At 36.5% G+C, this 67,848-nt stretch overlaps 1 protein-coding gene across 3 annotated transcripts; it reads right to left on the bottom strand.

The window, feature by feature from the left end:
* Positions 1–15,039: 15,039 nt before the first annotated feature.
* LOC140170199 (protein sel-1 homolog 3-like) lies at positions 15,040–60,249 on the bottom strand. Of its 3 annotated transcripts, none has more exons than XM_072193531.1 (21): positions 60,148–60,249; positions 54,501–55,128; positions 50,499–50,625; positions 49,994–50,118; positions 47,197–47,312; positions 45,996–46,187; positions 45,000–45,138; positions 43,351–43,562; positions 37,868–38,002; positions 33,345–33,462; positions 32,481–32,542; positions 31,702–31,821; positions 26,462–26,605; positions 25,629–25,691; positions 24,685–24,858; positions 23,732–23,856; positions 22,869–22,952; positions 20,265–20,355; positions 18,028–18,115; positions 15,863–15,969; positions 15,040–15,495 (listed from the first exon to the last, which is right to left on the bottom strand). In XM_072193531.1, the coding sequence occupies exons 1-21, from the start codon at positions 60,223–60,225 to the stop codon at positions 15,355–15,357; spliced, it is 3,069 nt and encodes a 1,022-aa protein (XP_072049632.1). In that variant the 5' UTR covers positions 60,226–60,249; the 3' UTR covers positions 15,040–15,354. The 3 variants fall into 3 exon arrangements, with proteins under 3 accessions (XP_072049632.1, XP_072049633.1, XP_072049631.1); XM_072193532.1 differs by lacking the exon at positions 26,462–26,605 and adding an exon at positions 28,956–29,099 and having other exon boundaries at positions 54,501–55,104; XM_072193530.1 differs by lacking the exon at positions 26,462–26,605 and adding an exon at positions 28,956–29,099 and having other exon boundaries at positions 15,041–15,495.
* Between the last annotated feature and the right edge of the window lie 7,599 nt (positions 60,250–67,848).

Below are 67,848 nucleotides of genomic sequence, written 5' to 3'. Positions count from 1 at the left end.
CTATGTAACCTGTTGACAGTTTTGTTTTAAACATGTTCAGGGGCCACAAGCACATAGGCGTTTTTTCCTGCCCAATATAATTTTGCATTTAAATATTTACCAAAAATGTGGAAAAATATTAAAAAGATAAAAAAAATTTGACCTTTCAGTCCACATTTTTACTTTTTTTAAAATAAAATGTTGACTCTGATTTTGTTGAATATGTGGATCCTGGATTGTCCAGAGACTGTATGAAAGGACTGGAAATGGCTTCCACCCATTGTACTATGCGAGTTGCTGGTTTAGAAATTATCCTCAGTTGAGCAAGCATGAATAATACGTTGATTGATAGATCTTGGTACGAATCCTAACACCGCGCGTGGCTTGTCTTGCACATTGCAAAATGAGCTTACTTGTTTGCCTATAATGAGAGACTCTAGAACTACCAAGATGAATCATTAAAGAACATTATTTTAAGAATTATTTCAGTATCAAAATCAGTAGGAAGAGAAATTGTACGGTGTACACATTCCAGAAAAAAAGTTAAATTTGTTTGTTCTAGCATTCTGTATCTCCACAAAATTATTGCATTTTGTCTCCAAAATCCTATGTAAATGATTCTCGACGCTACATAGAAATTATGTTCGACAAATGATGCACATTAACACAATTTGTCATTACTTACGAAAATATTGGAATATTTTGATGCTTTTTTGGTATTTTGTAGGGCAACATGAGTAAATAATAAGAAATCAAGCATCACGCTCTTGGCGCAACTCGCATGTAATCGAACGTCGTAAAAGATAATCTGATAACAATAGCTATCAATAATCCGTTTCCAGTCCCTTCATACACGGCTCCTGGTTTGACCGAAATTACCCTGTCATTGCGTATCCTGGAACAACCTGTAGTGTATGACGAATGGGAACGCTTCTGTAAGCTCTGCTGATCATGTGTGTGGGGTGCTAATGGACCACTGTTGGAACACATAAAGTATTATGTTTAGGAATTTCAGTCAAACTGACCCAGGAGAAACAGGATCTACGTATTAGAGTCTGCTGGGGGTTGTTCACAAGGTGGCAAGCCCTCAAAATTCTAAAAGCGACCATTAATAACGAGTCAGTGGCTAATTTACATTTAATGAGAGGTCTATCATAGCTGCCTGAGGATGATGTCAACTTGGGCAATTATGCATCTGTGGAGTTCATCAAGTTCAGTGGAGTAGATTTCTTTTTGACATTGGGGGATGAGGTTGAAAAATTTCTTCAAGTCTATTGAATCCAGCAACTTTCGGGGACAGAATAAGTTTCATGTACAAATGCGCGCGAAGCTCGGCAAAAATTCTGAACTGATGAAGCTAAACTGATGAAATATGATGCAAAAGTGGAATAAATTTGCGACTTTTGGGGCTAAAATGGGCAAATATGACATTAATTTGGTCAGAAACCCACATACTGGCATCAACATTGGGGGATGATTGTATAGACCATCCCCCCTTGCAAAATATTGGTTTATCCCCCCCATATCCCCAGGATCTATGCCTATGATCAAGTTTGTAGGAGGACTTCTGCAAACCTTTGCTTAGATAGCCCCATGTCAGATAGACATGGTGTGAATGCCATGGTTGAGGAGAGCTAAAATCTGCATACAGAGGAATGGTGGCCATGTGGAAGACTAAGACTCTCAATTACTGTAAAGAAAGTGGTGAAACATGTGATTTTCATGTTATTTTGATTTTGTATTGACTTTGTGTAACTGCATTTTTATTTGGTTCACAAAAATAGCCACACACCAGTAATTTATAGTTGTAGGAAGACAAGCGGTTGATTTAGCTATCAACAAGAGCATTTTGACCAAATAATCGTCACTGAGCGAGTCCTTGATAATTAAATCCAATGGCTTGACTTATTTCTTATAAGATCAATGTCCTGCAGAAATAAACGGTATTATTTAAGCAAAATTACAAAAAACTGGAAAAGTATATGGCCTGAAGGCTCCGACCCACCTTAACTGAGCAAGAACTAAATATATACACAATTAAGATATATGTTTGTATCTGTGATTTTATTTGTGTTCTATTAAAATGCTCAACAGAATTCTGTGAGGTGTAGAATTACTTTTTCTTTCATCGCATTTATGGTCATTCATAATAATGAGAAACCCAGCAAAAACAAAATATCTTAAAATTCTAAAAAGATTGGTCAAAATAAAGTTTAAATTCTTAAATGTTGGGTTCTTAAACGATAGGAAAAAACAATAACATTCTATATCAGAAAAAGGTTGAAATGTTTTTAAAATGTTAGTAAAAAAATATTTTACTACTAAATTATATATTTTTAGTTTGTTTGTCAAGAGTAGACATGGTAAAGTGGTAATTTTGGGAATTGCTTTGGAAATGTTATTAAAAATGTTTATAACTTTTATATGACCCAACATTTAAAACAATTTCTGCCAATGTTTGTACGCCATTTTGAAAATGTTACGAAAACATTTTGTATTTGCTGGGAATCATATATTTTGTACTTAAACTTGTTTCAACTGATATTATACAGAAAAAATATACGTAAGTAGCAGCTGTGAATGTGCTATGCTGGTTAAGATACATACACCCCCTGTGGAAGACATGACCTTAATCTCCCACAGAATGGGTATGTACTAGGTGTAGATTTCAAATAGAGTCAACAATTAAGTAATTCCATTTAAAATTCACACCCCCTGTGTGGAGATTAAGATCACATCTTCCATAGGGGGTATGTATTTGAACTGGAATAGCACAATGATATAAAACTGTGAAGAGGATTTGAAAAACCTACATGTGGTAAAAAAAGGTTTGGTCTTTTCTGCCCATAATGTCTCTCGCATGTATTTCATGTTAATTTTCACTTCTGGTGGAATGCATGAAATTTGGCAGAAGGGTAGAATTTGGTATCAAGAGCATAGCGCCACAACTGATGTGTACACTTTTAAGGGTGTCAAGAGTTGTCTTTGTCCTATGCATCAAAATGCTTTCATATATAATTAATTGGACACTCATGGTTTTTGTACAGATTTTTGATGTTTAAATTCAAAAATATTTTGGACACAGCCAGTTAAGGGATCTAGATGAGCGTTTATGGCGTTTCGACAGTTTTTTTGTGGGACATGAAAGCACCTCAGGCGTGTCGAATTGCATTCTAAATCTGAAGCATGTCTTTCTGATATCAAATAATTTTCATTTTTGAAATTCACGATATAATACAAATTTTATGACAAATTATCAAAATTTGATATTTTTCAAATTTTTGATATATAACAGTCCTCGAAGTAAATTTGATAAATCTAATGATATATTCTTAAAGTGTATGTAGCTGGGAGGAAAAGCCGACGATCAATTGAAAATTTTGGCCTTTTATATTGAAGATATGGATTTTTTTCCCCCAAAAGACCCATTTTTTTTTGGTGTTTTGGGAAAAAATCCATATCTTCATACTGAAAGGTCAAAATTTTCAATTGATCGTCGGCTTTTCATCCAACCTACATACACTTTAAGTATAAATCATCAGATTTATAAATTGTACTTAGAGTACTGTTAAATATCAAAAATATCAATTTTTAATGATTTGCCATAAAATATGTATTACATTGCTAATTTCAAAAATCTAAATTATTTGATATCAGAAGGACATTCTTCACATTCAGACTGCAAGTCAATGTCTGATGTGCTCTAATGTCCCACAAGAAATACTGTCCAAACGTTCATACCCCTTCCCTTAAATAAAACTGGATCTGGGCCAATTAAATGTCAATGCAACCATGCAACCACTATGTTAGCATTATGTGACACTGAGACGAATATATATATATTTATCTCAGATGTGACATATATGATCTAGTCCGATCAATAATTAAATTTCCAACTTTGGTCTATCGGATCATGTCACAAATACATAGAGGGTTCAGTGCAACACTCAGTGCCGCATTTGATTTTTGACGACATTTTAAGAAAGTAATTCTTTCAGTAACACTAAGCCCCATCACCATAACACACCCTTTTAAGAATTCTGCTTAAAAATATTTGGGTATCGTTATATATTGCAGTGAAAAAGTCAACCATCTCGATAGCTGTAAACTATCTTGAAAACAAACAAACAAACAAACGGATCATATCAAGAATTATTCAACATAGCTAATTCTACCTTGTACCAAATTTCATGCTTTTATTCATATCGGCACCTTGGACAAGTCAAGAATCAACAGAATATAAAATGTGTTTCAGCCTTCTTACTTTAGAAAATATATACTTTTATAATAAATCATAATAATATTCTCATTTACCCATAATTATCAGCTATATATACAGAACTATCTTAAAAGAATATGGCCTGCTCCCAAAATGATCATAAAGTTGCAAGTTGAGTTTCAAGATGTTCTAACTTTTGAGTTGATGTTCTTTGCATGAAGACACCTGTATTCGCTGCAGAAATAGTGATGTAACAGGAATGATGTAACTCATTACCATAGTGATAGGTGAAAACAATTTTTGAATGTATTGCTCTACACTGGATGTATGTCGTAGCTCTGCTTCGCACCATTGATTATCAAAGAATAGACATAACACCTTGGTCTGGGGCGGACATTTTAAAAATGAATTTAGAAGAGCAGCAACGACATCACTTGCATTCTATGTTAAATCTACATCATATGCAAAATTTGAGGAAATTCGCACAAGTCCGTTTTATTTTAGGGCCATTTGTCTATAATTGGTCTTAACATGTAGTCCTATGGGAAGAGTGCCCGTTGAGGGCGCTATAACCCCCATTTTAGGAACAAAAATGTGATTAAAAAAAAAAGCGGACTCGTGCAAATTTTCAAATAGTTGCCCTACCTGCTCTTCTCCGAAAAAATAAAAAGTCCTATACCTCAATGATAATGAAACCTAGGTGATAAAAACTTGGATCGTAATTCTATGGAAATTTTACAGTATGCAGATTCCATACATTTTTACGTTTCACTCACACCTGTACGATTAGTGTCTTCGAAAAGAGCAGTATTGTATTCAATCTATGATTGCACACATACACAGATATGATAGGTGATGAGTGAAGCCTACTTGTAGTGAAGGACAATACATCCAAATGTTGTTTTCACCTATCACTATAGTAATAATTAATCCTGTTACATCATTACTTCTACAGCGAATTGGCAGGGGTATGTCCTTTGTGAATGGGGGTAGTATCGAATAGAGTACAGCATGTTATGTCGCCATTCACAAAGGACATACCACTGACTATACAGTTGTCTTCTAACAAAGAACAGCAACTCAACAATTGGAAGGTCTCAAAACTCCCAACTTGCGACTTGACGCTAATTTTGTGGGAGCATGTCAGGAAAAGAAACATGATCAAAGAAAAAAAACGCAATCTCGCCTTAAACCACCTGTAACAGGTAAGCTTACGGAATATGCACACATGTACAGCGTTACTCTGCCATTGTATTTAGAGTTCCTGCACCTTGAAGCCTTTAAAATTCAAGGACTTTCAAGGTCCAAAAGCAAGATTTTCAAGGACTTACCACAACACAAAAAGTTAATACACGAAAGTGACAGCTCCTCTCCACTCCCCAAATTTTGTCAAAATTATACTTCAGGTAAAATTCCAATTTTCAAGGACCTTCCAGGACTTTCAAGGCCTTGAAATGGTGTTTTCAAATTCAAGGATATTCAAGGACTGTGGGAACCCTGCTGACGGTATTACGTCACAGGTGGTTTAAGATGAGATTACCGAAAGACAAAGTAAAGTTATTGCAATTAAATTATAATTCAGTCATTTCTGAATGATCATCTTTTTGGTCAAAAAGAAGGGGAAATGCATTACCTTTAATTGAGATGCATTTACTGTGTTGATATTGCCATCAAATTCAAAAGGTCATCAAACTGATCAAAAGTAGCTTATTAAATACAACAATTGTGAATATCCATATCAAAAGAAGAAAAAATACCAGACTCATCTCAAGTGGAGGTCACGTCACATCATGCCCAAGTCACATGGTTTAGGAATGTTTTCTGTATTCCTAAACCACAAGTGACTTCCACTTGGTCTGGTATTTATTCCTAGCCATTAGGCCCAAAAAAAAATATTGTTGTGTTGCCCTCAAGTGAGAAAATGGGAAAGTTGGGTCGGACGGTCAGATTTTTTTTTTTTTTTTCAAACGTTCAGTTTTTTAAAAATTCCCTCAAATATTAAATAACTAGCGGGAGACCAGGCCCAGCTGGTCCCCGCTAGTTGAGTAAACGGAGCGGTTAGTAAACGGGAGTGATTAGTAAACATGGTGAACGGTGATGATAATCATGGTGTCTTGGTGTAGATTATTCATACAGTATAGTAAATGATCATGTTAGCGTAGCTTGATAATCATAATGTTAGTTAGCTCCTGTCATATTAAAAAAGCTAAATTTTAAGTGAATATCCATACCTGTGTTAATGTTGTTACTCACTCAATCCCTCAGATTTCTTTTGAAACAGCTCGTGACTAAATGGTTGATTTTAACTTTATCCCAACAAACATAAAACATTAATGTTAGAAGAGGTTGCTCGAAAAGCGTTTCAATTTCGGGTTATAATGGTACAAAACTAAAGTGGGCTCACCCACGCCCCTAACATTAATCTTTTAGGGCTATACTGAACAGTTGAACGACTCTGTTGGCTACATTTTAACATTCCCTCTGAAATGTGAAATTTTCTGCAAATCTGTCACCCAATGACCCCCCTTTTCATCAGCTTAGGCCTACACCCAATGATCCCCCGAGTGGCTTCAAGGCCTTTGCTTTGACCAAGTTTCCAATTCTGAGGGGACACAGCCGGCTGCATGGCGCACGATTCAAAAAGGTGGCGGCAAAAACTTCGAGTGTGCCCCCCTCCCAATTCCTGGATCCGCCACTGTCTCAGAGAAGCAGTCAGTCACATACACATACATATGCCTACGCGCGGTAAGCCAACATTAAGTGCGTCTATACCATGCGCCGCCATGCGCGAATCGACGCGTCTGCGCAGGTGCGTGACTCACCACTTACAGCAGCGTGTTGGACGCCGCTTGCATTTGACGCATTTGCTGTCATGCCTGACCCATAAGGTTATTGACCTCAACGGCCTAGCAACCGACCAATTTTTTGTTATTTCCATAGTGATTGAATAGTTTTGCAAAATGAGCGTCAGATGGTTTAATGGCAATATGTACCCGATCGATCTACGAAAAAATCAGAGCTGAAAGTGAAAGCATCTCGGAGCCTGCTTCTGGACAAGATTTAGCGACTTCCTTTTATTTATATAGATGCTTCTTCAATTAGGAAACATTTGTCAATTTTGACTTCTGGATACCTGTTAGACATAAATTAAAGACTAGTCTTTCAATAAAATATTAATTTTAAGTGAAAAACATTGATTTTTTGAACAAATCTGTAAAAATCATCATTCAAAAAAAAAAAAAAAAAAAAATGCCGACCCTGATTTTTCAGGATTTAGGGTCGAGGCGGTTGAGGGCAACACAACAATTTTTTTTTTTGGCCTTATGTAAAGCGAGATACATGTAGCAGCCGACAAGTACATCATCTTCTCCCCTCACAATCAAGCAATTTAGTCTTATATATATCTATACCCCTTCACCTGAATTTACTAACCTACAATAGCCAATTCCCTATTTCATACCTAGCCTACCACCTTCTCTATTTCTTTATACAATATTACATTGTAAGATGATAACACATCCCATGCATTTCATGCAGCATATAAATATCGTTGTGAGTTTGACAGACTGCCAAATCCAGATTTGTCTCTTTGCTAAATACATGTTACACATAAATTATTTTGTATTAGAGAACATTTTTGCTACACATGATGAATACTCATGATCCATAAATGAATACCCAGTTAACGTAAGTTTTGAAGCATGTTACATGCATTCGTCCGTGGTTAATTTCTTTTTTACGTTCAACATTTCTGTTGAAGGGGAGGGGGTTAGCCTAGTACTTAAAAGGGCATTTCATGAACCACAGAGAATATTGACTTGAAAGGCCCTGTTCAACCAATAGGAATTTTGCGAGTGTGTCCCCTTTAACAGATGTGAGAAGGGGGTAAGTGCAATAGGAACAACCCCAACCGAGAGAATATCCACATCATTAAACCAACTACAATCATTAAATCAACCACCCAGCAAACAAAATGTTGGGTTACATGTGATGTGATCAAGCCAAATTAGTCGGAAGTCGGAAATATTGATTTTCAGATATAGCCAAACAAACGAAATAATTTCTTTTGTGGCCTATTGTTTTGGAAATACTTCAACTGTTCATATCTTTGGAACTAAAATGTTCAATTTCAATTTTTTTTTTGCAAAATAATTAGAGTCACGCTGTAGCCGTGACCAGCAAAGTTTTAAAAAAAAAAGACTGATAAAGAAGACTAATAACAGATGCTCCCGAGAGACTATATTTACACGTAACATTAAAACACTTGACTTCTATTGTTCGATGTTATTTTTCGCTGGGTACAAAATGTATCTAAAACCATGCTAAATGTAATTTACAGTCCCAGGTGTAATATCGTGACAACTCATTAATTCCAAAAGGGCCACCAATCCTACAGTCAATCATTGTTCGTAATAAACAAATATTTTTGCTTCCATTTCACGCGGTATTTCATAGCGAAAATTAGTTGCAAATCATACTGATCCAGAATTTTTGGACACTGCTACAGGTCTACCTGGTTATCACCTTCACACTACTTTTTCAGATTCACTTCCCAATATACCCTAGCAGTTTCCTGGATACCCTACATACAAATTCTGAGCCCCATTCGCCAAAAAATCAAGTTTTTCACAATTCTTTTGTTCTTATCGGACGACGCATCCATTTATATAATAAATGCTGTATTTTCGACACAGTATTTTACAGCAGAGGTCCGTGGCCTAATGGTTAGTGCGCTTGACTCCAGATACGCTATCCCGAGTTGAAACCGGTGACCAACTGATTTTTTTTTTTCAATGTTTTATTAAACAATTTATTGTCATTAATCAAGGATAACATAATTTTAAACATCCAGTGCTATTGTGATATTATTTTTTTATTAAAGCAAGTTGTTTCATTCTCATGGAAATTGTTTTTTGTGTTAAGGGCCTATTTAAAAACACAGCATAATGTGATACAACACCATCAAGGATCAAAAGAAATCTGAATAACACAAGAAACCAGATTATAGGTATGCAATACGACGTTACTCATTGTTATTCTCATTTAAATATATTTTGTCCTACCACGGGCAAATTCGCATGATAATAGGACAATGATGATTGTGATATGTATGAATGGTTGTTGAACCACAAACCGCGAAATTTGGATATCTAGCTAGATTGCCCCGCAGGACTCAGGAACCACAAATCTTGAAATATGGATATCCTACAAATTAAAACCACAAACCGCGAAAAACTGCCAACAACTGCCGCTCAATAGAAATATCCAACTAGATTGCCTTGAGGGCTATAAAGAACCACACACCGCGAAATATGGATGTCCAACAAGTTTTAACTATAAATTAGCCCTCAATAGAGGGCAAGGCTTGAAGGATAAGGAAAATTATAACCACGAACCGCGAAAGACCTCCAACAAGCACCTCAATAGAGATATCCAACTATATTGCCCAAGAGGGCTACAAAGAACCACACACGCATGAAATATGGATTTCCAACAAGCTTAACTCTCTTCACGCGGGTGTCGACTGCAGACGACAAGTTTCAAATTTTTTTTTAATTCAAAAATTTCAGAAATGTACATTTTCATGACCATATTTGGAATCAGCATGAAAATTGTATTAAAATGAGTACAAACAAGCCTAGTATTGGTTCAGTAGTTCTTAAGATAGCTCTTGATATTTTGAGAAAATACTTGAACTTTTTCCGTTAAAGCGCATGGCTAGCACGCGGAGCATTAAACAATAAATTAGCCCCGATAGAGGACAGGGCTTGAAGAATAAAGGAATACCACGAACCGCGAAAGACCGCCAACAACCGCCGCTCAATAGAGATATCCAACTAGATTGCCTGCAGAGCTACAAAGAACCACAAACGGCGAAATTTGGATATCCAACTAGATAGCCCCAGTGCTACAAAGAACCACGTACATTTTAGTTATAGGTATAGCTACATACTCGTATTTTTTTATTGTCATAAATCAAGGATAATATTATTCAAACTTCTATTTTTCGCTTTATTCGTCTTATGGAGTACTTCGTAACGGATGACTTTTCAAGCTTGGAGCTACTCGGCTTCATTCATAAAAGAAAGCGAAATCTACCAAAAAAAAAGCGTTGACAACGTAAAGAAAGCAGCAAGTTTAAAAAGCCCCCACCTCGGCTCACTTTTTGAAACTTGGTCCCATTTGTAAAAGATACTGATTTAAACTTTGTCATAATTATCAACTTAAAACATTTCCAGAAGTGTTATGAATCTTTAATGTGCCGATGCGATATATTACTTAAAAGTTGTTAGCATTCTGGAACGATCAGAAAGGTTATTATGTTGTTCTTGGCCAATATCCTATATATGTTTTGTTTTATAATCATTATTAAGTTCATGATCAATGATTGAATTAAACGAATAACAAGTAGGCATGTTAATGGCAATGATGCTAAAAAACACCGATTTGCTGTTGATATTCAAAATGGGACCAAGTTTCAAAAAGTGAGCCGAGGTGGGGGCTTTTTAAACTTGCTGCTTTCTTTACGTTGTCAACGTTTTTTTGGTATTATAGCTTTACAAATGACTGATGCAATCTTATAGAAAACTGAAAATTAAATATGCCCGACTTCTGACCGAATTTGCTCGATCCCACCACATAATTAAGCCAAAGATGAATGCAGTTAACAAGCTTTCACAAACCTAACTCTCTACGTTTATATAGAAAAATAGTACTGATAGGATATAATGAATACTGTACACATATTTTTGGGAGAGTCTAAACATGCAAATTAACAGAAAATAATATACAACTACTAATAGAAAGAGTTGCTGAAACCCTGTATTTCCATACAAGAATATTATGCATTCAAGCCGGTGTTATTGCATGCAAATTATAATATCTGGCACATAATAATTTATTTGAATTTGTTGAGATGTGTCCTTTTTAATTGCAACCCACAAATGGTCATACCTGTGGTGGCTTTCATACATTTTAAACCCATTTTTTAACATCATAAGCTCTGACACATTATTGATTCTATTGGTCATGAATAGTAAGCAATAGAGAATTATAACATGAACCCATTGTCTTTGTAACTTTATGATAAGTTCACTGAACTTACGATGGGTTAAAATGTAAATGAAATTCACTCCTGATTGCAATTTTATCAGAAATTGACTCGATAACAACCCATACTTATTTACTGAAACTATGGTACAGGATATCATACGAGTCATTTGTCACATGATCTGCTCAATGTTGGTCAAAGGAGGGATTTTAAAAATTGAGTTACATGTACTACTAAAATTGAGTTACTACTAAAATTATTACCTTATACAACCAGTAGGCTATCATATAATGAAACACCAAAGATGTTGCATACTTGGTTCAAAATAAAGTTCTGAAGTTTTGTGATGTGTATTGTCAATGTTTTTTTGTTTTTTTACCACATATTGTTGCCTTTATCTCAATTTCAAATTTGCCTCCTCTTTTGGCCCTCATGGACCAGATCATGTCACATTTTCGGTAGAAAAGCCTTCTTTTACAAAAAAAATTTCTCCTGTGTTTTGTGTCCTGTAGGTGTACTCAAAGCTAAGAAGTGAGATGCATTCTTTATACATGTACTTTGGCATCAATGGTGTCAAATGTGTTTCAAATCAGAAACTACCGGTCAATTTGTGAAAATTTGTTCGGCTTACAAGTGGTGAAAACTTGTGACACCACGTATTGATATAGAATGGCATGCATGCAGTTGTTTGCAGTACTTACGCTATTAATGAGTGGCTGGCACAAGCTTATGTGAATTTACGAGAGCATAAGTTCAGACTATTGACTCGTGCAATCACAAAAACCAAATAACTGTACAAACTATACAAAGGAATATGAAGAATGGCTTAATTCTGAAAAGGAAACTAAATTTGATTTAAATGATAACATATAACTAGCACCAAAAGATGATGCTGAAGATGCGACCGGTTGAGGCGATATAAGCGCTCCATCCAATGAGTGTACCACATTTTGTAGCGTAGAAGCTTGAAATTACTTTCCATATTGATTTGAATATGTTTTATTGCTTTCATTCTCAATGTAATTAACCCCATGAGAACTACCTGCCAATTGGCCAAAATGAATATTGTGTCTAATTTTGAACCAATCAAGGAGGGTAATAATAAGATCATCTAGTCATGATTGGCAATTGAAATGAGCATTGCAAGTTATCAACCAATCAGAAATGCTGTTCGATGATCCATAGTGTCCAGAGGGTTAAACTGTATGAGAAAAAGAAATAGTTCTTTGGTATTTTCCCCTTCTAAATTTGTCAAATTACGAATTATGCTAAAATTGCTTTGAAAGTGAAATTTGCACAACCGACACAAACTTTGTTTTGTTTGATGCCTTATTTGGTAGAGATATGGTACTGAAAGACCAGGGAGTACTTAAACAATATATACACATATCATTATCGGTGCGTAGTTGTATTATGAAAAAAGAGGTACGTAGTAAAAAATATTGCACTAGTTTCGACACTATCACCCTTATTTCTTAAGTAGGAATACGCTAATTTTATGCACAAGTGCTACTTTTTACGTCATGATAAATAATTAACGTTTGTTTTCTTGTACATCTTGCACAAGTTGTTTCACACACGTATCATGGGTTGATGAGTTTTTAATGATGTAAAGGTCATGACCTTTGACCTATGTCAGTCATTCTCTACTGATGACCGGTAGCCTCTGATGCGAGTTAAACAGGTCGCCAAGGAGAGACATGTAGCCAGGTCAAATAAGATGGCGGATGATGTAAAGGTCGTGACTTTTTCAGACATGACCTTTGACCCTGTCAGACATTTTCTACTGATGACTGGTATCCCCTGATGTGAGTTAAGAAGCTTGCCAGGGACAGAGATGTGGCCAAGCCAAATAAAATGGCTGATGTTACCTGCAAAAAGAAAAAAGACCAAAATATGGCTGTCATTTATATGTAAAGAATGCCGAAAAAATGAAATGTAGATTTCTTTAAACTCTTCTGTCCTGATAAAACAAAAAATCTGTTTGGATATGAAAAAAAAAAAACCCCTCTCATTCTTGCACACATTAATTGGTATAACTTCATCTATTTTACCTTCATAAAGAGTGTATGTTGAATCCACAATTCCTGCCATTGTAGTCTGAGAACAGCAAGGCCGCATGGTACATACGCATCTTTATTGCTATGATCACGACATCTGAGAAAGAAAACAAAATTTGCAAGTTACAGTGGTAGTTGAAACCCTGGCGACAACCAGGATTGCCCAAAAAATTCAGCCTGTATTGCGGGTCAAATAATCAAAAAGTCACCAACCTTTTTTCTTAACTATTGGTTTCTATGTGACAGGACACTACCGGAAGTCGCAGGAGCCAATGTTGAAGAGCCACTCAATTTTTTTCTAAACCATTGGTTTCTATGGGATAGGATGCATTTACGCAGTTGCGTTGCCTAAAAGTCTGGTTTGACTTCTATACTCTGTCTAACAATAAGTCACTTACTTTCTGTAGAGTTCCATGGACAATGTCCTCTTATCTGTACTGTTATTAACTACTGACTGCTTAATGCCAATAGACTTCAGTAAGCCTGGTTTGACTTCTATACTCTGCCTAATAATAAGTCACTTACTTTCTATAGAGTTCCATGGATAATGTCCTCTTATCTGTACTGTTATTAACTACTGACTGCTTAATGCCAATAGACTTCAGTAAGTCTGGTTTGACTTCTATACTCTGTCTAATAATAAGTCACTTACTTTCTATAGAGTTCCATGGATAATGTTCTCTTATCTGTACTGTTATTAACTACTGACTGCTTAATGTCAATAGACTTCAGTAAGTCTGGTTTGACTTCTATACTCTGTCTAATAATAAGTCACTTACTTTCTATAGAGTTCCATGGATAATGTTCTCTTATCTGTACTGTTATTAACTACTGACTGCTTAATGTCAATAGACTTCAGTAAGTCTGGTTTGACTTCTATACTCTGTCTAATAATAAGTCACTTACTTTCTATAGAGTTCCATGGATAATGTCCTCTTATCTGTACTGTTATTAACTACTGACTGTTTAATGCCAATAGACTTCAGTAAGTCTGGTTTGACTTCTATACTCTGCCTAATAATAAGTCACTTACTTTCTGTAGAGTTCCATAGATAATGTCCTCTTATCTGTACTGTTATTAACTACTGACTGCTTAATGCCAATAGACTTCAGACTTCAGTAAGTCTGGTTTGACTTCTATACTCTGTCTAATAATAAGTCACTTACTTTCTATAGAGTTCCATAGATAATGTCCTCTTATCTGTACTGTTATTAACTACTGACTGCTTAATGCCAATAGACTTCGGTAAGTCTAGTTTGACTTCTATACTCTGCCTAATAATAAGTCACTTACTTTCTATAGAGTTCCATGGATAATGTCCTCTTATCTGTACTGTTATTAACTACTGACTGCTTAATGCCAATAGACTTCAGTAAGTCTGGTTTGACATCTATACTCTGCCTAATAATAAGTCACTTACTTTCTATAGAGTTCCATTGATAATGTCCTCTTATATGTACTGTTATTAACTACTGACTGCTTAATGCCAATAGACTTCAGTAAGTCTGGTTTGACTTCTATACTCTGCCTAATAATAAGTCACTTACTTTCTAAAGAGTTCATAATGCCCTCATCTGTACTGTTATTAACTAATGACTGCTTAATGCCAATAGACTTCAGTAAGTCTGGTTTGACTTCTATACTCTGCCTAATAATAAGTCACTTACTTTCTATAGAGTTCCATGGATAATGTCCTCTTATCTGTACTGTTGTTAACTACTGACTGCTTAATGCCAATAGACTTCAGTAAGTCTGGTTTGACTTCTATACTCTGCCTAATAATAAGTCACTTACTTTCTATAGAGTTCCATGGATAATGTCCTCTTATCTGTACTGTTATTAACTACTGACTGCTTAATGCCAATAGACTTCAGTAAGTCTGGTTTGACTTCTATACTCTGCCTAATAATAAGTCACTTACTTTCTATAGAGTTCCATTGATAATGTCCTCTTATCTGTACTGTTATTAACTACTGACTGCTTAATGCCAATAGACTTCAGTAAGTCTGGTTTGACTTCTATACTCTGCCTAATAATAAGTCACTTACTTTCTATAGAGTTCCATGGATAATGTCCTCTTATCTGTACTGTTATTAACTACTGACTGCTTAATGCCAATAGACTTCAGTAAGTCTGGTTTGACTTCTATACCCTGCTCCACAATGTAGCCCAGGTTGAATATTGCCTGTATAAAAGAAACATTATCATACACACATAATTGCCTCTAAAAATATGACTGAAATAGTTATTAAAAAAGTGGTGAATCCAATGGATGAGGACACAAAACACATCAAGGATCAATAAATGTTACAAGAGGATACCTTGTGTATACTCTTTGGTGTTTTATGCAGAAATTTGGAGTGAAAATCCCAGAAAAAAGGTATGTAATTGAAATTCCTACCCTAACTAAACAGTGACTAACAGGTAGATTTTCTGTGAATATCTGCTAAATGAAAAGACAGTGGGATGTGTGTCCCCCACCCCCCGGATAAATTGTGGTCATTATAAACTGTTTCTCTCTATCTCTGTCTCTGTGATAGTCTAATCCATACCTGAGGATCCCTTTGTTTTGCAGCTTTCCCATAGAGTTCCACAGCTTTTTCTGTGTCTGACGCCCCTTGGTATCCATACCAATGATAATCACCCATCTTCAATTGAGCTGCAATATAAATACATACATCATTTGAATCACTTAGGTTACATCAGAGATTTACAATTCCCATAATGCATTTCTCCTGTTTCAATTTCTGCGCCGACTTGCTATCCATTGCAAAATTGATCGATAGTGACGAAATGTACCTCAACAAACAGAGCACATCCAGATCTTGCAATATGTTTATTTCTTGACTATCGAGCCATGCTTAGCCAGTCTATTCTCAAAGTGAAAACAGGGGGAACCTTTATAACATATTAATAGGAGTGTCATTTGATGAAATGAGGTGAAGTATCATGTTGCAAAGGATTCTGGGAAGTGTTGAATATCTTCACTGACACACCACCAATTCTTACCAATTGTTGGCTTGCCCTCCACCGACCGACCCAAAATTGGCCAAAATCAGGGTTGGCCCTTTTCAAAAAAAATCTTTTTTTTTTAGATTTCAGTTTATAATTTTAATGGTTTTTTATTACTTTTTCTGTGTGTAAATTTCATTTCAAAGCTAAATTTGGCCAACATTTTATGAAGAAAATCATTACTGTAAACTTATAAAACATTTCACAACTGTCCATTCCTGCATCCATGTTTCCAATAAACTTTGCGTCTTATGCCTGTAAATATTTAGTTACGCCAATCAAACATTTTTTTTAGGCCCAAGTAACAGAGTACTCCCTATTCCAGAAAAATACAGCACTAAATTTTTTTTTGGAATAAAGAAAATATTATTCTGTTTTGCCAAATGAAACATAGCTAAATCCTAATCCTTTTTTTTAGTTCTAACTGGCAATGAAAGTTAAATTTTAATATTTGGTCAATTTTTAGGAGTAAGGGCCAAAAACATGCATTTTTAGGGTATGTTTTTATGCTCAAAGACTTGTACAAAGATTATTTTCAAGTTACGCATTCTAACTTTTGGAAAACACCTATTTTGGAAACAGGTTCCACAGGGGGAGTATGAATTTCAAATGGAATTAGCACATTAAGCAACTCCATTTGATTTCCATACACCCTCTGAGAAAGATTCAGGGAGGATGAATTTCAAACAGAGTTAGTTAATTTGCTAATTCCATTATAAATTCATACTCCCCCTGTGGAAGATATTTCCAAAATCTTCCACAGGGGCAGTGTGGATTTTAAATGGAATAGCCCAATGCATGGAGCAAGTTTGCAACAAGAATTTCCACGAGCCTCTCAAATCCTAACAAACAAATCTTAAATAAACATACTGAAGGGATTGGAAACTCTTAATGCACATTTAAAAGAATAGTTTGCACTATCTGTGATGTTAAGACAAAGTTAGAAGACTAAAGAAATGCCTCAACTTCATTATACTAGCAAAAAAGCGGATATTCTCATGTACCTTAATAACTCCAAGATAATTGAATACCTGAGTGGAAGAAGGGCCCAACTCCAATTTTTTACAAAAATGAGTTAGACCCAGCATTTTATAGCCAGCAGACTGTTCTTCCTTGTGTGTGAAAGATGAGCCACAATCCACTCTCTAAATAATCTTCCACATACACTTAATCATGGTTTTCATGGAAGAAAGGCCCAACTCCATGGAGTTGGGCCCTTCTTCCACAAATATTGGGATAAAGAGGAATTTTGTTCATCCATGAAATCTGCTTTTCACTACAATAAACTTTCTTGCTAACATATTACATGCTTCTAATTGTGCAATTAATGGCTAATTACCAAATTTCTGTAGCTATTTATAACACATCTGCTTATGGAACTGGCACTTGCAGTATATTAGTGGAAGAAGGGCCCAACTCCAGATCGTATTAAGACCTGTATCGTTGCCATGGAAACATCATATATAATTTTGAATGTATGTAATATTGTATGTTCATGTATTAAAGGTCCCCTGAAGATGAAAACATTCTGCCTATAAAACTTTTCCAAATATTAAGTTTTTCTTAATATCTCAAAACAGTTTTGATGGAGTTGGGCCCTTCTTCCACTCAGGTATTCAATTCAACCCGGGGGTAATGTAATTACCGTGACCGACAATAGAAATGTTACCCTGCTCTGCTGCAGAACCGATTCCATTTTACTTACCTAGTACTGGAGGGTGTTCTGAGTTGCTAGATTTATTATAGTACTTCCATATGCAATCAGAATGAACATAAGATGCAGCAATATTTTCCTGTAAAGACACAAAATTTTAATGAGTCACTACAATACTCATATGTGACATGATCAAGGGAAATGAGTCGGATGTCGCTAATATTGATTTTTAGTTATTGGCAAAGAAAGTCTTAAAATTATTTTGTTTTATATTGTTTTCAGCGATTGATAAATTGACGTAACTTTGCAAAGATAAGTCGTATCAACATGGGGTTTTCAATTTCTGAAAGCTCTAAATGTCCTCGTTATAAACATATGTGAAACTCATTTTTGACCAGGGTCGACATGTGACTCATTCCCCTTGATCATGTCACATATACTCAGCTTATTCCCTGATAGTTCATTTACATTTTAAACCTTGCAACTAACAAAACTGTCCTACAATAAAATATTGTTTTATATCTGTAAGTTGTTCTGAAGAGGTTACAAGCTAGTAAATGCCAGTCCCAAATAACCTATATTCAAAAGTCCCTACCTACTCTACACAGCGACTTAGCTGTTTCACTCTCTCCACGTGGATGTCGACTGCAGGCGACAAGTTTTAATTTTTTTAATTCAAAATTTCAGAATTGTACATTTTCATGACCATATTTGGAATTGACATGAAAAATTCATTAAAAGAGTACAAACAAGCCTATAAGGTTCGGTCATTCTTGAGATAGCTCTTGACATTTTGATAAAATATTACAAAACTCTTTGACTTTTTATGTTGGAGCCTATGGCTAGCACACAGAGCATTAAAAGTAATGTTTTCTTTAAGGTTATTAATTATTTTAAACTGTTGTGATTTGGTAGTTCACAGCATCTTACGAATGGTAGTGAGCTTTGGCAAAAACTGCATTGCTCAATTCATAGCGAGCGTGTAGAAGAATTAAAATATCACAGATATACTTTTATAGGTGCTGCGGTTTTTGAGTTACGTTGTAAAGAGGGCTGAAACAACAACACTTTTGTAAAACGTAAATAACTCATTAACATCAATAAATTAAGCAAGTTTGCAAAGTATACGATTTGTAGAACTAACTTTTGCAAAACATCAAGGTGTTTTAACATTTTCAATAATATATTGATCTAGATAATAAAAATCGATTTTAGGTTGCTTCGACCAACAATACCTCGTCTACCCTTAAAGACATATAGTAAACAAACATAAAGATATATGTGACACGATCTGATCCATGGGGGGGCCAAAGGAGGCATTTTTGACAATTGAGTTACCATGCATAATTATTACCTTGTAGTAATATTAGGCTATCATATACTGAAAACACTAAAGGTCTAGCATACTTGGTTCTAAAGTTATGAGGTTTTGTGATGTGTACTTTCTTATGTATTTCATTGTTTTTTACTCCATATTTTTGCCTTTATCGCAGTTTCAAATTTGCCGCCTTTGGCCCCCATGGACCATATCGTGTCACATATTGGTGAAGGGTGACCACTGATTTTTTTAAATACTGAACCATGAAGACTATAAAGTTTGTTCATTTTTAGGATAGTAACACTCATAAAACCTGTACCCTACATATTCCACTCACACCTTTTTGACTTTCAGAGGACTTCTGTCCTGTATTATCCATCATGTGACAATGAACTGTGGACCTCTGGAAAACTTTTGTTATTTAAAGAGGTCCTCAGAAGGGTGTGTGTGTTTACAAACACTGGCAAATGAGGACACGCACAAGAAATCTATGTAATTGTGGATGGACAAGAACTGTGGACATCCACGGTTCCTACTCGGTCTTTCTATATTCCATAACAATACACTGCAGCCATCAACTGCAATTGCAGGTGTGAGTTTAGGTCTGCATGTGGATAGTAAACATTTAAGGAGTCCACTGTAACTAAATAATGTGTGTATCTGCAGTTGGATAGTAAACACTCATTATGATGTGTTGATGTCCACGGTTGGTGGTGGTGGTGTAGGGGTGTGTTTGTAAAGAGTTTTGAAAATTACAGGTGTGCTACAAATCGCACTTCTGGAAATGTTAAGGTGGGCTGTCAGGTGTGCTATTAAATTGCACTCGGTGAGAAGTTTAGAAATTGAGGAGTGGTATAAATCGCACTCGGACAGACGATTTAAGGTGTGCGATCTCACTTGCATGCCTTAAAACTCAATCCTTGGTTGGTGGTGTGTGTGTTTGTTAGGGGTGTGTATGTGTTCTACTCACATTGTCTTCTTCACATAAATATGCCAGGTTAAACTGCGCTACTTCTACTCCTGCCTCTGCAGCCATCATGTAGTATATCATACTTTCAGACCTATAGAAAAATGCAGTCCATCAAATAATTTAATTTCAAACTATCAAACTGACACAAACAATTTTTGTTACTTGCAGTTTCAGGAAATTAAAAAAAATTTAAGCAAATTTAAAATGATTGCACAGTGTAGCTATATAGACATTTTCAAATCAAGATCGGAAAACAACAGTATTTATTCAGTAAGCTAGGGGGTAAAATTGGTGTACAATAAATCAAGCGGAATTATGTACCCTTTTGAGTGAAACAACAACATATTTAGCCTAAATCAGCATGAGTCATCACAGAGAAATGTTTTCTAAAGGTATTGAACTAACACTTCCACTATTTGGCACTTCACAATGTGACATTAAAAGAAAGAAAAATGCAAATGTTTGTCGTCGGCGACACATCTGATTTGGTCTTCATGTGGTCTTCGCAATATAAATATCAATCTCTTGCACAAGCCATACCCAACGCTTGACCGTGTCTTTCACTCAGATTTGAGCAGATTCAGACGTATTAGTTGCGTTTGTGTTAGCATCAATGACCCGGCATTGTAAACAGGGTCATCCATAACAAACTTCGGAAAACTTCCGATTTGAAAAGGTCTATTGCTCTCACTTGAAGTAAATTACTGTATAAGTGGTAATTTTCGCGAGGGTTTTATTTTCGCGAATTTCGCGATTAGAGCTCCAACCGCGAAAATAACACCTCGCGAATGTATGCAATAATGTATTACAAGTATAGGGAAGGACTGGGCAATCGCGAAAATAACTTTCGCGAAAATGTGTCTCTCACTCCAAATCGCGAAAATAACTGTACGCGAAAATTACCACTTATACAGTATGACATTTGTGACCGTACACCACGAATGAGCCGTAAATGTCCTCAATTGTTTTCTGAGTTACAGTGTAAAATGGGCATGAAGGTCATATTCATAGGTATTTCAATTTGGTGCTACTTGTACCTCATTTAATGAGATACACGTAGCACCAAATTGAAATACCTATGAATATGACCTTCATGCCCATTTTACACTGTAACTCAGAAAACAATTGAGGACATTTACGGCTCATTCGTGGTGTACGGTCACATTTAGTAAGTCACATTCACTTTAGGCGTCACATCGAATTTGACCCTATAGCACTATCTGTGCCGATTAGGCACCCTTGACTCTTCCTATCATACCCTGGTAATGTAATAAATTGAACCAAACGTAATAATTAACATTTGCAGAGTTTTACAGTTTTCCATTTTTAAATATAAAACAAAATCACTATGCTAATATTCAGGGTACGATTATACAAAGAGTCATTACATTAAGATAAATTGAATGTTGTGTTTGTGTCCTTAGGGCTCATATTGAAATTCCCTTACACAGGAAGGTGTGCGCCATCCTGCAGCTTTCCTGTGCTAGCCTTCTTTTGTTAAAATTCTGTGTGATTATATAACACTGCAATTACCCACTTAAATTAGGAGCGCGCTTTCCTGGGTTGTGCGATGAGCCATATGTAGTCAGTTTGTTTTCTTCCCATTCGTCATGGACCACTTCAAAAGGCAGGGTGTAGGGGAGAGTGGGGTAAGTTGAGCCACTTTTTACATTTATTTTCACTACGCTCAAATAAATAAAGCAGGACCCAAATGCAATGTTACAAATGAAACATATTTATGTTTACTTGGTTATGATACCACAAAATTGTAATCAATATTTTGCACTTTCGCACAGTGAGACGCCAAAAATTATTTGCAAATTGGCTCAACTTACCCCAACGGTGGGGTAAGTTGAGCCATTCGTGGGGGCAAGTTGAGCCACCATAGAAATGCACAGTATATGCCATAACTGTGAAATTCAATTTTGCCTTTTTTTAAATTGTTGTTTTCAGGTATTTATTTGAAAAATAGTTTGATATAGAAGTAGTTTGATCTAAATATTGCATACAAGTAATTTCTGACAAGATATTACTTTGAATAAAAAAATTGGGGACATTTCTGCAGGTTTTTCCTATGCTCAACTTGCCCCATGGCTTTTGGCTCAACTTACCCCATGTGACCCTTTTTGTCAACAACCGAGCCTCCCACCTGACTAAAACTTGTTACAGTTGTAAATAGTTTTCTAAAATAGTGTTCATATATCACATCCTCAATACCCAGAATGCTATCATTTTAGCCTTTTTCTTTCTGGGTAAAACATGAAAAAAATTGTTTTTTGCCAAAAGTTCAACAAAAGTGTGAAAAATGAACTTTCTAATGCTGCTTTCTTACCCTATGTGCAAGTGATTCCATATTACACTTGAGAAGCCTTTGTTATGTCATATACAAAGAAGTGGAACTGCAAAGTAAGATAAGTTTTTAATTTTCTTTCTAGAGGGGTGGCTCAACTTACCCCCTGGCTCAACTTACCCCACTCTCCCCTATCACTGATGCATATAATCCATCCGTTTTATGACCGAGCTTTCCTGAGGTGGCGCTTAGCGAGGGAATCCTGCTTTCTTTCTGTGTGGCGTAGTGTACGGTATTTCAATATGAGCCCTTACCATGAGCCTTCCAGGTAGGCATCCAGTCCTTTACGTAATGTACGACCCATTTCAACATTCTGCTCCGCTATAAATCTCGCCCATCTGAAAGTAACAAAAAACATTCAAATCTCAAAATTATATTGCATAGTCTGTAAGCCTTTCCCAAGGCAGTATAGATATTGTTTTTATTGTATCTCCAAACTTAATGGTGATAAGTAGGAAAAGTCTACATTTTCAGAAAGGAAATGACGCAAAGAATCATACGACAATCAAGGAAATTAAAGTTGGCACACTCTGGCATACTAAATGTAAATCGCCACCCCTCTCCCCCCGTTAAATGTTGATGAAAGCACTTTTTTCATTGGGCTCTCCTGTGTCTCCAACATTGATTGAGGGGGAATGGGGGAGGGAAGGGGAAAGGAGAAGGTATGTACTTCTCATCCAACATAGTTATACTAATTTCATTGACCTATCAGAGCGGCAATGAAGAGTTCCAACATATTGTCAAGGTGTGCCAACTATTAATGTTGTTGAATCGGGAAAATTGCTTTGTCGACAATATTGTCGACAACAGCCTTGTCGACACCAGCCCTATCAGAAGGCCAAAAATGAGACCCAATTAGTGACACATCCCTGTATATCCGTTTGTACTGGGAATCCCAGATTGATATTGATAAACTGCGCTATTCCATTTGAATTCCACACACCCCATGGAAGACATGACCTTAATCTCCCATACAGAAGGTGTATATTTCAAATTGATTCACCCATTCAGGTAACCCCATTTAAAATGCACACTCCCTGTGTGGAAGATTAAGGTTATGTCTTCCATAGGGGGCGTATGGATTTCATCTGGAATAGCCCATTGATAGTACACTTACACAGCAGCATACTGACTATGTCTGAGCATATTGCTATGTCCTTGGTTATAGATTTCAGCGACCATTAATCCTGAGTCCATATGGCCTCCAGCTGCTGACTTGTAGTAGTACTCGAATGCCTTAGCCTGCAGAAAATTAGGAAACAAGTAGAATTGTGTAGATGCTGCAGATGATAATGATATAATATTGGATGGCTGAGCATGATACCATAACATATCGGATGAGTCATAAAAATATCGGACGAGCCAGCGGCGAGTTCGATATTTGTATGACGAATCCGATATGTTATGGTATCATGCGAAATAAGCCATCCAATATTATCATTATTAGGTTTTCTTAACTCCTAATAATCCTGAAAACATAATAATGCAAAATATCGGAACCCTCAGCCAGGTACAACGTTTCTTTAATATCATTAGTTTTTCATACAATAAGTTAACAACATTTTGGGGGAAATTGTGAAAAAAAAAATTCAAAAACACAAGTTCTACAGTCAGGACTGTAAATTCCAGAGACTAATTTTTTTTTTTGGGGGGGGGTCGGTTTGGAGTGTCTCTGGACCTAGAGCTAAATACTTGCATCATTTATGGTTGACTTTAAAAAACTATTTTTCTTATAATTCTTTTTTAAATGATTTTTTTAAATTCAAGTATATATCTCCCAACCCCACTCCAATTTTGATAATTTTTCAACTAACAAGTGGTGAGACTATACTTGAGTCAGTACACAGGCATGAAAGTGGCTTTACTTGAAAAAAGCTGAAGTAGAACAAAAAAAGCTGAAAAACAGCGTGAATTTGGCAAAAAAGACCCAAAATTGGGCTGAAAATAAATAAAAATGCGTAAATTTGAATAGTCAAAAAAGCTGAATTCATCTGATTAGCTGAAAAATCTCATGTCTGAGTACAGTACATGTCCATTGTCCAAATACAACAATGAGTAAAAGCAACTTACATCATCCGCAGGATGGTTAGGGTACTTGCCAACCCTATAGAGGTAGCCCAGGTTATGTGCAGCATCGCGATGACCCATTTTATCTGCCTTCTCAAAGTACTCTACAGCTGCTGTAATGTTCCGCTGATGATTCAAGGCATACCACCCCAGAGCTGTGTAGGCTGGAGCATGACCCTGCAACACAAGTGAACAATGCACACAAAAAATTATCTCTAATGATTAAAGGCATACCAGCCTAGAGCTGTGTAGGCTGGAGCATGACCCTACAACACAAGTAAACAATGCACACAAAAATTTATATCTCATGATCTAAGGCATACCAGCCCCGAGCTTTAATTGTAAGCTGGAGCATGACCCTACAACACAAGTGAACAATGCAAACAAAAATCTATATCTCATGATCTAAGGCATACCAGCCCAGAGCTTTGTAAGCTGGAGCATGACCCTACAACACAAGTGAACAATGCACACAAAAATTTATCTCTCATGATCTAAGGCATACCAGCCCAGAGCTGTGTAGGCTGGAGCATGACCCTACAACACAAGTGAACAATGCACACACAATGTTATCTCTCATGATTCAAGGCATATCACCCCAGAGCTGTGTAGGCTGGAGCATGACCCTACAACACAAGTGAACAATGCACACACAATGTTATCTCTCATGATTCAAGGCATACCAGCCCAGAGCTGTGTAAGCTGGAGCATGACCCTACAACACAAGTGAACAATGCACACCAAAATTTATCTCTCATGATCTAAGGCATACCAGCCCAGAGCTGTGTAGGCTGGAGCATGACCCTGCAACACAAGTGAACAATGCACACAAAAACTTATCTCTAATGATTAAAGGCATACCAGCCCAGAGCTGTGTAGGCTGGAGCATGACCCTGCAACACAAGTGAACAATGTACACAACGAAATACATGTTTAATTTTACTCACCAGTTCTGCTGATCTATTGAGATGTTCCAGTGCTTTGGTATAATTCTTGGCTGTGCCTTGACCCTGCAGGAAGCAATATGTTAGGTCAAATAATGAGCAAATTTCTGGTAATGTGGGTTATCATTTATTATGTGGAATTAATTTTCCAAATAAATGATGCCATAAAGGATGGATGCATAACATAACATAAACAATGTCTATTAGTTTTGCTACTACATGTTAAAAAAAAACCAGTTCCATTTACAAGCTTAAACTGCATGAGAAAAAATAAATTATAGATAGATAATACCTAAATTTTCATTCCAGCATTTATGAAAGAAAAGGTATAAATGTAGCTTGTAGAATGTGCAATGGTATTAAATTGAAACAGCTGAACTTAATTTGGTCTAGCAATAGACTTCTTTGAGCAAGGTAACATATTTTATGAAAATTATTGAAGACCGAAAGAGTCATACTGTTTGGGGAGTGAAACCTGTTGTCCTTGCTTTGAAATATCGCTAGGACAAAATTAACCAAAATCATTTGTATGCCTTTTTAAAGACCAAATGCACATTGATTATGGTCAAGTTAGTGTAAACTTTGCACAATTTTGCACCTTTCACACACATTTGTCCCAGGAGAGACATTTTGGTAGTGGGGCAATTTTGCCAGGTCAACCACTGCTACATGTACTATACAGATATGTTAGTAAGAATTATTTAACTCACTGTTGTATCTCACCCTAATGCCATAAATCACACAGTAATTTTCACCCTAAGCAATACAATACCATAATCATACAGTAAATTCTCACCCTAAGCAATACAATGCCATAATCATACAGTAAATCTCACCCTAAGCAATACAATGCCATAATCATAGAGTCCAACAGGATTTCTTGGCGACTCCCTCACCGTCATTTCATAATACTTAGCTGCAGCCTTGATATCACGTTTCACCCCGCCTGATCCCCAGAACATTATTCGTGCAACAGAAGACTAAACAAACGCCAGCGATATCAGACACAAAATAATATTCAAAGCATGTGGTTATCAATCAGTCAACAAATTTACATATCACATTAACATGAGGAAGTACACCATATCCATTGCCATGGAAACAGACAAAGGACTAAAATTGTGCATGAAGGGATAGGATAATCAAATGGGTTGGTCAAAGGTACCTATTTTATGTTTGGCCAATTCAAACGGCATGCACAACCAGAGTAATCAAAGTATACCGTAACCGAGATCGTATAGTGCCACATGATGACATGCTGACATGCTTTTACCACAAGAACTGAGATGAAGTGACTTGGGTAACGCTAAAAAGTTTTCAGAATTAAACCGCATGCAACCAAAAGCCAACCATTTCAAATGCTGCAAATATCCACAAAGAAAAGAAAGTATTTGATTACTGAACAACTGAACAAGCATCTTTCTCTAACCAGGAAATTTGCTACAGAAAAAACTGACACTCCTTCAGAAATGATTATGCTTAAAACAATAGAAACAATCTATTCAAGTTTGTTAGTACACATTAAAAACAATCGCAAAATACATCGTTGTTGGGCAGGAAAAACCCCCTATGTGTCATTGGCCCCTGAACATGTTTAAAGAAAAACTTCCTATGTAACCTTTTGGCTGTTTTTGTTTTAAACATGTTCAGGGCCACAATCACATTTTCCTGCCCAATGACAACATTTATCTAAACCATGACTCCAATTACTGGGCTATTCCAGTTGAAATCCTTACACCCCTATGGAAGACACCACCTAATTATTCTCCCACACAGGGAGTGTGAATTTCAATGGGGTTATCTGAATGGTCGACTATATTAATTTGCAAGTCTACACCCTGTGTGAGATATTAAGGTCTTGTCTTCCACAGGGGGTGTATGGATTTCAACTGGAATAGCCTATTGCTTGCAAACAGTCTTATTATATACCGTTTCTCTCTATCTCTGTCTTTCTCTCATTCTTAATAAAAAAAGTACGACTTTTCTCTTTGTCTGCTCATCACAGTGAAAGTTAGACTTACCATATTTCCTTTGAATTAACATTTTTGTTTGACTTTCAGTACTTCTTACTCTTAAGTCCAAAAAAAAAAAAGTTTGCTTGTCCTCCACCGACCGACCCTAATCTGGAAAAAAGTTTTTTTTGTTTTACTGTACAAATGAATATCTACTCTACTTTTGGAAATTCCAGAAAAAGTTTTCTTCCAAGATTTTTGGCATCCTGAAAAGTTTTTTCGAGCAGAAGAATATCCCAATTCACAACTATTTGGGCTATTTATTATGCTAATTAAAGGCATACAGTCATGTCTTGGCTATGACCTTTCAAAAAATATTTTTTTGAAAATCCAGACTGGCCGACCCAATTCTGAAAAAGTTGTGGAGCACAAGCAGATAATCTTTTTTTTTTGGCCTAATGTATAACACACTTCACTGATACACACACATACATTTATACCAATTCATGCCACTTAAATATTTGCATGATTATTATTACCAGAGCAAATAGCAACATTACTTCACCCATATCAACAAGTACAAACAAATATGCAAAATACCCTTACATAATCTCTATACTTTGTTTGGCACATTATAGGCAAAACTTGGTCTATTGTGGTTTCATGATATACATGCATACCGCTGCCCCTATGCCGAGTGCATTTTTGTTTTGTGCAACTGGTCCACACTTTAATTAATTTATGCAAGACTTCAGTGACAGGCAGTGGCGTAGCGAGGATTTTGGTGTGGGGGGAAGCCAAATTTTTGTCCCCATTTAGGGAGCATGGCCAGATTTTTGTCGCCATTTGTCAATTTTTTGTCCCATTTTTGGTCATTTTAAGGACATTTTGCTCTTTTCCGTCCCCATTTTGTCCCTGAAATTTTTTTGAGGGTGGGGCACCCCCCCCCCCCCCGCCCCTGGTTACGCCACTGGTGACAGGCACACTAAACCAACCCAAGTAACTTTCACTTATTACATTTTAAACAAAGTATTAACAGGCAACCTTTTGCAAAAATAGCTGAGACCAGTTTAAATATGAAGAGTCCTTGTGTAGTAAATGTTGTTCATTGATGTAGAACATTTGTGAACAAGGCCTTGTCCTGAATTTTAATTTCGTAACATGTCCTTCCCTGTCTGGGCAAATATTGAAAGTCGCACAATGGCTCGCAACAACAGTCAAGCGTTTATATTTTTTCAACTCTGGCATTTTTTGCAAGCTATAATATACAAAGTACTGGAGTTAACAAGATATTTTATATTATAGTACTTACATTATAACCTTTTCGCAATGTCACTGGTCTCAATTATTCTCCCATCAAGATTAAAACCCAACTCACCCTGAGTAATATAACAGCCATGTCATAATTCGCCAGCGGATCAGCCGGATTGTTCGCCAAATATTCATTGAAGTACTGAATAGCCAGAGGTAGATCCCGTGTGACCCCATGCTGACCCCAAAAGAGCATGCGTGCAAGGTTGATCTGATAGAAGATGGGGTGGTACCATTATCATGCAGGGAGATGGAGAAAGAAAATGAAGAGAAAAGCGTGAGGGATATAGTGGTATGATTTTGGCAAAATGCTGAATAGCGATTCAACTATTTGTTAACATCACATTACGTATGGATTCTCTTGAATTAAAGAAGTGGGATCAGGCAACATTGAATTGACCATAACCCTGTATGCCACACTCTGTAGCTAATTAATCATGCTGAATCCCAGTAAAATAATTTATATGCTGCCCTACGGGTCTCTACCATCGGATCCCCGATATCGTAATCATACATAACATGGTTTAACAAACGGAAAATTTCAGTATTCTGTCAAAATCATAACTATATATAATGACCTGCTCTTGCAAAATGAGCATTAAGTCCCCAGGGCACTAAATATACAGTCCAACAAACATAACAAAATTCAACAGAAAATAAAAGACATTGGAGGAAATATTTATGTTTGGAGACCAAAGAAAGGAGTCATCCTAACATGTTTGGTATGATTTTAAAAGGTAAGGTATCAAATAAGGATTTCAAATTTGGAATATCTCAGAAATTTATTTTGTCAACTTTATGCTTATTTTGTGAGAGCAGGTCTAATGTTAAACTGGTTCGCTGAATAAACAAAAAAAATAGTTTGTCTCTCTTTGTTTGTTTAAATGACCCTTGCATTTTTTTTTTTTTCAAAACTTTGACATCACAAATTATTATAACACATGTTTTTTAAAACAGGTTCTTCAGTCTCCTAAAACGTTTTAATCCAGAGCAAACAGGTAGTAAAATATATCCCAATTTACACCTTTTATTGGTTTTGTTTTGGAAAATTAAATATGCAGGTTTTGGCTATGAACTAACAAAAAAGAAGTAAAGAATTTTGATAAAATTACATAACAAAACCCATCACCATCAGCAAGACCTTTACAAGTATATGTGACCCTCCGCAAACATAAGGCTAGATGATAATATTAGAAATTCTTCAAACAGTTAAATATGCATGTACATTTGAGACCGTTCACTACGAATCAGCCGTAAAGTCGACCCCGGTCAATTTTGTTTTATTTCGTGTTTACAAAATATATATCATAAGCTTTAAATGGTATATCATTTGACTTCAAATGATATCCAGAAGCGGGGTTATGGTTTGTTGAACTCTGCTCCTTCAACAAAATTGTACCTATTTTTGGTTCTTCATGTCTCTTTTTCCACATTGCTGGTAATAAATATCAAACAGTCATAATATGCGGTCATTTCAAGTCATCCCCAAGTCAACGAGGTTCAGAAATGTCCTCTCATTGTTAATTGTTGGTTGTATATACCTAGACAAAATACAATGCTTTGATATACCCACCACTTGAACAAGATTTACCAAAGCAAACAAAGACTAGAGCTATTTAATGATTCTATAGAAATAGGTAGGAGACTATTATCTTCTTCAGCAATAGGATTATTGATTGGTTTAAACAGTGTTTGACTCGTGCTATCAAATGAGAAACATGTCACAACAAATTGATGTACCTATGGATACGACCTTCACGCACATTTCACACTGTAACTCGGAATACAATTTGCTGACTTTATGGCTCATTCGTAGTGTACGGCCACATTTATTCAATCATCACATTAAAATACATGTACTTCTGGGGCCAAACGTTCAAATGTTTTCGTTCGTCTCAGCGCACCGTTCGCAAGGACCCGAATACCCCCAATTTTCTCCCCATAGCTGATGGCGCAATTGTATGTGACGGTATAGGGAGTCCCGGTTCTCCTTCTCTAATTCTGTAACCACATCTATAGGTGGTCATAGCCATAGCGTTATAGTTTTACATGATGGCAAAGCAGTAGCGCAGTACAGGAAGGTTGTTACAGCCCATCTTAGATATAACATAAGATATTGACCTTTTAGGTAAATCCCATCAGCCTTTGCGAGTACACCTGAGATGTTGTCATTTGACGTCACGCTGACTTGCAATGCGCAGTAACAATGTTCACTAAACGATGTGCCCATCGGTCCAACGCCTACTGATGACAAATGACGACATCCCAGGTGAACTCGCAAAGGCTTATGGGATTTACTGAAAAGGTCAATTGTTACAAGAATTTGGCTCCTACATTAGGCTATTCCAGCTGGAATCCATACGCCCCCTATGGAAGACATAACCTTGTTCAAATGGAGTTACCTGAATGGGGGAATCCATTTGAAATCTACACCCCCTGTGTGGGAGATTAAGGTCATGTCTTCCACATAGCACATTGGGAGCACGGTGGCCTAGCGGAATGGGCACTGACTCATAATCGTAAGGTTGTGGGTTCGAGCCCAGGCGACGCCATCGTGTTGTGCCCTTGAGTAAGGCACTTTATCTCGATTACTCCTCTCCACCCAGGTGTTTAAATGGGTACCGGCATTCTTAAATGCTGGCCCAATCGCCAATGAAAGAGAGATGGGCACTCCTTTCACTGTTTATATACAGGATCGTCTCCTTTACCTTTACTTTCACTTCCACATAGGGGGTGTATGGATTTCAACTGGAAGAGCCTGCTGTGAGTAATTTGACATACTAGTCCAATCCACTAATTGCACTCAACCCTACCTGTGCTTCGGCAAGACCTTTCTTTGCCTGATATTTCATCCACATGAAGTAATCTCCTTTCTCACCAGTTTGATGCCGCAATGCGTCCGTGTCTGTCAGACGTACCATCTCTGTGTATATCTACACGATACAAATAAATTATGCAATGTGCTAAAGTTTGTTCAGTTTAATAATTGGCAAAAAATATTTGGTTTCTAGCTGTTACTGTGCGCATCAATAAAGTTCCAATGTACGCTCATGTAAATTCACATAGAGCTGAAGGGGATAAGCTTAAAATTGATTAAGAAATTTAAAAGCTCTATTTTGATTGGTTACTGGGATAAAAAAAAAAACGCAGTGATTTATAGTGTGCTATGCACAGGCACAACACCTAGACGTTGATCCACAAGCCTCAGAACACTTTACAGGTTGTCGCTGACCACTACGGCCCCACATCATTCCAAAAACCATTAAACAACAATTCAGGGACTTTTGCTGCTTCAAGAGCGCACACCCTAGACATTCCACAAATAAGCTTCGCAACCAGGATCAGCTCCCCGTGTTTCGCACGGGTTACAACAAGACAAATTAGCAGTAAGTTCCTTGTCCAGGGGAATTTCAAGCTGACTCCATTTTTCCACGTGAGCATACTAGGCACCGCCAGGGTACGATCCCACAACCTCTCGCACCATAGTCGAACGCCTTATTGATTGAGCTAACTTGACTGCTTGTTTTATATCACATAATTAACCAATCGTAGGCACTGTAAGAAAGGGTGAACAGTTTTCTTTAGGTCTTACCCCATCAGCAGCATGCTTCTCTTTGTCTTTGACTGTCTTGTCGGCAACATTCTTGAAGTAACCTAAAATAATGAAAAATAAATGGTTGGGTAATCTAAAGAATATTGGCATTTGAAAAATGAGTTAAAAGGATTAGCAGTTTCATGCAAAATTCATTCTTTGTACAGCACAACCAGGACATTGTAAGGTGTTGATTTTCTCCACTGCAATCCTGATAAATGATAAAGCATTCCAAATTGTTACTTTGATATTGACTAGGAAGTTTAATTCATCGTAAGTGGGAAGGGTTGAGAGCATTTTGGGACGATTCCGCTACCTTAGCAAAACCTAATAACTCCAATAGCTGCTATTGTCACGGAGGTATAAGTGCGTTAGTGTTATAGACCTGATGGGGAAGTCCGCTTTTGGTCTATACGCTAGCGCGCTCGCCTCTTAATCCCAGGGTCGTGGAGCCACAGGATATTTCCGTGAGGGTTCGTGACACTATGTGTTAAATACATACAATACTTAAATTGTCAATATCCAAACAGCACCTGATTGTGAGATACATGTACAAGTATGGCTCAATGTACACAGGACCGATGGCTTAATGTCCCCTCCAAAGGACGGGGTACTCTCATATGGTTCATTTACCCAATTCCAAAATAATAATGCACCATTTGGAGAGTGGAAGTTTGATTTTCATCTACAGATTTTTTTTTTTTCTTCCATGTTAATCAATACCCCAGCAAGTTAGCACTGCCAAGAACTGAACCCGGGACCTCATGTACCAGAAACAGGTACTCTTAACTACTAGTCCACGCTCTCCCATTAAAAGCGAGTAAAATTTGCAAGTCTCCATTTCTAGCAATGGTTATAGCTTACTGAATGCATAGTCGTAGTCCTGCGGCACGCCTTCCTGTCCACATTGGTGTTTATCACCCATAGCATTCACAGCCAGTGGGTAGTCTCCTTCTGCAGCCTTCAGTTGATACATTATGCCCTGTATATAAGCATATTGAAAAATATAAGCTTACATGTCTTGAGTACAAGACTAATAATAATAATCAGGATAATTTGTACACAATGAATAAATCTCCAAGTATGAAAATGTAGTAAAGTGCTCATATCACACATCCCAAATTGGGCTATTCCATTTAAAATCCATACTACCCATGTGGAATATTTAGCTAAAGTCTCCCACAGAGGGAGTATAAGTTTCGAATAGAATAAACAATTGGGTGACTTTTATTTGAAATACTCACTCCAGTTGTGGAAGACATAGGCAAAGTCATTATACAGGGTGTCTCAATAAAAATAGGCCCTGTGGATTGGGAGACGTAACTTAAAATGGCGGCAGTAAAATGAAAACTTTTTTAAAGATTCAAAAACCACGATGATTCTTCTTTGCAATGGTGCAAAAAGCGTCAAAATCCGTTCACGCGTCACTGAGAGAATTGGGATTGTACAAATAGACCCATTTTGGACCGTTCCAATGGGACAATACACATTAGACACTGATGTGCTGCACTGTAGTTTAGAATGCACAAAAAGAAATAAAGTAAAACTCTCCGTCTTGCTGGGTAGAAGGTACGCAAAATTAACCAATCAAATAATTTCTCAAAGAATGTTTTTCACACCTTTCTGTTTGGGTTAACAAAATGTGAAAATAATCTTCTAAAAATATTGTTCAAACATTTCTCAAGCAACACCGTGGTCAAGGGGGTCACTTTTAGTTTCATAGTATACACATATGTGACCAGAAAAACGCAAAAAAAGGGTTTTTTCCTAGAATGAATCTCGCGAATGGCGTTTAGGGGGTTAAAAACGCGCGACTAGTGATTTTCAAAACGGCCTAAACAGGATTTGCCCTTTTGAGCAAAAACACCTATGGAATTTAGCGCATTTTAACAACAAATAATTACGATTTTCATCTGAAAGGTACGCTGGATTTAAAAGAATACACCCTTTATATGTTTTTTTTAAATAATTTTCCAATATTCATAAAGTTTGAGTGATGGTCATGATGCATATCAGTCGAGGAAACACGTTTTGCGAATTAACGGGACCAATAAAATGACTAAACGCATCAACTAGCGTTTTGACCCCCTAAACGTGATTCTTTCTCTGATTCATTTTCTGTTCACGCATGTGTACACTATGAAATTTAAGTGACCTGTTGTTTCTTGAGAAATGCATAGAAGATATATTTTCACATATTACTAATAAAAAGAGAAAGGTATGAAAAACATTGTTTGAGAGATTGATTGGTTGGTTGGTTGATATTTTCAACCCAGCAAGACTGAGAGTTACTTCATTCTAAACTACAATGCAGCACATCATGTGCATTACCCCATTGGAACGGTCCAAAAATGGGTCTATTTGTACAATCCCAATTATCTCAGTAATGCGTGAACAGATTCTGATGCTTTGTGCACCATTTTAAGGAGAAAACATCAGGGTTCCTGAATCTATAAAGAAGTTTTGATTTTACTGCTGACATTTTAAGTTACGTCCCGTAATCCACAGGGCCTATTTTTATTGAGACACCCTGTACAGGGGGAGTATGGGTTTCAAAATTATTAACTCTGACTAATTATGTGTCTTAATTAATTACTCTGACTAATCCATGTGTCTGATAGGTAGGGGTCACTGAGCAGATTTCCATCTTGTAATAATGTAATAATGTGTACATCCATATCGGGAGGGTGGGCTTGTCGGCTGCTGCATGTGCCTCTTTTCATTTGTTGGCCTTGGGTGGATGCGGACTCGTCCCGGGTCCCGGTCGCTTGGGGGCGTCCCCGGGTTGCCTGGTTTGGGAATGTTTTCTGTATTCCTTCATGTAGGCAATGTGGCTTGGGGATGATCTGGAGTGGCCTCCACGTGGCATGGGTCTGGTTTTTGTTCTTGGCTGGTAGGTGGGGGAGGCATGTGTGATGGCTGGCGGGTGCATCCTTGTGATGTGGATGTACACACAATGTGTTTAAACAGTGCAATAGTATATATTTTATGTAATTGCCCCAATGGGTTGGAGGAGTCACACCTTTTGGTGACAGTGTCTTGATGCTTCTGACTCTTCCTGGCTAGCCCATTGGGTCTATTTTACTTTTGTTTCCTTTTGTATGTATTGCGTAATTTTACTTTGCTTTTGATGTATTTTGGCCGAATTTGTAAAATAAAATAAAATAAATAAAATTACATTTGAAAAACATACTCCCCTGTGTAAGATATTTCCAAAATCTTCCACGCGGGTAGTGTGGATTTCAACTGGAACAGCCCATTGGTCAAATCACAAATAAATGTGCTGATAGCTTTTGGTGGGTTTCTTGGATGTTTATCACTGTGTAATGGATAGTCTATAATGGAACCCATGTTGCACCTAGCACCACTTTCCATAGTTGTCCAACTGATGCAACTCAAACATCCTACACTCTGCTCTTTCAGGGTTGCCAAACCTGCGATTTGGTAGCCCAATTGGGCGACTTTTGAAGATTTTTCCCGCGACTTTTGACAATTTCCGGTCCCATAGAAACCAATGGTTAAGAAAAAAATTGGGCGACTTTTCAACATTGGCTCCGCGACTTCGCTAGTTTCCTGCCCCATAGAAACCAATGGTTAAGAGAAAAATTGGGCGACTTTTCGACTTTTTGACCCGCGATTCGGGCTGAAATCTTTTGGCAACCCTGTGCTCTTTATGATTAGGACCAAGTAATAGTGCCCTCACAAATAACTAGTAATCATACCTTGGTCTTGTTTGAAATATTTTTGAACTTAATAATATAGGCATAGGGCTACATGAATTTTTAATTTTTGAAGATTCATTGATACTACTGTGTGTTAACCACATGAAATACATGTACCGTATTCATTCCAATAAGCGCCCATGCCCCAATAAGCGCCCACCCAGGGTATTTTCATTTTTCTAAAGGGTTTCACTAATGTTGAAGTGACGATAGACTTCAATACAGTGAAATAGCTAGGGGATTAGAAGTCCTGTGTAAACTTGCAATACATTTTCTTCATCAGAAAAGCTATTAGAACGTCTCAGGACCCTTTTATAACATGTGTAAATTTGTCTCTAATAAACGCCTGTTCGGAAAAAATTAGGTAAACCATGTAAAAATTAAGAGAGTAACACAAATCAACAAAAATCTGAATTGTCACAAATTAATTATCATCCATATTTGTCTAAAATAGTATGATTTCTGACAATCCAAATATTTTTTACAAAAACTTTATATTTTGTTGTTCTAGATGCAGAATTCAGGGCAAGCAATTAATGTTTTTTCCTCATGTTCCATATTCGCCTACAAGCATGACCATAATTCAAAGTTTTCCAAGTAGCATAAACTAGAATAACACATTTAATTTTGGGGGGGGGGGGGATTTTTTAGCAGCAAAATGACTTAAAGCCATAATGAACAATCTTATAATATGAAATTGGTAATTTTTTTTCAAACCTGGTTTTTTGCATCTTTGTAATGTTTACCAACTTGCACCTAAATGGAATCGGTCAGATTTGTTGTCTTTGTAGGTCACCAGAGCAAAGTTTGACATATAAGTCATAATTTTTTTATTATGACTTTATGTCCTCCCATAGAACTGCATGTTAAATGACCAAAACAGCCAGTGGGATTTCTTTCACTTTACTTGTTATTTCAGCTTAAAATGGACAGCAACCCTTCCAGGCAGTTATTACTAATATTATTTCAACATTTTGAATAAAGAATAACAAAATAAAAATTTGACGGAAATTGTACATTAAGGCTTTAACATCACCCAATAGGCCAGAAAACAATGATATGTTATTCATAACCTCATTAATAAACGCAATCCAATTACATTTAGTTATATATGAAAACGCGAACGCAAATCGAGGTCATTAATATCTCACAATTGACCGCAAAATGCATAATTGTTCCAATGTCGCACACAATTGACCGACGTTTGTGTGTTGTTGTGCGTCAAACAAACTGTGCGCGCGCTGGCTGCCATATTTGGATTACGCGCTACCATATTTGCACAGATTGTGATTGTTTGTTATTGGTCGTCATGTTTTAGCCTGATCGATTTTTGGAAAGGGAAGATATAAAAATCATCTATTTTTATAAACTTTTGAGCAAAATTTTGTGTTATTTTGTAAGATGAAGAGATTAAAGTGACGGTTATGAATGAGGTTAATAACTTTGCATCGGTAATATGTCGGAATATCCCCCGGGGGCTATTCCTTGGTTCCAAAGGCAAAATGTTTAGATTTTTCACAATGCCCTCCAAATAACCGATGCGCAGTTATTAACCTCTAAAGGGTGCATGCTACAGTAAATATTATTCTGAGACAAATGAATGCACAAAAACCAAGTGGCCTATGAAGTAGGTTACCATGTACCTAACTAGTGTAATATATTTACCTTGTACCTATCTGGTGTTATACCCATGCCACCTGAATATAAGGTAGACAGCATGTATGATGCCTCGTTGTTGTCATAGCAACTAGCTTGTTTCAAAATAGGGATGATTTGGGGAATGACGGTCATTCCTTCAACCTGCAAGAATAAAAAAATAGAAGAAAGAAAGGTATCAATTAATTAATCAATGATAAAAAAAACCAGACAAACAAACAAGACAATCAATCAATCAATCAATCAATCAATCCATAAACATTTTCTCCCATATTTGAATACTTTTTATACAAAATCAATCAATCAATCAATCGTTTGATTGGCGTAACATTAGGGTAGGTAGGTAGTGATTTCTTTTTTTTTTTACTTTTAAAGCTATAAATTATGTTTGATAAAGGGTTTGGGACTTTTTTTCTTTTTTTTTATTCAGTCAAGTTAGGGTCGGGCCTACTTTTAGGGTCTGTCAGGTTACACCAATCAAACAATTCTTTATTTTAGGCCTAATGATCTGATTTTCAGTTGTTATTGTATTACAATAGACACTTCAACAATAATACAATGTTTTAACTAGAACAAGGAAGTGAAAGTAACACTATTTTATCTAAATCATTAACAATGATACTGCCAAATGATAATAAATTACGCTTTTCCATTTCAAATCTCCCACACCCCTGTGGAAGATTTAAGAAAAGTCTTCCACAGAGGGAGTATGTTTTTCAAATGGAATTGGCTACAGTTATTTATTTTGAGACACACACTCCCCCTGTACATGACTTTACCTATATCTTCCATGAGTGTGTATTTCAAATGGAAATTAACCAATTCATTCTATTTGAAACCCATATACCCTCTGCTAAATCTGCCACAGGGGGAGTCTGAATTTCAAGTGGAATAGCTCATAGTTAAATCACTTTCTATTTGCTCGGCACCTGTTGCATGAGAACTACCTGCCGATTGGTGATTAAAGTGAAGATATCATGTAATTGACCAATCAGAGGCAATGTTAGATCAGCAGGTCATCATTGTATTGTCACTCAATCTACCTGTCGTTTCGTTTGCAGAGTTCACCGTTGCTAATAGCATGGAAACGTTCATCATGTTTTATCTGATCTGTTTATTTGCTATTCTCCCTTTCATTGCAGAATCATCTGCTCAATACCCAAAGGGGTTGCCTTGCAAAACGTACAACACCACCAAGCTAGACTGCTCTAGTAGGCTACTTAAAAGTGTTCCACCACTGAAAGACATCAATGTCACAAGTTTATATTTGACTAACAATCACCTTGGCACTGCCGATGGGTTGAGTTTCCTTCATCTCGCTTCACTTCAGGAATTGGACTTCAGTCACAACTCTGTAAGGAATGTTAGTTTTAAAACAAGCTCGTCTCTCCAAGTGCTGGACTTGAGCTACAATGAAATACTCAATATCAACACGGATACATGTACAGGTCTGGACAAGCTGGAAACTCTGGATTTAAGCCATCAAAAGCACCTGACATTGCATGGAAGCCCATTTCACATGAGTGCATCATTGAAACTATTAAATGTTGCGTTCTGTGGTTTGCTGGAGCTACCACCATTAGTATTTGATGCGTTACGCAGGTTGCAGAAGCGTGACATATCCTGGAATTCAATCAAAGCATTACCAGATGGTCTGTTTAAAGAGCTCTTCAGTCTGTAGTCTACTGTAGTAGACCAGTTTAATTTATCATTCCCTAAATTAATCTCTCTGACCTGAACCGGGAAAAACCTCATCATTCCTGTTCTGATTCAACAGCTCAGATATCCATGAGAAAACTGGTCTACTGTATTTCGAATATACAATGAACTATGCACTCTATAGTGGGTACGATGTTACCTCATTAAAAATGCAGTCTTGGCTGTTCATGTGTTTATGCACATATCCTGTGGTTTTTACAAATTAAGCCGTTTGAATAGCCGTCCAGCGCGTATTATTTGCACAAGGTCCAATGTATACACTTGACGTCGCGCACGTATACTGGCGATGGTTAAGCTGTCAAATGAAATCTGAATAAAACTTTACCTGACCCAGATAGAGCTACCCCACGTGGGTTGGGTTCAGTGAACACAGTGGGTTGGGCTAATGCATAAACATGTATGCTTGCCTATCTGTTATTGGTTAAGATTTACCACCCACATTGATTTTTACTTCATTAACATTCATCTCAGATTCGAGATGAAAGAGGTTGAGTCTATGTGTTAAGATATGGTGGGTCACACAGGTCATATCCAACTACCGCAGTCCTTTTTTCTCTGGGCAGGGCAGTCACTGGAGATGTGATGTGTTTCGTCATAGATTTTAAATGGTTTCATGCATGGAAACGTATGAATTGTTTATTTAAAAAAAAAGGAATGCAGCGCAGTCTATTCAGTCTGGAGTATTTAGATCTATCCAACAATCACATATCAAGCTTACCAGAGACATTGTTTGCAAACCTCGCCAGTCTAATCTACTTAAATATATCTGTGAATTCCATATCAAGCTTACCAGAAATATTGTTTGGGAGTCTCGCCAATCTCGAATACTTAAATCTATCCGCCAATTCCATTCCAAGCTTACCAGAGACATTGTTTGTGAACCTTACCAATCTGACATGTTTAGACATTTCTGAAAACAAATTTACCTCTTCACCGTGTAAAGCAGCAAAAGGCCTCCAAACGTTATCAGCACTTTACACTAATGTTCATTCTTTTGACTATGATGGCTGTTCTATTCGGAATCTGACTACACTCAGAGAGTTTTATCCATCGTTTCTGTTGTTAGATGCCATGATTATATGTGGGGGTGCCCTTACAACGGGTGTTTTGAATGAAAAATGCTTGCAACACTTACAGTTACCAGCTTCACTATCTACTCTGAACATTAATGTAGACCATATGGTGTTTTATTATATACCTTCAGTGATGGCTGGACTACTGGCTGGAATTGACATACAGGTAAATGTGTCATCACTGCAAATTTCATATTGCAGTAGTTCCCCTTTTGGTGTCCCCATCACGCCTGCTACAGATGATATATTTATTATGTTTCCGCTCCTACAAAACTTGAGTATAAAGGACCGCTGTCCTGGCGAAACTTCCCTGATTTTATCCAAGAACGTCTTTCGGGGCTTACCGCAGCTCAAGTCACTGGATCTCAGTTCTACTGCCCTGGATATTTTGCCTCAAGATTTGGATGATGCACTAGGAGTGCTTGCACACTCACTGAAACACTTGGATTTGAGTAATAACTACATACGTCAAATTGATTTCAACCAGCGTATCAGCATGCAATTGGAATCCCTGGATATCTCTCGTAATCCAATCAAACAGTTGGACCTATCGTCGCTCGGTAATCTAACCAATGTGCAATTGAATGATATCATCACAGATGATATTTCGGTGTGTATCGGCTTCAATTCAGTAATCGTAATCCTATCAAACAGTTGGACCTATCGTCACTCGGTAATCTAACCAATGTGCAATTGAATGATATCATCACAGATGATATTTCGGTGTGTATCGGCTTCAATTCAGCCCTCAAATGTATTAACATTTCTGCGACGAACATCGCTACATGGACATTGGGCCATTCCATTTAAAATCCACACTACCCCTGTGGACGATTTAACTAAAGTCTGCCACAGAGGGTGGATAAATGTTGAATAGAATAGACAATTGGGTAACTTCCATTTAAAATACTCACTCCAGTTGTGGAAGATATAGGAAAAGACATAATGCAGGTGGAGTATGGGTTTCAAAATGATTAACTCTGACCACTTACATTTGAAAAACATACTCCCCCTGTGGAAGATATTTCAAAAATCTTCCACAGGGGTAGTGTGGATTTCAACTGGAATAGCCCATTGTTTTGTCACTGGAACTCAAGCCCTACGCCATTGTGTGCTTTATCACCGGCACTTGAGGACATTACTTTTATCAGACTTAACTCTCTTCACGCGGGTGTCGACTGCAGATGACAAGTTTAAAAAAATATTAAAAAGTCAAAATTTCAGAAAAGTGACTTTTCATGACCATATTTGGAATCAGCATGAAAAATGCATTAAAATGAGTACAAACAAGCCTAGTATTGATTCAGTAGTTCTTAAGATAGCTCTTGATATTTTGAGAAAATATTTCAAAACTTGAACTTTTTCCATTGAAGCGCATGGCTAGCACGCAGAGCATTAACTTCAATAGGCCATTTGCATGGGGTAATTGCCCACAAGTCAAGTCACTTGTCATATCCGACTCAAAAGGAAATATTTTTGATGACGGAAAGGAAGCGTCACATTTTGATGACACAAAGAACATTGAATCAATACATACACACTGATCCACAGATCATCTGTCATCATGGTTAAAAACAAAATTTTCAAATAACAGAAAATGAATTTTTAAAATAATTCAATTGTATTCTTTCGATTCAAAAGAATTACATTTCAATGTCATAACAGCAAGCTTCCTCCTCTAAAATAAGGAACTTTGTGTTATAAATCCCAACTTTGGTTACATATGGGCAAAATGAAAAATGAAACAAATTGAAATAAAAATCACATGATTTTACAAGTTTCCTTGTTTGATCACTGATCATATTTCTTCCTTGTTCTTGACACAGATATCAAACTTTTTGGAAAAATGAAATAAAAAAATCACATAATTTTCCAAGTTTCCTCCTCTAGTCACTGATCATGCTGATCATCTTTCTTCCTTGTTGTTGTACATATCAAAAGTTTTGGCAAATCATATGTGTACATCCATATCAAAACGATGCACTTGTCGGCTGCTACATGTTTCTCTTTTTAAATAATAGTTAGGAATAAATACCAGACTCACCTCAAGTGGAGGTCACCTCAAATTATACCAAAGTCACTTGATTTAGGAACACAGAGAACATATTCCTAAACCATGTGACCTGGGGATGATTTGAAGTGATGTCCACTTGAGATGAGTCTGGTATTTGTTCCTAGCTATCATGTGAAATGAGACACATGTAGCAGCCGACAAGTGCATCGTTTTGATATGGATGGACACATATTTGGATATGAAGTTTTATGGATTGGCAATGCAGCGCCGTATTACATAGCCTGGAGGTAGTCGCATGACTGAAAACTTAGTGAAGCCTATTGCACTTAACAAGTGTGAAATAGCTGCCTTATACAGTGACTTCCCTATTGCACTTAACAAGCGTGAAATAGCTGCCTTATACAGTGACTTCCCTATTCAGTATCGAAGTTACGTAATGTTACTATGTCAACGGGATCACGCGCTAGAGTAATGAACCACGATCGAAATGATCACCACAGAAAGTATATGGCACTCGAAGGCATACCAAAGTAGCGTGATCCGTAACCAAGAGAATTACGTAACCACTCGATGCTGAATTGCACTTACCAAGCGTGTGAAATAGCTGCCTTTAACAGTGACTTCCCTATTGCACTTACCAGGCGTGAAATAGCTGCCTTATACAGTGACTTCCCTATTGCACTTACCAGGCGTGAAATAGCTGCCTTATACAGTGACTTCCCTATTGCAGGGAAATTTGACTGGTATGTTTGACCTGTTGCTGCGGCTCGTCTGATGGCGCTCCATAAAGATTTCAGGTGACGTGGTGGACGACGTCCCCATGGTCGGCAGAACGGCTGTGGTGGAAAGTATGGTTGATCAAGCCCTAGAACTGAGTTGAAAGAGCCTGGACAAATTTCTGAAACAGGGAAAAATGGGGAAAAGGGATAACTTAAAATTACCTCTTTTTTGACAAATAAATATATCTCCAACTTTCCTTTTCTCTCCATTTCCCACTCTTTCAGTTTCTTTGCTCTCTTCATCCAATTGGGCTATTCCAGTTGAAATCCTTACACCCCCTATGGAAAACATGACCTTCATCTTTCACACAATAGGGTTACCTTAATGGGTGATCCATTTGAAATCTACACTCCCTTTGTGGGAGAATAAGATCATGTATTCAATAGGGGGTGTGTGGATTTCAACTGGAATAGTCTATTTTGTGGGCTCTGTGTAATACTGCTTCATTTTCATTTTGAGAAAAATAATTGTGTGTGCCCTCATAGTCCTTTGTATATAAAGAGCTTGGTTGCAAAACCCCTTACATCCACTTGAGCAATTTTGAGACAACATAAAAAAAATCATCAAAAAAATCACTGAAAACAAAAGCAGTTTTAGCGGGATGCTTGGGTAGGATGAGCATCCCGCTAAAAACCACACGTAAGTAAAACACACGTAATATTATAATAAATAAGTAAATAAAAACAAGATCAATTGTGATGTGATCAAGCAAAATCAGTCGGAACTCAGAAATATTGATTTTGAGATATAGCTAGGCCCCGGCAAAAAACGCAATTTTTTGAAGTAAAAAACGAGATCCAAAGTATTGAAAAGCGAGAAAAGCGAGATTTCCCCGAAAAATGGCATAAGGAGCTTTAAAAACGCCCGAAAATACGAAAATCCGAAAAAAAAATATTTAAAAAATTCCATAAAAAGCCCTCTGTTGTTCAGATTAGGTCAATGACAACAATGAGGATGTGCTTCCTTTACTACCTTGTCGTCAGACGGCAAAAAAGTGACAAAAATTTGACCTTGAATTATGTTTTATAGTCAAAATATTCCAATAATTCAATAAATATAACCATATTTGGCCTAAACTTGAACTCATTTGCAATGAAATATCATTTTTATTAAGTAAAGAATGGCTTTTGCACCTAGCAATGTGGTTGCAATGCTGTTGAATTCTGCACTCTTTTCCGATGTTGAAGTTCATTTCATGGAATTCAACGAACTTTTATGGCATAAAGCAACATTTTTATAGTAAGTATACTGCTTGGAAACTTTCTTAAAAAGCGAGATAATTGGTTAATAGCGAGAATCACGGCGTGAAAAGCGAGATCTCGTTTTTTGCCGGGCCTTAGATATAGCCAAACAAAGGAACTATTTCCTTTTGTTTCCTTTTGTTTTGGAAACTATTTTATTGCTCATATCTTTGGAACTGGTTGTTCAATTTCAATGGGGTTTTCTTCAAAATGCAGCTTTGTAAATGTTTTTACTATCCTATAAGAAACTGAAAATTTAATATTTCCGAGTTCGACTGATTTTGCTTGATCGCATCACAATTATTTCAACTTACTTTTTCTTTGAATCCAATCTATACGTGCCTTGAATGTATCAAATACTAGCTCCATCTTGCTGTTAAAATTCCTACATTTGTTGTATGTTTCCTCTATACCAACCATGTACATGTCTTCAGTCAGTCTTGGAAAACGAATCTATGCAAGCAAATTATAAAAACACAAAATTAGGCCAATTTTTTACACTTTTTTGAAAAAAGAAATAAAAGGGCAAAAAAATTCATTAATGCTGGTGAATAAACTAAGGCCAAAAAAAAAAATGTTTGTTTGTCCATAGAGGCTTATGAAACAGTTGGGTCGGTAGGTCGGATTTTTTAAAATTTTTTTTTTACAGATATTGCACTTGAAACTGACAATTTGAAGACTGGTAAATAAGTCAAAACACACAGCACTTTACTGGTGGAAATTCTAAATTTGTCAAATACTAGCTCCATCTTGCTGTTAAAATTCCTACATTTGTTGTATGTTTCCTCTATACCAACCATGTTGAGATGGTTCTGCATGTTATACTGTTCATTTTCTTTACATTTTCTTTCTTTAAATTTATACTAACCACTGTTTTATACGATGTCCCATCGATGCCAAAAAAAAAAAATCAAAAAAAAAAAAAAAAAAAAATTCAAAAAAAAAAAAAAAACGGTCGGGAACCAGGGTACACGGTCGGTCGGACGTGGACAAACAAACAATTTTTTTTTTATTTTAATGTGTGAGGGAGCTTTGAGACGAACCTTTTTTGATCAGAGCATGCATGCATGCATGCGTACAAGGGCGTTTTTCGGCACGCTTGCAGTGCAAGCACAAAAAAGCAATGACATCACTACCAAAGTTGAGGTGAGCCAAAGAATAGACCAATTTTGGTACACCAACTGTCAGTTCCAGAAGTGGGTATAAAATAAGTACAACAGCTACACTGTGAACATTTGGCAATTTTCATACAGTATATTGTACTCAGCTACACAAGGCAGCTGTTGCATTTACCCACTTCTATCACTCACCTGTTTAGAATCAAGCACTCTATTCCTCCATATAGTGGTCTCCGCCATGTACCCTCTGAAGCTTGGTACCGATGAGCTGCCTCCTAGATGCAGGAGGCCCTCTGTATCGTTGTAACTCACAGGATGCATGAAGCTGGCTTGGGCTGTGATCGTCTTGCTGAAACCTTTCTCATGACTCATTGTGAGCTTCCACTGTGGAAAAAAATAGGAAATCAATAAATTGTTGTAGCCCAATTCGCTGTTGAAGTGACGTAATAAATCGGATTAACTACCATAGCAATGGATGAATACAATTTTGACTATATTGCCCTGCACTACAAGCAGGTTGCGCTTATCAGCTGTGTATGTCTGCAATCATAGATTGAATACAATACCGCTCTTTTCAAAGATACTTATCTTACTGGTGCGAGTGATCAGAATGATATGGTTCAATGCATAGGTACTGCGTGAACATTGTAGTGCAAGGCGATAAAGTCAAAAATTGTATTCATCCACTGCTATGGTAGTTAATCCGATTATTACGTCACTTCGACAGCGAATAACAAGGAAGTTATGTGAAAAGATTTGAAACTTTTGACTAGGCTCAAGCGATTATTAATTTTTCAAAAATAAATTGAGAACCTGATGGTTTGAAAACATCATATCACAAGCATCGCTATTCTTCCAATTTCTTTGAATTGAATTTTGCTGTGATTGTCCAGAAAACACCCTTTTGAAGGGGGTATGTCAAGTTCAACTGGATTTCAACTGGAATAGTCCAATGTTACACCCATGTTGCAATGTACAACAAATAATTTTTTGGTCTAATGTCTGAGGCTACCTAAATGACAGATATAACTTTATCATTTAGGTAGCCCCAGACATTAGACAAAAAAAATATTTGTTGTACATTATTACAATTGCAACATTGGTGTAACATTGGGCTATAATTCTAGTCGAGTAAGTTGTTAGTTTCTATCAATTTTATAGAAACGTAACCTCATGAGAACTACCTGCCTATTGATCAAAAAAGGAGTTTTCATTATCAATTGACCAATCAGCAACATTGTTAGAATAATTTCACCACACAAGAAAATTGGGGTGAATTATTTGCAAAACTCCATTCTGATTGGTGATTAAAATGAAGATATCATGTAATTGACCAATCAGAGGCAGTGTTAGATCAGCAGGTAGTGCTCAGGGGGTTAATTTGCTTACTTACCTTTTTACCATCTTGACTAAAGACAAGCCTAATCCACTGATGTTTTGGCAAGCGATAGTTACTCAACATACTGGAGGCTTGTCCATTGGCTTGCATAATCTGAATGTGGACTTCACCTGAAATATGAAAAAAGTAACAGAATCACTACATTATAATTTTATAGGTTTATTGCATATTGTCATCATTGGTTAACATGATTTAAGGTAGACTTAAGTGTAGCGTCCAACCCGGGGGCACTTCCATAACAGATATGCATCATCTGCCTCGGGATAGACCCCTTTTTCAAACCGGCTTGTACCCAATGACCCCCTTTTTGTGTTATGGTCTACCTATTACCCAATGACCCCCTTTAAAAAAAATTCATGTACTCAATGACCCCCTTTTTTCTATTTCCTGCTACCCAATGACCCCCCTTTTTAATTCCCCAATTTAGGTGGTATTTGTGTTCTCCTCCAGAAATAATGAGATTTCTCAAATTTCCAAGGTGGCCAAGTTGTTTTTTTGCAGTTTGGCACTTATTTATGTGTACTTAATGATACTCTTTTGGCAATCCTATACCCAATGACTCCCATTTTACAATTTGTTACCCCAATGACCATCCTTTTTTCAAAGTTTCATACCAAATGACCCCATTTTTTTAGGTTGTGTACTGAATGACCCCATATTTTTGTAATTGTACATTTGACCTGAATGCCCCCTACTTTTAACATGGCCGAGGCACATCCCTGCCATTTCAGATAGGGAGTGCCCCCCCCCCCCCGGGCGTCCAATAAAAACCAATTTTCAGGTTGATCCTCCATGTAATTATTCTGTCTAAGCTAATCCTATCCTTAAGCCTAATCCTAACCTTAATTTCTTGTAAAATGGTTACTTTTTCACTTTCTAACATACAAACCGTCTCAAAAGTAAGGTCTTTATAATTGGAAACTTTCTTTCCTAAGGTACCATTCCAACAATGCCTAGAAAAGGTGCTTTTTTGCCTTGTAAAAGTTCAAACGGTGTTTGCCATTAGATTGTATGAATGGTTAGTAACGTATAAACCTTAAGGTCAATAGGCCTCAATGGGACTTGACCTATTTTGCTGTGTTACCTAGGTAACGAAACATCCTAGATGGTGCAATCCTATCCTTATTTGAATTGTTTTATCAAAACGAACAATTAGACACCTCTTTTGGCAAGATCAGAGCATTTTGATGTTTTTGACACCCTTTTCCCGCCAAAAACTACTCCGGTTCAATTGCTATCAGGTAGGCACCGGAGTTTCGCGCGGTTCGCGCAAAAGCGCACATTTTCGCGAATTAGGGTGTCCAAAGCGCATTTTGGGTTCCATCGAGAATGTTCACGATTTTGACCCATCGATAAGCTTAAAGTTAAAACTTACGATTTTATGCCCCAAATCGGCAGCATTTACAAGAAAATTCACGCAATATTGGTTCTAACTTCACTTATGTACATCAAAATACAAATAACGATCATTAGACCAAGCATAATGTGGGGAAATTTGCCCTTGCTTTCGACATTTCGATCGACGATTTGTGATGGTCGCCATCTTTATTTTTATTTTTTCCAGAAACTGGAAATGAACCGGAAGTCGTTCGTAATTGATTGACATGCCATTGTTTTACCGATGTTTTTTTCGTGTTTTGCATTGAAAACAGGGGATCGCGCATTTTAGCGCATTTTGACCTATTTTTTGGCGCATTTTTTTGCGCATTTTGAAAAGTGGCCAGCGCATTTTGCCGTTTTAAATCACGTGAAACTCCGGTGCCTACTATCAGGCATTTTTGTGTAGCCCATCTTGTCACCTATGGTAAAAGAACAGCTTCCCGCCTACTTGATGTTTTTGACACCCTTTTCCCGCCAAAAACTACTCCAGTTAAATTGCTATCAGGCATTTTTGTGTAGCCCATAATGTCAACTACCTGTGGTAAATGAACAGCTTTTCCCCCAAACTGATACCAAACACCCCATCTGAGGGGCCAGGCTCACACATGCATATATTGGTGTTTTCACATCATGGGCATGTGTTGTTTGTTTACATCAAAGACCCCATCAGCCCTCGAATTAACCCACGGCACCCATGGCATTTTGCCATGGGTGCCCATCCCCACTGCTGTAATGCCCTCAAAATATGTCCTTTACCCAAGGCAGTCACTTGCCGTGCCCTCTAATGAAGTTGCCGTCGGTGCCCCAGCCCTGCCCCTTCATTATAAAATCTTCTATCTATGTTTCTGTGTGTTTTCTTCACTTTTGAGAAATTGCCTTGATGCCCTTCTCAAATTTTTAACAGTTGCCATGATGCCCTCTTGAAATATTACAAACTGCCGTGCTGCCTTGCCTTTTCAGTGAAAATCCAAGGCAATTATCAACTTGCCCTACAAAAGTTGCTGTGCCCCTTCAGATCCTTAATTCGAGGGCTGGACCCCAATATCGATTAAGTGACATCACTGGAAAAAGGTCTACATGTATAACCATACCTTTAGGGTTAAGGAATATCAGCGGTGTAATATACAGATTGGTGTACTGTGTCTTCCTGTGTAGTATACTACATAGATGTTGCTTGCAATAGTCCACTATGTACTGTAAAAAATTTTGCGTACATTAATTTTTGCGCACAACACAGCTACCACGAAAATAAAAACACGCCAATATTTTCACAGAAAACTCAGAATCGCGAAATTAAAAACAAGCAATGCAGTTCAAAATCGGCAAAGCGCGGAAAATTGCACATACAAAAATTACCACTTCTACAGTATATGACAGTGAATATCATAATGGTGAACCTACTGAACTTTACCTTTAGGGTTTAAGAATATCAGCGGTGTAACATACAGATTGGTGTACTGTGTCTTCCTATGCAGTATACTACATAGATGTTGCTTGCAATAATCCACTATGTAGATGACAGTAGATATGGTGAACCTTACATGTATGGAGAAAAAAAAGTATCAAAATATGGTGTTTGTGAAAAATCATAGCTACTTGAAGGAAAGGGCATACGCTGGTGAAGTGACGTAATAAATCGGATTAATTACCATAGCAATAGGTGAAAACAATTATAAATATATCGCGCTGCACTACAGGCAGGTTGCTCTCATCATCACATGTGTATGTCTACAATTATAGACAAAAAGTCTGCATTTTCCTGTGTGAGTATTGACAAAGTTGCACACTTGAGCTATTCTGGGTATCAAGCATGTTATTTTTTGCTCCGGGTATGAGGGTTCCCGGGCGGGGCTTGAATTCCCGCAAAATGAAATGTGCAGTGACTCTCCGAGAGTATAAATACTATAAATACTTACCTTGGATCAGTGAGGTGTTTTGCTTTTTGAATTTTCAAGTATTTACTCTTGAATTCTGGGAGTTGTCTCGTGATCCCTGTTAATGCTCCTGCCATAGCTACTGGATATTTTGCTAGTTGAACAATGTCTGAAAAAGTGAGGAACAATTAAGATGAAGAAAACGCTATTACCTTATGTACTTTTTCCAAATATGGAACAGTATTATCAATAAAAATTCCTTTAAAAGGAATAGGGTGGGCAAATGAAAAATTGTCAAGAGAAATGAAAGAATGAGTAAGTCAAGTTCACAATGAATAAAAATTCCTTTAAAAGGAATAGGGCGAGCAAATGAATTGTCAAGATAAAGGTGTAGTTCCATATTGATAAGTCCAAGTAAAATAAAAAACATGTTTTACGTCCAGGTTTTTGAAAAAAAGGAGTAGGAGGGGCCTTTTTATTTTGTATCGCAGAATCGATGTAAATACCCATATTTAGAGCTATTTTAGCGTGCACAATAATGCCTGAAAAAGGAGGAGGCCTCTTTTTATTTGTTGTTCTGAGGGGTAGGCCCCCTCTAATGATCTCGAAACCTTCCAAATTGTTTCTTGTATATTGAGAAGGCTATAAAAAGCATCTCAACTCCCTAGACATAATTTTTGAAAAGTTATAGGGCCTAACTGAATTGCAAAATATAAAAATATAATTGAAGAAACCTCCAAAAAGGAGGGAGGGGACGTGAAACATGTTTATTTTTGTATTTGGCCTAATGCAGTATTACTTAGATTATCACTTGTCATCATTAGCAGAGGAGTGAAATTTTGATTGAAAGAATTAAACTAAGGGACGCACCATTTGATACTGAGAGGGGGTAGGAAGTTGGGGTCGGGGAAAGTTTTTTATTTTTTATAGTTGGTGGAGAAAGTTTTTTTTTTTTGCTCATGAAGTGGGTGAAGTTTTTTTTTTTTTTGAAAAACTTCCTACCCCACCCTGAGAATCTAATGGTGCATCCCTAATAAGGTTTGTGTTTGAAGTTATATAAATAACGAACTAAGAGCAATCGAATTAGGACAACAAAATAAAAAAATTAAAACCCACACCATAGGACTGTACGGTAAAACATGTACCAACAGGCTACTTTTTAGTCACCCACCTTTGTAGGACTACACAACAAAATAGCCCTCCACCATAGGACTTTGCGGTAAAATATTTAGAGGAGTATGCCAATTAAGGCCAAGTAAAAAAAAATGTATATGTCCGGACTTTTTCAAAAATTGGTGAGGGAGGTCCTTATTATTTGTTATCGTGTTATTGTTTTACCATTCATTTCTGTGTAAAATTGCAATGGCAAATGTTTGTCAACACATCATAAAATCGGGGCGGCCCCAGATATTTTTGTTATTTCCCCAAAGCCCTACCCCTAGCTTGAAGAAAGTGTTTGCAATGTGTTTATAAATGATAACTAAGAACTTCTAAACATGTCATTTCATCACAACAATTTTATAAACAAAGTAAGGAAGCAAATAGGAAAAATAACTAAAAAAAGACAAATTTGCTGGTATTTTCATTTTGCAGGGTACAATTAGTAATTAAGCTTTTAACGAAGATAAAACAATAGATTTGTCTCATGTTCCCCATGCGCATTTGATTTATGCTGTGCATTTGCTCGAGCAAAATTGCAGAAGTTGATTTTTTTTTTTTTTTTTTACATTTTAATGAAATTTAGCTGAAAATTGGCTGTAAAATCAATGTTCACATTCAAATTTGTTTCTGATTGCCAAAATTGGTGTTGTTCACTTTATAACAAATAGAAAACACAAGCTGCATTAGATTTCAAACTTCCATGAGATGCAAGACAAATCTGTTTTTTTTTTTTGGGGGGGGCTTTGCCTATAAAAACACTATATCTTTGAACAGTTAGGCAAAATGACAATAACATAAATATTCTTGTAACGACACTCATGGGCCTGAGAGTATTACAAAGTTGATTCTAGCAAATGTTTATAGTTTACACAGAAGTTGATTTGCAAGATTCAAATGATTCCCGCAAATTTATTCTGCAAGAAAGAAAATTGATTCTCGCACTGTGAAACAAAATTCTGACCCTGTAGAGGCATATGCTTACACAATAATAACTGTGCACCATCTATTTGCAGTCATTGTGTGAAATCTGAGGGTTTTGTTTTGAGCCAAGGTATTTTTCCGAGGGAGCAGTAATTCCAGAAGCAAAATACCGAGCTTAGTTGAAAAATTTCATGGGAGGGCGCTTTGGGCAGGGGGGGGGGGGCAATTAATTCAAATATATGTACTGTACTGACGCGAGTATAGTCCCACCCCGTTTTTGGGAGAACATTTTTCAAAATTGGGGGGTGGGACTATACTCAAAAAAAAAAAATTCAAGATGTTTTGTATTTTTAATATGAAAATTGATAATTTGTATTCATGTCATACTCTATTAATGATTTCAAAATGCATTAATTAAATTTGAATGAATGATCCTAGCATTTAGGTCTAGGTCCTGGGACACTCCAAAGCTGAAAAAATAAATAACTTCATTAAAAAAAAAATTTCTGACATTTTTCGAAAATTTGGGGGTGGGACTTTACTCGAAAGTTTTTTTCTGATGAATTTTAATTTTTATAGATTTTTAAAGTAAGAAAATAAAATTGATGCCCCTCCTCCAAAAAAAAAGCAATGTGCTCTACAGGAAACAAATTGTGTATATATTTTGTTTGGCCTACTAAAGAGATTTCATGTTGGCTGAATTATGGACAAGTGTGCAAGTCATTAAAATGGCTAATTACGTTCAGCATTCACTGTACAATGCATTGTGTAATAAAACTGCTGATGTGTAGAATTGCCATTGATTCAAGCTGTTACACTGTGTTGTAATGCCAATGTAAATTATGTCTAAAATAGAAATGATTCAATCAATTAATCAATAAATACTTTAATATCATCACAAATCACTGAACTGAAAGATCTGGAACATATTTGAAATCAAAATATATTGTTTGATTGGTTATGATAAAGCAAGAAAAAACAAATGCCCTTTCCCAACAGACCCATCAATGCTTTCATCCAAGGATGTATTCAACTGGTAAAATTTGGAGGAAAATAGCAAAAAGTCAACCTAAAATACACGATTTTCTGTGTATTTTAGCTGAAAACTATGTAAAAACAAAATAAATAAAAATTCTGAATGACCGATCGACCAATTTTGGAGCTGAAAGGGCAATACAACATCTTTTTTCTTGGCCCAATGTCACAAACAAATGCTAAGTACCGGAACAATTTTGCTGGTACAAAATAGATAAACATTTTAAAATTAAATTGAAACATTTGATGGCAATTAACATTGCCTACACCCATGCACAATTAACAAATGCTAATAAAGGCTCAACATTAATTTTAAAGAAAATATTTAAAAAATGTAAACAAAGTGACAAATAAACGAACACACAATCAGGGGGTAGAATTCTGCATATTGCAGCCTTGAGATTAATGCACTGTTTTCAAATGCAGGATTTTTTTTCTAACTTCTCCTAGCATCTACTAAATTGTTGGTGGGTATGTTCCCCCGGAATTTTGAGGTTGTTGGTCTTTTGGAGCTGATGGTGTACCGATAAAAGGGGGTGTTTTGGAGCTGCGAACCGGGGTGCAAACAAGTAAAATGGGGACTTTTGGAGCTGCGAACAGTCAAAATCAAGGGTCTTCCTTGACTTTTTGGTTGAAAATCGCCTGAAAAATATAGAAATATGAGGAATGAACAATTTTGGGGTCTTTTAGAGCTGAAATTATCAAAATCAAGGGTATTTCGGAGCTCAATTTCGGTCAAATACAGGAGGTCTTTTGCAGCTGCGAAATACTCCCCCTTTGGCAGATATTTCCAAAATCTTCCACAGGGGTAGTGTGGATTTTAAATGGAATAGCCCAAACACTGCTACATGTACATGTAGCTGTTCAATACAAGGAAAATTATTACTATAATTATTATCATTATTATTATTATTATTTGATGCTTACCTGATTCATAAGCGCACCTCAGTGCCTCCTCCTCCCTAAACCTCATCAATATCTGCGTATCCCATCTCAAACACACCAATTTCTCATAATTTCTTCTCGGTCTTTCATACGGCATAAGTGATGCAACCGAATACACTGAATTTGCTAGCGACAGCTCGTAGGCCTTTTTCCTGTTCAAATTAAACACCGACTTCGACAGCACCCACATTCTGTAATTCAAATGCTTGACAATGAGAGAGTGCGGTTTCAGAAAATCCGGCCTGTAGGCCACGCTATCGGGTAATTCGACTTTGACATACATCGTCTGCACTGCATCCAATCCTTCAAAACAATCCCAATGGATGTTGAATATCCTGAAGTTCTCTCGCCGCTCCGTGCTAGCCATGACGTCGACACCCATAACGTCTCCTTCACGGCATGTGTACTCCAACTGTAGCAGCTCCCCTGGTGTGTGAACTTTGGGTGGATTGATCAAGTGAATGAAGTTGAGATCAGTACTTTTTGACGACGAGGCTTCTATCACGATGGAAGATATCGGGATGTCTTCAATTCGTGGGACTTTTACTTCCGGTATCTTTGGGTGTGGTCGATGGAGCTGATCCATCTGTGGGATGTCAATGTTTTGAACCTTGATAATAAAATGAAGGACAAAATGCTTATTGAATGAATACAGAATGAAGATTATTTACACCTCTCTTTCCATACAGACCAGCATGCTTATATAGGCTTTTAGCCTGGCTTGAGCATTTTGTTTGAGCCTGGTCCCATCAGGACCCAAGTGTGTCTCCACAATTATTGACAAAAATTAGTCATTTAAAATTAGAGACAAGCTTAAGGTGGTACCCCTGGCCAATTGTGTGCCTACTTTTGCATTTTCTCAAAAATTATAGCATATTGGTGACAAGTAAAATATGTATATTATAGGGGCAAGGACTACAACTGCGGCACTGGGAATTTTATTTCAGCACAGACAACAGTTGTGGAGTTACAGTCAAAAATGAGGGAAAACCAATATTTGATCAATAAATCAATAGCTACTTGCCTTGAGTTGTTGAATTTCCAGTGCAATAGTTGTAGTCATTGCACCTATAATATGCATATCTTACTTGTCACCAAATCATTATAATTTTTAAGAAAAATGCAAAAATAGGCAAAAACTGGTAAGGGGTGTAGTACCGCCTTAATATCTCCATTATTTACCATGATATCTGCACCTGTCTTCTATTTTCATTTGTAAGTGGTGCAGATTATCTTTCCATTAAAATCCCAATATTTTGATGTAAATAAACAACACATAAAATGCATGGTCTCTGAACTAATTTTGACTTTATTGACACTCCGTATTGCTTTGTCAGCAAGTTGTTGACGTCGGATCTTGGAGATCCGACGTCGACGATTGTCGACAATGAAAATTCTAATTACTCAACAACAGCCCTAGTTTACAATAATTTGCCATTCGTTCCTTCATTCACATTTTGAAATGTAACAGGCTACAATATGAACTTACCTAAATCAATATGACAATAGTTTTTAATCCAATAGCAAGTTTTAGGGACCGTTTACAATTTACAAACACTTGTTAGGGGAGCCTGATGCAAAAAATTTCATCGCAAAACTTTTTCAGGCCCCCCCCCCTTCAGACCTCAAAAACTTCAGGGCCCCCCCTTTTTGACATGAAAATTATGGGTTAACCCCATGGAAAAGCATATAAACTTAATTTTCCCATAAAATTTGTGGTCATTTTTTCAGGCCCCCCCCTTAGGAGGGTCAAAAATTTAAGGGCCCCCTTTTGCATCAGCCCCCCTAACAAGTGTTTGTGAACTGTCCCTTATCTTCTGTATTTAACTAGGCTGGTCCTGGCTCTTTTAAAGTATTTAATACAGGCAGTGTTGTTAATTTACCGGTAAATTAAAAATGGCGGTAAATTACCGGTAAAAAATGGTAAAATAAGTAAATTAAGTAAATTATAAAAAGAGTTAAAATGGACGATAAAAATTCAATTCTTTTCATATTAAGAGCTACATAGATACTTGAACACAGTCCTGTTTAGTTGAATATACCTTTCCAGATGAAAATTAGCTTCATGAATAAAGCTGAAGTTGTAAGAAGTGAAACAAAAGTTGTGTAGTATTTTACGTACATTTTTAGCAAGTGTTTCAATGTTTTCTCTCATAACAATACATGGATACAGAGCCTGTCTAGCCACTCGGCACTGGACTATAGGGCCCACCATCTGAGAAAACTACATTCAGTATTATACAATAACATTGCATGTTTTCATCATTTTCGTGGTAGAATAGTTATAATACTAGGAATTTCAATGGAATGAACACAAAGTTTGTATTTGATCCAACGGCCGTTATCGTATTTCGCGTATTTCAAACAGCAACGCGAACCCACAACATTGGATACAATACTAAACCAATACCGAGTTAACTTACAGACACGCAGTTGCATACGCTGGCATACATCATGTGGTGTACACTGTACGCAAACAAATTGTCACGCTTGTGTCAGGCTGTGTTCATTCAATTGAAATTTGCACTCATGACTGATGGTAATGATCCTAGTCCTTCATACACGTATTTGGATCTAGTTAAAAGTAAACTTGTCAAATGTTATACTTCTAGGATGCTAACTTCAACTTATGTAGAATGATGATGTTTTGCCCAAAATACATGTACAGTGTTGTACACAGGGAACACTTTGGTAAAACAGAGACAGAGCATTTATATTCTGAATGATGTGAAATCAAAATCTTCAGTCAAAAGCTCACTCATATTTGTGACAAAAAATATGGGACATTTTACCTTGAGTTGTACAGTTCCTTTTAAATGTTTTTTAGAAAGCTTGTGAGATAGTCAAGCCATGATCAACCCCTCACAATTTGGAAGCACCATTGAGGGGGCTTGGGAGGGGGTGCTGCTTTCAGTGCTTTCATAATTTCATTAGCCAGGTTTAAATTATAAGATTTAATATGTGAAAGTTTTGAGGTGTTATTGTTTCATTTCTTTCTTATGATCATGAATGCTAATGCAATAAATATACAAGTATATGCAAGTCACAAGAACATCAGCTGAATACACAGTATATTGTACACTATATTATAGTAAAAGTATGGGCAGTTATATAGGTAGCAGGGGTCTACAAAATCATTATTTCAAGTAAGTTGTGCAAATATTGCAAACAAAAATGGCATCTACTATAAAACAAACAAACAAAAACAATATTATTAGAATTTTTAATAAAAAAATCCATTTTTTTTCATAATTTACTTAATTTACTTATTTTACCATATTTTACCATGGTAAATTAAGATAGCAGTAAATTACCGGTAATTTACCATGTAAATTAACCGGTAATTTACCGACTCACAACACTGAATACAGGTACTGACTGTATTTAAATAATGTGGGTGGTGGGGCGGCTGCCCTGGGTGGTCCTGGGGCCATTGACCATTTCTTTTTTTAAAAAAATACATACTGGCGCAAATCACCTTGCATTTTGTGAAAATTATAAGAATCACATGGAATGGGACACCAAAATGCAAATACCAATACATCTCTAGAAATTTTTTTGTTATTTTATATTACTATGCAGTTTTTGGACCCGGGAAAACCAACAAATCACATACCAGATGCTTGAATCTGAATTTATTTAGGAATTATTAGGTTTCGTGTGTAAACAACGTAAAGCGGGACACCAAACTTATTTGCTCCATTTCTTAAAATGTGTAATGAATTTGACCAATTTCTTTTTGGTAGCTGATTTATATACTGCACCAGCATTAATTAAAACTGAATTATATATTTTTTGAAGTTGATAAACATTAAAAAACTTAGCATAAAAGTTCACATGGTAAATTTTTGGTGGGACACCAAAGGGCTTCGTAATGAGGTAAATCATGCAATTTTGCTATTTTTTTTACTTGGACTATAATCATTTAATGCTTTGAAAATCAACATGTTGCCAATACCTAACATTTGATTAAGTAACAAGTTTAAATCTATCAGTTTCAAGAAAAGTATTTTAATTGCATGGTTTCACACGTAAAAAGTGGGACACCAAAATTTACATGTGAAACTTTTTGTCGAAAAGCCTGTATTCACTATTTTGACAATGTGTTTTAAATATGAATCCAAATAGTGATTTTATTTTTAATTTAGTACATTTTGGTAACAAGAAAAACCAGAAAGGAACATATAAATATAAAAAATGAAAGAGGTACAGGTTATCATAATCTTTTTATGTCACAATAAAAAGGCAAAAAATTACCCATTTTTCACATTTTTGTTAAATTTTCATTATCTTTTATGATTTTCAACCAAATTCAAAGTATTTCATGTTATGCATATTGATAGTAGTAAACATAAAAATCTTAAATCTTTGGGATATTTTCACGTAAATATGCTTAAAATATGCTTTAAAATTTTGCTATTGGGATTCACATTTATGGAATCACCCATTTGGGTATCTCAGGTCTCAATATAATGTCAGAAACACACATGTATGTAACATTCATTAAAATATATCTTGCTTTTTGTTTTTCAAAACTTTAAATCAAGTTTTAACTCGAACATGATGTATTCCGAATTATATCAGTCTTCTTCACTCCGATACCCACTAAACTCTCCGTATACATTTGAGGATATGGGGAAAATGGGGGGTGACTCATTTAAATTTTTAAAAATCATGCAGAACATTATGAAATAATAATTATTATCACCAATTTGTTAAAAATATGTCTTTCAATAGTATATCTCCTATTTTTTTTTTTTTTTTAATAATTTTATTTATAACAAACAAATGTCTATCTGGTGAAAACATTATAAAATTTATCAGGTTCAGTTCACTACATTGTAGTCTACCCTGGTATCCCAATACCATATTCATTCCAATAAGCGCCCATGGGCCAGGGCGCTTAACAAAGTCATTTTGGGTGGGCGCTTATTTTTTACCTCGTTTACCTAATTTTTTTGTAAGGGCCGTTATTAGAGACAAATTTACATATATGTTATAAAAGAAATGGTACCCTTTAGCAAATTGAAAATACCCTGGGTGGGCGCTTATTGGGACATGGGCGCTTATTGGAACGAATACGGTAATTGGATAGAGATGGCTAAAAAATACAGAAAAAAAAAAGGATTAAAAAATTTTGCAGAACAAATTTTCTTGCTAGTTTAGTAGCAACTTGTACAATAATGAATTATTTTCAGATTTCGCAACTCAAACGTGGCCAAAAAATAATAACGAGGCCAAAATTCTTGGCTAGACCTCTCGAGCAAGTCCGACCGAGTGAAATGCTTTACAAGCATGCAAAGCGTCATGCTTCAGCGAAGCCGACTAGATTTCAAACAGTGTCAAATGCAATGGTCCCTCAAATGTGAAGCTCATCGGTGAGTAAATTCGTGACTACACTTCTGGAGCAACTTAGTGTTGATAGCGCGAGTCATGCATGCATGGCATACATGCATGATCATTCAGGATGATGATCATATTTGATCACCAGTGATTTTTTTTAGTAAGCTTAAAAATAAAATCCTGACCAACTACTAATTGGCATACTTGCCCTTAAAATTTCTAAAACACTTCAATATACATATCATCGTCATTAAAATTTCGAATCCTTTTAAGTTTATCTTCTTACCTCAGCTGTTGTTATTGCTATTATAGAAAGTAGGAAGTGCCACGAAAGCCGAATTCTGCCACTGCTGAACGACGCCATTTTTGTTTTGATTAAATATTAAGGGCGCTCACCACTAAATAAACCACGACGAATAAAGTTGTTCTGCCCTACACTGCAATTATGTTCCACTGGCTGTGAAGCCTCCCGGGGAAGCTTCTTAGGGGTGGTGCAATAATCATGTGTACCCCCGGAGTGGTGAATTATTGGGTGGGGGGGGGGCAAGCATTTTTTGGCTGGTCAAATGGGGGGGGGGCAAGCAATATTTGGGCACCGTTCCCTAAAAAAGTTTAGAAAAACATTAGGAACACGTTCAAATATGCATTAAATTCGGGATCCCAAAAATCTTAGTGTGTAGAGGGGGCAAAGATTTTTTAGCACGTCAAAAGGAGGCAGAGGTTTTTTTTGCACGTCAAAAAGGGGGGAAAAGTTTTTTGGTACAGCCAAAGGGGGAAAGCGATTTTTGGCAGACCACTTTGATAATTCACCCCGGGAATTCACCACCCCGTAGGCCTACACATAATTATTGCACAGCCCCTTACATAACTGGTGTTAGTAAATGAGAACTGAGGGGTTCTCAAGTTCACTTTTTACATAGGCCTACACACAATTTTGTTTTTGTAGTAACTTGCTAAGGGCTGTGCTATGAGCCCCACCCCCCCCCACCCCTGGCCTATTAAATCCAAACAGTGTCAGTGTGCCAAAAAATTGCACCCCCCCCCCTGCCAAAAACTGCTTTCCCCCAACCCCGGCACATGGAGACTATATACCGGTACGTTGGAGGCCTGAAGGAGGGGGCATTCAGGTGACTGGGATGCAGCCACACCACATTTTCCTAATTTTTCAACTCCCTCTCACCCAATGACCATTTTTTTTCCTTTTTTACTGTCATAAAAAAAAAATTGTCAAAAAATTCAAATTTTAATGATATTTCACAAAATTTTGCATCAACAATTTAATTGTCAACTCAACTTTTAAATTTTGGCCCAATATTATTCTCAGTCTCACAGAAAGACCCTTGTTGCATTTTCCCCAATCTTGTGGAAAGACCCCATTGCTTGGTAAAATTTTTGTGTCACTGAAAGACCCTTCTTCTTTGGGCATTCTCACCCAATGTCATCAAAACATGTATACCAAGAAATGAACTAAGTACTCAGCATATAAATTTGTGCCCTCCTTGTGGGTTTGTAAGACAAAATAAAAGAAACAAACAATACAAACTTTATCTGCTTGCATTCTCTTTTTTACAGTGTCGTTAGCTCATTTTTAAGCCTGATGTCCTCCCAGTGAATGTGAAATCCAACATTTTCTCTTCAATCACTGCGCCGTCTTTTTTAAAGACATTTCTTGTTTCGCATTGAGTTGAACTCAAAATTATACCGATGTCTATCACAACTAAAGTATTCAATAAATGGTCATAAAAAGTTACATAAATACATGTAGTGACAGTAACGGTATAGTATACATATGTTTTTGAATGCAACATATGTTGGCATATTCAGGGCGGGGGGCAAAGTCCATGGGGCCCCATTATTTTGATGTAAAGGATAATGCTACACCCCTTCTATATATATTCTATTGCACAAAATAGTGCGAATTACAGAGAGAATAATCAGTTTTTGCCCAAATATTTTAAGTGACAGTGTGTATCACAGATATATTGTACGCGTAACCAAGCGTAATGGTTTGCGTAGAATGTGTTATGGCGCTTAACCCGTCATGTGACCCATATTTTGAATAAGGCCCCCCAAAAGATCACTTTCAGAAGTTGGGTCGGTCGGTCGTTTGGGAAAAGTTTTTTTATCTTTTCTTTTTTTTTTTTTCTAACATTTTTTTAAGTACCAAAAGTATAATGTGAAGTACTTGTATGTATGTATGTAAAACACTCACACTCAGCACAGAATTTCCACCAGACAAATTCAAGGTAAATCCTACTTTATTTGACATGTGCATGTCTGGCAGACTTAAAATACTGCATTTTTAAGTCAACATGTTTTACTTGTGCATGTTGACGCTGGAACCCTCAGCCAGATATACAACTGGACATGGGGAATTAAACTATGCAGGAAATGGTATTTTACAACATTCCTTTTTTATCTTCACTTTTTCTGAAGAAAAGTTCATGAAATTTTTCAAAAAAAAGTTATACGGTCGGGACTGCCGAGATGGTCATTTGGACGAGGACAAGCAAACAACTTTTTTTTTGGCCTAATGGGTAGTGAGGGCAATAGACTATTGATATAAATCACACAGCAAAAATGACACAAAAATCCACACTCAATTTTAGAATACTTGATATTTATTGCATGCATTCTATTCAGTAAAACTGACTGCCCAAGAAATCTTTGATACACAATAAATTCATAGTTATCTTTATACAATATCAACATTAAAAGATATAATGTGCAAAATATCCTCATCATTTACATCAAATTCACAGCATATTATCATGCCTTCCCATGATGCATTGTTGAAATTGTGTTAACCCCCTTGATACTACTGGTCATCTAACAGCATATGTGATTGGTTGATAACTTGAAATGTTCATTTCAATTGCCAATTATGACTAGGCTTTAAACAATATATGATCAAACTTGCATTTGCAGATGATTGTATTAATACCCTTTTTGATTGGTTCAAAATTGGAAAAAAATATTCATTTTGGCCAATCAGCAGGTAGTTCTCATGGGATTAATTACACATTGAATCTTGCTATACTTTGCTAAATAGAATAGTCAATGTTCAAGGAAGATCAACAAAGCCAATTACACATATCGTCGTCTGCATTGCATAGTATCGTATCTCAAAAGGCTGCCCTGTGTGATTTTTTTATATCGTTGATGTATTTCATTTTGTTATTTTATGTTTCGTCATGCTTCTTTCTTTCATGAATAGAAATGAGAATATAGTATTGTGATAATACCTCAAAATTAATATATATATAATTAATTTTACAGTGTATCTCATCACAATTAGATGACAATAATAAAAGTCACACAAGGCAGCCTTTTGAGATGCGACAGTATGTGATGCAGACGACCACATTGCAACATTTATCTCAAACCTAAAAAGCAATTTATCAAAAATTTTCAAATAAATTACTAAATTTAATCACTTGGAGAGCGCCCTCGCAGCTAATAAATCGCAGAGATCACACAATGTGCTGATTTATGGAGGCACTGGAATAGGGCATGCTGGGAAGGGAATAGGGCATGTTGGGAAGGCAAGATAGTCTGCTGTGCATCAAGTTCTCTAATAGATCATATAAGAATTATAATTAGGAGTTGTACATCACGATAGTATGCAAAATATTAAGGTACTAGTTTAATTTACAAGATTATGTTTGCGAAATTTGACCAAATATCGAGAAACCATAGAAGTTGAATTGTGCACGGTTCTTTTCTTGCCAATTTGAGATATTGCTGACTGAGATTGATGCAGGAAAAGTTAATATAAGAATAACACAAAACACTGTCATCTCAGAAGTAAAAATTAAGATGTCCTTCCCTTCCCAGAATTCTTTGCAACATGATACATCACCTCATTTCATCAAATGAATTTTTGAATTCTGCGATATTTAGACACATAAATATGCAAAGAGAATCTTATAAAGTTACTAGCAGCTATCTATTTTGAGCGCTTTAAATTAACTTGAATATCAATACATATCAATATATATCTGTTGCCTACCAGTGATGGTTTATAGACATTTTTTGAAGTACTGAAATTGAAAGGCTCAAAATTGAAACAAACAAACAAAAAACAAACATTAAGAGGACAGATTGTATACTGTAAAAGTAATAAAGAATAAGATTTTGTTATTGTTGCAAATTCAATTTCTCTTGAGTGGGGGCTATTCCAGTTGAAATCCATCACCCCCTATGGATGACATAAGCTTAATCTTCCATACAAGGAGTATGAATTTCAATTGGGATAACCTATATGGGTGACTCCATTTGGAACCTACACCCCCTGTGTGGGAGATTAAAGTTATGGCTTCCACAGGGGGTGTATGGATATCAACAGGAATAGCCAACTGTTGAGGCATACATATAATATCATAGGGGCAGAAGCTCATCTGTTACGAAAATAATCAATGTAAAATTTGTCAAAAACACACACACTAAGACACAATCTTGCTCAATGTCCCACATGTCACCTGACTTGCTATACACCCCTTCGTTTCGCAAATTTGGTAGCCCCATTCGTCTATTTTTAAAGATTTACAACATGATTTTCAATATCCTGTCCCATAGAACCCAATATTGATAAAATAAATCGTGTGACTTTTCAACAATGGCAACCCAATTGTTGGTTGATTCCTCTCCATACAGATCCATGGTCAGAAGAAAGATTTGGAAAGTTTTGGGTTATTAGACCCAGTATTTGTGCTGGCATTTCTGGCAACATTGAAGGTAGACAAAGGTGAGGGAATAGGTTTGGAAGAAGTTGATCAGTGTAGCTTCGAAATGTGCATTTGTATATTTCTTCTTCCATCTCTGAGATTACCAATGATGTAGAACCAAAGAGTACCAGCTCCACCATGTTTGTATGTCAGTCATGTCCGGATAATGGCAGTTTGCGCTCTGTATGCACCAAAAATGCATGCTGATTGCATAGTATGCAAACCTTTGCAACACACATGCTTTACGGCACAAATTACTGTTCAAAATCAAGCTCTTGCTGAAAAGCATCAGAGGTACAGTTTGCACTCCATGAGTAACAAAACAATATGATGGACTTACCATAGAGTAACACAGTTGAGTTGGTACTCTTGGGGTCTAATCTCACTGGAGATAACAGAACACTTCTGTATATCGGTAAATTTTCATGAGGCTTTTACTTTTTGGCTGGCACTTTACAGCTAATTTCAGAACTGCAAATTTAAAAACCCAAGAAATCTTTTTGACCCATACCGTCGGCTTTCATTTATGCAGCTTTCTGATATCCTTAACTGTCTTGAACAGATACGATCGCCAAAAATTCATCCCGCTATTGGCTATACAGAATTTCTTTTGCTGTACGTACTAGAACATAATTTCATTATAATTTTTTGGTATTATTTCTTACTTTTTTTGCACAGCTGGTTACATTTATGTATTAAAGATTAGCATTTCTTGAAAGTTTTGAAACTATTGATTTTGAAGTTAACTGTATGGTCCGTGTATTTCTCAAAGCTTGGCTAACGGTGATCCATTTTATTATCTTTCTAGTGATGTACGATCGATGTGAAATTGTAAGCACTAGTATACCTTAAGCCTGATGACTTAGAAAGCCTGACCACTAGCCATGCTTCAAGAAACTGGCCCTTAAAGTCTATAAGAAAGCATCTCTCAAAGCTTGTGATGATTTTAAATCCAATGCGGTACTTTTTTCTCCTCCAACCCCTTCAACCAACTCGCACTCTATCCAAATAAGTTTGAGACAAGTACAGATGCTTGGAACTTTCAAAACTTACATTTTTAAACACATAATAATAATTTAATGTGTTGATTACATAATTCTTCCATCAAATGCTTTTTAAAACATATTTTTCCAACATGTTTGTAAATAAAAACTTGGGAAATAAATTTTTCCCAAAAGAATGCAAGTGGTAACTTTGAGTTCAGACATTACTTTTTTCAAACATGAAATGGGCTATTCCAGTTGCAATCCATACACCCCATAGAAGTCATGACCTTAATCTCCCACACAGTGGGTGCAGACTTCAAATATGACACGATATGGTCCGTGGGGGACACAGGAGGCATTTTTGAAAATTGAGTTACTGTAATTATTACATTATACATACAATAGGCTATCATTTACTGAAAACACCAAAGGTCTTGCATACTTGGTTCTTCATGTACTTTGTTTTGTTACTCCATATTTTTACTGTTTTCTCAGTTCCAAATTTGCCACCTTATGGCCCCCATGGACCAGATTGTGTCACAAATAGAATCATTCAATCAGGTATTAACCCCATTTGAAATTCACACTTCTTGTGTGGGAGATTAAGGTCATGACTTCCATATGATGTGTATGGATTTCAACTGAAATAATTTTGCCACAAATGTCCAGCTGCTATACAGAAGAGTACACTACAATATTGCTTTCACTCCATTGGGTTGTTCCAGTTAGAATTCACTCACCCCCTAAGAGAAACATGACCTTAATCTTCCACACAGGGAGTGTGAATTTCAAATGGTGTTATCGGAATGGGCACCTCTCATTTGAAATCTACACTGCCTGTTTAGGAGATTTAGGCTGTCGTCCCTAGTAGGTGTATGAACTTCAACTGGAATAGCCAATACCGTAAAACCCCGTCTACAAGCATATATAGTGTTTTTTATGAAAGCTAAATTAATTCGAAGCAAGCGTAAATATACCAATGCAATAGATTGGTCTTAAAATAATACTTGTTTGCATATGCTTTGATCCGTAACTTATTTGCTTGAACTCCATAATGGCGCCTGGATTAATGTAGCTTTCATTAGAAGCACTCTATATGCTTGTAGACGGGGTTTTACGGTAGTTTATATGTGACATGATCTGGTCCATGGGGGCCAAAGGCGGCAAATTTGAAACTGAGATATGAAGGTAAAAATATGGAGTAAAAAACAATAAAATATAAAAGAAAATAGGCATCAAAAACTTCATAACTTTAGAACCAAGTATGCCAGACCTTTGGTGTTTTCAGTAAATGATAGCCTATTTTATGTATAATGTAATAATTATAGTAACTCGATTTTCAAAAATGCCTCCTTTGGCCCCCATGGACCAGATCGTGTCACATATACTCTTTCATAAGACACCCTGTTTATAGTCAGAGATAAAGAAACTAAATTGCATCTGATGACCAACAAGTTTGATTCATCTGCTCCCTTCATTTATCTGATGCCGATCGGAGAAAAGGAATAGCAGAAAATGGTGTATAAATTACGTACCTTTACAAGGCAAAAAGCAACTTTTCTAGGCATTGTTGACATGGTGCCTTCGGGAAAGAAAGTTTCCTACTATAAAGACTTTTGAGATGGTTTGTATGTTTGAAGGTGCAAAATTAACGATAAGGCGCCCAGTTATACCGCCGCGTTCAGCAAGTCATCATCACGACACTTGTAAACAAACCGTGCTCGAGTTTGATTGACAGATGACGTCAGACGTGATAAAGTCATTTTATCTCTGTCTTTCATTATACTAAAACTTTTGAGACAGTTTGCATGTTTGAAAGTGAAAAACTAACCATAGGGCACACTGTGATCCACTGCGTTCAGAAATTTCAATAAATAAACAAACTGATGTCCGATGCCAACCAGTTTCAGTATCTCTAGTTCCGATTATTTATAATTCTATTTGTATAAACCTGTTTCTCCAACATTGTCAATATAGTTCTGTGATTATAGAATTGTAATTTTATCATGTACACAGAATATATTCTATTCACATCTCTACACAAAAATATACAAATCTAGCATTAAAAGTTTATGGAGTGCATAAATTACATTTTGTGTACTGTATGAAACCCAACCATTTTAGGACAAATAACTTTGTGCCAAGTCTGATGAGTCTGGTGAGACCAATGATGTAGTTTTTTACAACATTCAAAACATAGCTTTCATGTTTTGGATATTTTATAAGAATATAAAAAGGAAAAATGCATAATGCAAATACAGGATGTACCAAAAT

Source organism: Amphiura filiformis, chromosome 14 (genome assembly GCF_039555335.1).
Source record: "Amphiura filiformis chromosome 14, Afil_fr2py, whole genome shotgun sequence".
In the NCBI taxonomy this organism is placed as follows: domain Eukaryota; kingdom Metazoa; phylum Echinodermata; class Ophiuroidea; order Amphilepidida; family Amphiuridae; genus Amphiura; species Amphiura filiformis.
Note: the sequence above shows the minus strand (reverse complement) of the source record. Positions and strands in the feature narration are given on the sequence as shown.

Bases quoted from the DNA above. Each gene is read 5' to 3' on its own strand.
- LOC140170199 (XM_072193531.1), bottom strand. From the start codon at position 60,225: ATGGCGTCGTTCAGCAGTGGCAGAATTCGGCTTTCGTGGCACTTCCTA. The intron at 15,970-18,027 runs GTAAGTAAAATG...TTTATATTGCAG, and splicing joins AGAACACCCTCCAGTACTAG to CTCAATTGAAGATGGGTGAT. The intron at 15,496-15,862 runs GTATGGATTAGA...TCTTTTATACAG, and splicing joins CAAAACAAAGGGATCCTCAG to GCAATATTCAACCTGGGCTA.